The sequence below is a fragment of the Oncorhynchus clarkii genome, chromosome 20 (assembly GCF_045791955.1).
Source record: "Oncorhynchus clarkii lewisi isolate Uvic-CL-2024 chromosome 20, UVic_Ocla_1.0, whole genome shotgun sequence".
Classification (NCBI taxonomy): Eukaryota; Metazoa; Chordata; class Actinopteri; order Salmoniformes; family Salmonidae; genus Oncorhynchus; species Oncorhynchus clarkii.
Window position 1 is genome coordinate 14,674,735 of NC_092166.1, and position 72,089 is coordinate 14,746,823.

The 72,089-nt window shown below is 42.1% G+C and overlaps 2 protein-coding genes and 1 pseudogene across 11 annotated transcripts in view; 1 reads left to right on the top strand and 2 right to left on the bottom strand.

The window, feature by feature from the left end:
* Positions 1–3,039: 3,039 nt before the first annotated feature.
* Positions 3,040–25,222, top strand: LOC139376883 (ADAMTS-like protein 2; annotated as a pseudogene).
* An 828-nt stretch (positions 25,223–26,050) lies between these two features.
* Positions 26,051–60,307, bottom strand: LOC139375980 (amylo-alpha-1, 6-glucosidase, 4-alpha-glucanotransferase a). Of its 10 annotated transcripts, none has more exons than XM_071117977.1 (34): positions 60,152–60,307; positions 59,296–59,455; positions 57,465–57,675; positions 57,090–57,259; positions 56,277–56,480; positions 54,819–55,000; positions 53,920–54,031; positions 53,193–53,319; positions 52,954–53,056; positions 52,740–52,837; positions 52,274–52,413; positions 51,615–51,802; positions 51,270–51,393; positions 49,924–50,087; positions 49,414–49,515; positions 48,277–48,432; positions 47,825–47,975; positions 47,437–47,561; positions 46,831–46,943; positions 44,666–44,800; positions 42,400–42,530; positions 41,708–41,844; positions 41,280–41,413; positions 40,516–40,691; positions 40,076–40,178; positions 39,147–39,372; positions 33,984–34,104; positions 33,619–33,754; positions 32,880–32,992; positions 32,474–32,685; positions 27,547–27,644; positions 27,269–27,356; positions 26,987–27,120; positions 26,051–26,897 (listed from the first exon to the last, which is right to left on the bottom strand). In XM_071117977.1, the coding sequence occupies exons 2-34, from the start codon at positions 59,378–59,380 to the stop codon at positions 26,780–26,782; spliced, it is 4,617 nt and encodes a 1,538-aa protein (XP_070974078.1). In that variant the 5' UTR covers positions 59,381–59,455; positions 60,152–60,307; the 3' UTR covers positions 26,051–26,779. The 10 variants fall into 10 exon arrangements, with proteins under 10 accessions (XP_070974078.1, XP_070974082.1, XP_070974075.1 ...); XM_071117981.1 differs by lacking the exon at positions 51,270–51,393 and adding an exon at positions 50,382–50,505 and having other exon boundaries at positions 60,152–60,295; XM_071117974.1 differs by lacking the exon at positions 60,152–60,307 and adding an exon at positions 59,792–60,028.
* A 7,221-nt stretch (positions 60,308–67,528) lies between these two features.
* Positions 67,529–72,089, bottom strand: part of LOC139375981 (uncharacterized) — a 9,726-nt gene continuing 5,165 nt past the window's right edge. Inside the window, exons 5-7 of the mRNA XM_071117985.1 lie at positions 68,511–68,656; positions 68,192–68,331; positions 67,529–67,846 (exon numbers count right to left, since the gene is read on the bottom strand). Coding sequence (XP_070974086.1) covers positions 67,692–67,846; positions 68,192–68,331; positions 68,511–68,656 — 441 coding nt within the window. The 3' untranslated portion in view covers positions 67,529–67,691. The remainder of the gene's footprint in view (positions 67,847–68,191; positions 68,332–68,510; positions 68,657–72,089) is intronic.

The following is a 72,089-nucleotide window of genomic DNA, read 5'->3' on the forward strand; positions in this document are numbered from 1 at the left end:
TCTGAAGTTTGCTAGAGAGAATTTGGATGATCCAGAAGAAGATTGGGAGAATGTCATATGGTCAGATGAAACCAAAATATAACTTTTTGGTAAAAACTCAACTCGTTGTGTTTGGAGGACAAAGAATGCTGAGTTGCATCCAAAGAACACCATACCTACTGTGAAGCATGGGGGTGGAAACATCGTGCTTTGGGGCTGTTTTTCTGCAAAGAGACCAGGACGACTGATCCGTGTAAAGGAAAGAATGAATGGGGCCATGTATCGTGAGATTTTGAGTGAAAACCTCCTTCCATCAGCAAGGGCATTGAAGATGAAACGTGGCTGGGTCTTTCAGCATGACAATGATCCCAAACACACCGCCCGGGCAACGAAGGAGTGGCTTCGTAAGAAGCATTTCAAGGTCCTGGAGTGGCCTAGCCAGTCTCCAGATCTCAACCCAATAGAAAATCTTTGGAGGGAGTTGAAAGTCCGTGTTGCCTAGCAACAGCCCCAAAACATCACTGCTCTAGAGGAGATCTGCATGGAGGAATGGGCCAAAATACCAGCAACAGTGTGTGAAAACCTTGTTGTCCTAACAGAAAACGTTTGACCTCTGTCATTGCCAACAAAGGGTATATAACAAAGTATTGAGATAAACTTTTGTTATTGACCAAATACTTATTTTCCACCATAATTTGCAAATAAATAAATTAAAAATGCTACAATGTGATTTTCTAGATTTTTTTTCTCATTTTGTCTGTCATAATTGAAGTGTACCTATGATGAAAATTACAGGCCTCTCTCATCTTTTTAGGTGGGAGAACTTGCACAATTGGTGGCTGACTAAATACTTTTTTGCCCCATTGTATATGCCAGTGTTTATGTAAGGGTGAGAGGTGCAGATCCGTTTAGCTTGGCATCCCTCATTCAAAGCTGTTAGGACAACAGTCTATTGTGTAGGTACAGAGCCCTCCAGCAGTAGCAGTATGTGGCAGCTCGGGAGGTTGAAGTTGTTGCTTTGACAGAAACCTACAACTATGCCACAGCCGCTAGAGGTCCTCTTTAATGGGTACAATGTGTGAGTGACATCACAGATCCTTTTTGTTTAAAAAATACCTGCAATAGTATTACAACATGTCAGGGAGTGCAGCTACTAATCTCAGTGATAATATTTTATTTTGTCATTGGGGTTGAAGAAAAGTAGAAAATGTAATTGTGTATTATTAGTCAGCGTAGGAGGTCAGAGTTGTTTGTTGGGTATAAGGTCTCACTGATTTACTTATTTTATTTTTAGAAGTAATAAATAATTAATGTTATGGTCAGCATGGTCAAACACTTGGTTGGTTTAGGACTGTTTTACATTTGATACAGTTTCCTTTCCTCCCCAAAGAACTTTGAAGGTGAAAGATTCCTTTTTAAGTATTCCACATGATGTGTTCAGTGAACCACAAAGATAGTGAATTCCTAAAAGAGGGACTCTGACAGCAACGTTATTTTGGGTGAAACGTCTGAACATGCCTCTTCAGTTCAACCTTTATATTCACAGTAACACAAGAACAATCTTGCATTATCCAAGGTGATATACTATTGTCTGGTTGGAGTTCAGATGGGTTGGTGCAACCGACCACAGGAAATATATTCAGCAGGTTACCGAACTGGGAAATCTCCTGCGATCTGTTCATTAAAGAGACCCCATCAAAGTCCTCCATAAATATTACATTCATTGACCTCTATGTAAGATCTTCTGTTGGGGAGCAGGAAATGTTTTGTAGTAACAAGAACTGCTACAAAACATACACCTCCCCCTGGGCTTTGGCCTTCTTTTACTCCCTCCTTTTACATCGCTCCATATGGAACAGCTTATACACATTGATGAAAACATGGAGACATTTGACCAGAATACCAAGTGAAACAGCTACAGGCTTTATTTCCAGTTACTGGGGCTGGGTTTGACTTCCATAAGCCTATTTAATAGAATGTACAGGTTTCATAGATTTTTGGCTTTAAGTGGAACAGTTGTTGGTGTCTGTAACCGTGTTTCCTGGGGAAGACAAAAGCAACATCCTTCCAGCACTGAGAGAATGAATGCAAGCTTGGGTTTGTGTAAATCAATAAAATAATGTTAACAGTATGACCGGTATGAAACTAAATCAAAACTTTACGCCGGCGTATTTATTCCAACTTACTTTCTAGCAGCATGGGAAGAAGGTTATTTCAACAAGCTTTCACAGTCTTACTGCAGAATTAGACCGTTCATCCACGTTCTCCAAACGTCAATTTTTTAAGTTGCTCCTGCTCTGTATCATTCCATATCTCTCCAATGAAAACCAGTGTTTACGACTGGGATTGGACACACAACCTTCTGATCCACCACCACCCACATCGCCCTAGCAAAACTCATGCCCACTTGATAGCAATATCGCTCACTGTTGCCCCTAGTGGCTGGTTTGGATGGCATTACCCAAGGTTGTCAGGACACGGATAGACGTCCAATTTCAACATCAATCTTGATTGACTGGATATTTTTGCCTTAGCTGTGGAACTCTAACCACTTTTGATAGATTGGGGCCCATATTAGAAATATTGGTTTTGTACAGTAAAGCCTATGCATTGTTCACTCACAGCTAGGACCATTGTGTCTGTGTTTAAAGGATTTGTGAGATATTCCTTTCTTGAAGACCAGGACAAAGAGGATATGCTCTCAAGGAAAGTCAGTCAATGAGCAGGACATGAGATTTTAGTGAAACTACCCCACCTCCCCTTCTGTTACATCATAATACCATAGGTCTTGTTACATCATAATACCATAGGTCTTGTTACATCATAATACCATAGGTCTTGTCTTTTCCCCTTTTAATACTATAAATAATTGCTTCTCTTACACCCTGTAAAAGCTCACTCACTCACTGACTCCCGCACGCACTGACACACACGCACGCACGCACGCACACACACACACACACACACGCACACACGCACACACACACGCACACACACACGCACACACACACACGCACGCACACATGCACACACAGGAGAGGAGAACTTCCTAAAGCAACCATGTACTGTGTTTGGAGTGCAAGATTCGGTATTATTCTTATTCACAGCCCTGTCTTGCTATTCTGAACCTTTGAGAGAGCATCCACCAGCAACTTTAATGTAAATCGCATACTTTTCATTCATAAAAGTTGTTTTATAATCTTAATCCGTCTTGTGCAGAAAGCCGTGCGCTTCAAACATCCTTGTTCTCAACTCAAATGTCTACGTGTGCATGTATCCCGGTACGTGTCTGCAACTAAAGCCTTCAGATGGCAAGAGGATGCTCTGTTTCTAGACTACTGACCCATGCTTGCCCGCAACAGTTTCAATCTATTCGGGACTGTATTAGCCAAATGTAGGTTTTGCGCCTTCTCCCCCCCACTCCGTTTTATGCCGAAATACTTTTTCTGGACTCTTTATGCTTCAATATCAAAGCCCCAGCTGGAGTCTACATGTCTGCCTGGAAATGTCCTAAGCAGTTGAAGTGGCTGCATGTTATTAGAGAACTCTGTAGTCCACTGGACCAAAACTAATGAGGCTGGGCGGGAGACATGGATACGGTACAGGGTTCTACTTTAGTTCTAATTGAAGGAAGGCAGTCTGTAGACGTCTGACATGGGACGATGCTCTAATGCGTTAACAAAACAGTCTAGGCTAGTCTACATCTAACCAACATCAGGGGAACCGTTATAAAACAGCTTCTGGAAAAAAAAGTTATTTTAACCTTTTCCCCAACTTTTTTTTACAGACATACTTCAAGCCTTCTAGATGCGTCAAAACAGCTGTTTAGTGACATATGGTTTTCCAATTCCAAGGGTTAATTTCTATTATTGACATACTCAAGCCTCTTGAATCATCTACATGGCCTCCACCTGACCAGCACCAGACCTGCTCAACTCCAGTGACTTTGAAGTGAAACTGACCAATGTCCAACTGGCAACATGGTCTCAGGGAATTCGTATTATTCTGTATGTAAATCTGTGACTCTCCCTTTAGTATCATATGCTACATAGCGTTAGGTTACATTATGAATGGAATAGCGGTCGTGCAATATCATACGAATTAGAGGACGTATATTGTCATATTGTAATGACCTTGATAGATCATTAGTAAAATAATATCCAAGACAGTGGATCGCTTTCTCGAATCAAACAGTTTTTTATGCAACTCGAACACGTATGTCCGTAGCCTACGCCAGTAAATCGTTATACATAAATCACTAACTCTGATAGCTATCTCACTGATCCAGGACGTAAGATAGAGAGAGAATAGTCAAGCATGGCAATATAACACAACCTGTGGTGCCCAGCCCCCTGCCCTAGCAAACAGCAGGGGGGCTGGTATGCTGTACTCCGCAAAACTCGTGCCCTGATAACCACACAACAACAGAACACAAGCACACAAAAATGTCCAAGCACGTCGCTACAGATGAAGTCATTTATAATACATCTTGGAGTACGTATAGTACTATAATCTTTATTTGAGACCAGGTTGCTTGGTACATCCTAACAACAAAGAAGAAATATAGCTGTAAGCAGCCATGCCGGGGGTCAAGCTATGGTCCCACAGCACCACCATTAGGACACATCGCCCTAGGATGAGCTACTTCTGAACACCTGACCATGACCATGTCAAACCACAGTGCTGTCTTATCCGTGGCAATGATGTTGCTCTCCTTTATCTTCTTTTGCCCTAACTTTTCTTGGTACTCACTGTAGTTCACTCATTAACAATTCAATTAGACTCATCGTTTATTTGAAACATTCGTTTATTTGGTGAATTGTGTGCTGTTGCTAGGCTTTTAAAAGGGACAGGCAGTAGCATCTATGGGTGCACATCTTTAAACTCAACATTTTCCAAGAGTCTAGCTAAAACAACACAGCCCCTATAAGCCAATGAGCTGCATAAATGTTTGTTCTTGTCCAACAGCGCCAACATGCGGCCAAACTCAACCGTTCTCTACAGGTTAGTTAGAATCACATCCCCGAGCATGTGTGTGAAATGTAACCACTGTGAGTCAAACAGATCAAGGGATATGAATACGTTCCTGTAACAGTGCCACTGTGTGGTCGATCTGAATGTGCTTCCATATGTTGAGTCTTGACAGTGTTTGGAACATGGTAATCAAATTGTATTACAATACAAATGTCTCTTTCTGAATTATATGCATTTATGTGTCAGGTCACGTCCACTTGAGTCTTTATTGGCCAGTATCGGACATACTAGTCTGTAAAAACATACTTTGAAAGACCTTGATCCATTGATGCCATGTATCAAGTTTCGTGCAAACCGATTATTTGGTGCTAGAGAAATAGCGTTTTATGTGTTTTTCACAAAATTCTAAATAGCAGAAAATCCATCATGGTGGACCTTATGGATCCTTGAGGCGACTTTGTTCCTTGTGAGGAGAGGGTCATATGTACTGAATTTAATGACTAGGTCACACGGGGTAAGGGGCCTGACCTTTCAAAGTTTGCATTTTCAATCGCGTGTTATAGCACCACCACGTGGCCATTGGCATGGCATTGCATGAGAGGGTGTGGCCCTTGGTGCTTTACCAACATGCAAGGTTGCACCCTCCTAAGCCTTACCATCTCACGGGAATTTATATTTTTTTCACCAAATCATCGGCAGGAGAATAATAATGAATTGCAACAAATACAAAAGGGTTTTACACAGCTTCGCTACTTGAACCCCTAATTATGGGGAGAATTTACGTTGGTGGTTAGGTGAACTAACGAAGAAGGTTATGATAATTTACGTGAGAGGATCCGAGAACTAAAACGAAATTGGTTAGGTGAATTTATATAGCAGGTTAGGTGAATTGGGTTAAGTTTAGAATAGGTTTTACGGGAAGGGTTTGCTAAAATGCTACCCGAACGCACAACCTTTGGATTGTTAGACAGTTGCCTTTTACGCCCACTCATCCTCTCCGACCAACCAACCTCCCTACTTTTGCTTCTGTCTAAACCCACTGGGCACAGACGTCAATTCAACATCTATTCCACATTGGTTCAAAGTAATTGAATTGAAATGATGTGGAAACGACATTGATTTAACCAGTGTGTTCAGAGTGGGAAGTAACTAGACCATTGGTAGGTATCAATCGTCCTTGATATGGCTGGGCAACAATCGTCCCCACTGCTGGTCGCCACCACCTCCAAAAAGGTAGTGATTTGGAACTTCCGGGAGGTTCCGGGTTTGATAGCCTTGTGCATTAAAACCTGAAAAGTGGGGCCTGCACGTTCTTGTTTGGACATGCATCACTCTAGTACCCTAGTTGAGTTACAGAATTGTCAGACTTTTGGGGTTCTACCCATGTTTGTGATTTCAACAAAATAATTTATTTCATACCTCTTCTTGTGTTCAAAGATGTGGTGATGTAAAATTAGTTTGTCTTAAAATCTATATGGCTATCATATACAGTTGAAGTTGGAGGTTTACATACACCTTAGCCAAATACATTTGAAACACAATTCCTGACATTTAATCCGCGTAAAAATTCCCTGTTTTAGGTCAGTTAGGATCACCACTTTATTTTAAGAATGTGAAATGTCAGATTGAATAGTAGAGACAAATATTTATTTCAGCTTTTATTTCTTTCATCACATTCCCAGTGGGTCAGAAGTTTACGTACATTCAATTAGTATTTGGTAGCATTGCCTTTAAATTGTTTAACTTGGGTCAAATGTTTCAGGTAGCCTTCCACAAGCTTCCCACAATAAGTTGGGTGAATTTTGGCCCATTCCTCCTGACAGAGCTGGTGTAACTGAGTCAGGTTTGTAGGCCTCCTTGCTGGCACACGCTTTTTCAGTTCTGCCCACACATTTTCTATAGGATTGAGGTCAGGGCTTTGTGATGGCCACTCCAATACCCTGACTTTGTTGTCCTTAAGCCATTTTGCCACAACTTTGGAAGTATGCTTGGGGTCCTTGCCCATTTGGAAGACCCATTTGCGACCAAGCTTTAACTTCCTGACTGATGTCTTGAGATGTTGTTTCAAAATATCCACATAATTTCCCTCACTCATGATGCCATCTATTTTTTAAGTTCCAGCACCAGTCCCTCCTGCAGCAAATCACCCCCACAACATGATGCTGCCACCCCTGTGCTTCACGGTTGGGATGGTGTTCTTCGGCTTGCAAGCCTCCCCCTTTTTCCTCCAAACATAATGATGGTCATTATGGCCAAACAGTTCTATTTTTGTTTCATCAGACCAGAGGACATTTCTCCAAGAAGTACGATCTTTGTCCCTATGTACAGTTGCAAACTGTAGTCTGACTTTGTTATGGCGGTTTTGGAGTAGTGGCTTCTTCCTTGCTGAGCGGCCTTTCAGGTTGTGTCGATATAGGACTCGTTTTACTGTGGATATAGATATTTTTGTACCTGTTTCCTCCAGCATCTTCACAAGGTCCTTTGCTGTTGTTCTGTGATTGATTTGCACTTTTCGCACCAAAGTACGTTTATCTCTAGGAGACAGAATGTGTCTCTTTCCTGAGCGGTATGACGGCTGCGTGGTCCCATTATAATGGCCGTTGTTGGTGGAAGAAGGTGAGGACCAATGCGCAGCGTGGTAAGTGACCATATTTTTTATAAAGAAATTGAACACTGAACAAAAACAACAAAGTGAACAAACGAAACCGAAACAGTTCTGTCCGGTGCAGAATACAAACAAAGCACCCCCCCCCTCCTCTTCCATACTTCAAGGTGGGAACTACACATGCAGAGAGCATCCGTTCACCTACTCTGCATCTCACAAAAACATGGTGGTTGGAACCAAAAATCTCAAATTTGGACTCATCAAGCTAAAGGACAGATTTCCACCAGTCGAATGTCCATTGCCTGTGTTTCTTGGCCCAAACAAGTCTCTTCTTCTTATTGGTGTCCTTCACTAGTGGTTTCAGTGCAGCAATTCGACCATAAAAGGCTGATTCACGCTGTCTCCTCTGAACAGTTGATGCTGAAATGTGACTGGGAAGCATTTATTAGGGCTGCAATTTCTGAGGCTGGTAACTCTAATGAACTTATCCTCTGCAGCAGGCAGAGGTAACTCTGGGTCTTCCTTCCCTGTGGCGGTCCTCATGAGAGCTAGTTTCATAATAGTGCTTGATGGTTTTTGCAACTGTACTTGAAGAAACTTTCAAAGTTCTTGACATTTTCCGCATTGAATGTCCTTCATATCTTAAAGTAATGATGGACTGTCGTTTCTCTTTGATTATTTGAGCTGTTCATGCCATAATATGGACTTAGTTATTTACCAAATAGGGCTATCTTCTGTATATCACCCTGACCTTGTCACAACACAACTGATTGGCTCAAAGGCATTAAGAAGAAAAGAAATTCCACAAATTAACTTTCAACAAGGCAAACCCTTTCATTGAAATGCATTCCAGGTGACTACTCATTAAGTTGGTTGATAAAATGCCAAGAGTGTGCAAAGCTGTCATCAAGGCCAAGGGTGGCTACTTTGAAGAATCTCAAATATAAAATATATTTTGATTTGTTTAACACTTTTTTGGTTACTACATGATTCCATATATGTTATTTCATAGTTTTGATGTCTTCACTATTATTCTACAATGTAGAAAATAGTAAAAAATAAAGAAAAACCCTTGAATGAGTAGATGTGTCCAAACTTTTGACTGGTACTGTATATTGTTTGTATGCTTAGGCTTTATAGATTGTTTATTTGTATGTGTTGGGCTTCAGCTGAGATTATTCTTTACAGAGTCAGGTGTATTTGACCAGGCATCAATCGTTTCCCGATAATTCTAATGTTATAACTTCTAATAGTTGAAAATAAAAGAGAGCCGCACACTCTAGGAGCTCAGATGCAAAATTTTATTACCAACGTTTCGACAGCCAAGCTGTCTTCATCAGGGTATTACTTCTAATAGTAACTTCATACACTGGCGAATTGGGAGAGAGTGAGGTGATTGCCATCTAAGAGCCAACCTCTTTTTTTGCAGTAGTGCCAGCAGTAATCATCTCTGATTTACAGAGAGATTCAAGGAGCTATCATTGTTAAGTAACATAGTAGATGCAAAGCATTGAATATTTACATTCATGCACTTCAAAATTGATTTTGTAACTTTGTCCCAGAAGCATTTAGCTGCTATGCACTCCCACATCATATGAAGGAATGTACCTACCTGATTTAGGAGACACAGTGAACAGTTAGGAGTTGGGGCCAATTTAATCGTAAAACATTTCCTTCATGTTAAATACTATCTGTGAACCATCTTAAAATGTAAACGTTGATGGTTTGGGTTATGGGATGCCCAAGGCCAGATGTTTTAATTTTCTGTTCCAGTTAAAGTTTTATTGGCAAGCTCAGAATATGAACTTTCCAAAAGTTGTTTATATGTATTATAGAGAACAGTTCTATCAGGAGCCTAGATAATTTATTTATGAATCCCATCATAGGATGGTTTGTTAGTTGGGTTTCCCAAGCTGACCTACATTGGAAATATTAGAAAAAAGGAGTTTCCTGGTAATGTGTATGTGTTCTCAAACCATTACTGTCCATTATATCGGCAAGGGTATGGATTCCACATTTGGACAATTGGGGGGATGCAAAAGGCTGCCCTCCAGATCACAAGGAATGATTGTGAAATATTGGAGTATGGGCTTGCTATTTTGATTCCCAGTTACATTTGTTTTCTTAAATGTTGTGCATAATAGAGATTGTGGGAGCAATAATAGGACCAAAGCGTAGCTTCCGCTGTTTAAGGGATATATGCGTGAAGATCTTTTCCAGGGCAATAGGATTCACCATATTTCTCTCTATACTCAGCCAGGGGGCAGAATAATCAGGTCTAAACCAATTTAGAATGGGATGAAATGCTAGTGCCTGGAAATACAAAATTTAAAGTTTGGTATGGGTAGTCCTCCTACATCCTTCCCTCTTTGTACATTTGTTAATTTAATCTGGGATCACTTACCTTGCCATTTACACTACCGTTCAAAAGTTTGGGGTCTCTTAGAAATGTCCTTGTTTTTTAAAGAAAAGCACATTTTTTGTCCATTAATTAAAATAACATCAAATTGATCAGAAATACATTGTAGACATTGTTAACGTTGTAAATGACTATTGTAGCTTGAAACGGCAGATTTTAATGTAATATCTACATAGGCGTACAGAGGTCCATTATCAGCAACCATCACTCCTGTGTTCCAATGGCACTTCGTGTTAGCTAATTCAAGTTTATCATTTCAAAAGGCTAATTGATCATTAGAAAACCATTTTGCAATTATGTTAGCACAGCTGAAAACTGTTGTGCTGATTAAAGAAACAATAAAACTGGCCTTCTTTAGACTAGTTGGGTATCTGGAGCATCAGCATTTGTGGTTTCGATTACAGGCTCAAAATGGCCAGAAACAAAGCACTTTCTTCTGAAACTCATCAGTCTATTCTTGTTCTGAGAAATGAAGGCTATTCTATGTGAGAAATTGTCAAGAAACTGAAGATCTGCTCCCTTCACAGAACAGCGCAAACGGTCTCTACCAGAATAGAAAGAGGAGTGGGAGGCCCCGGTGCACAACTGAGCAAGAGGACAACTACATTAGAGTGTCTAGTTTGAGAAACAGATGACTCACAGGTCCTCAACTGGCAGCTTCATTAAATAGTAGCCGCAAAACACCAGTCTCAATGTCAACAGTGAAGAGGCGACTCCGGGATGCTGGCCAAGGAGATGTAACTTCCCAGGGAGCTTTGGTTTCTGAGGAAGCATGTAAGATATGTAACAGACGACAAAGGTTATCTGAGGATAATTGATTTTTAACAAACCCGCTTTAGTACAGATGTACCAGTTTGGGTAAGTTTATAGACGGAACGACAGAATTTTATAAAATAGTTTAAAATCTATGTTTATCAAAGATAAGAGGCTATAGTGAGTACACTGGGTGGCGTCCTTCATTTTTAAAAAATAAAACCTACATTTGTGCTGTTAATCATTTCAACTAACAGTGGATTTAATTGGTTCCAAAATTTTAAATAAACCTCATGAGGAATACTGTCCCGACCAGGTGATTTGCCTTATTCCTGTGATCCAATGTCAGTTTGAGTTAATTGAGAGAGAGATGTGGGCTCCCAGCAAGGCGACTTCTTCAGTTGAAGGAAGTTGAGTTCTTCTATCTTTTTAAAAGGACTCAATCGGCCTTGGTGTGGATTTACAATTAGAGGTATACAATTCTTCATAGAAATGGGAGAAATATTGGTTGATTAATTTCGGTAATTAATCTGATAGTGATTCAACTGATTCAGATTCAATAGCTTGTTAGCCAGTAGACGACTGGGTCGATTGCCATGGAGAGAGAAGTTGCTACCTGGTCTGAAATGGTTTTGTTGTTGTTCAGAACGCTCTAATGTCGTTCCAATTCTGATATATTCTTTAATTGTGATTTATTCAGCCCAGATGCAAATGCAGTTGAATTGTTTTTAATAAAACCTTCGATGACATCCCATAAAATCAGAGGGTCATCGCCTGAGTTTTTGTTAATCATTATGAAGACATTCAATTCAGTTTCAAATTGTTCACAGAAAGTAGGATTTTGTAGTAAGGAAACATTAAAGCGTCATCTTGTGGCTCTTTCAGGAGATTCTGACACTTGTATCTAGTAGTAGTAAGCATGATGATCAAATAGGCTCATATGTCGAATTTCTATTTAAAGATTAAAGAAACTAGAGGGGTAGATAATAATACGAAATCGATTCGGTAGAATGTTTTGTGCCTGGTTGAATAGAAAGTGCATTCTTTTGCTTTAGGGTTTTGAGCTCACCAGGCATCAATGAGGTGGTAATCAGAGAGTATATGTTGGAGAGGCTTGGTTGCCTGTGGATTGTAGTTGGTCTTAGATTTGATTTGTGCTGCATGTCCAGAGTGGCATTAATAAAGACAATTTTCTTTCCATGATGTATACGTTTAAGGAAAGTGATTCTGCTTTCTTGGTCTTCGCCTTTATCAAGGATGGGGATTTTTAGTTTTTTTATGTATCATTATGATTCCACCCTTTTTGTTTGGTGCCTGGTGAAAGAGCAGCCAGCTTGTATAAATGGTTCTTTATTCTAGGTGCGTCCTTCTGGAACAGGTGTGTTTCTTGGAGCATTGCTATATCATTATGGTTTCCTTCTAGAATATCAAGACTGAAATGTTTGATAGGACTATTAAGGCCTTTCAAGTTCCAAAGAGAATAGCTAGTGTTGCCGTTGTTTTTTCCCAAAATGTGATTGTTATCTTTAGTGTTGATACAAGCCCGTGGATGTAAAATAATAAGTGGGATGCACAGGGAAACCCACCCATTGGTTGATCCCCAGCCAGAAGACCCTCCCTATAAACCCTGAAATCTGACATGTAGATAGACATTTTCGCGATCTAAAAGTCGCATTCCTATTAACCTCCAGAGTAGTGAGCGTGGCTTTATCACAATGCTACATCATACCGGAATAATTGAATGTAATAGCTCAGATACACATGAAAACATGTAAAAACCCTGGGAATGTCACTCTCTGACCTTAGTTCCTTTGTTTTTGTCTTTGTTTTAGTATAGTCAGGGCGTGAGTTGGCTACCTAAGTATGAGAATCATACTTAGGTAGCCTGGGTTTCACTTTTGGTTTGTGGGTGTTTGTTTCCGTGTGAGTGTTTGGGCCACAGGGTACTGTTTCGGTTTTGTATATTCACGTCATCGTTTATTGTTTATGATTCAGTGCTTTCTTTAATTAAAATCATCATGAACACTTACCACGCTGCGCTTTGGTCCTCCTCTCTATCTCCAGACGACATCCGTTACAGGGAATCGATGGAACATCGCTCAGAGATGCACAAAAACAATAGAACATCCAAAATGGGTGAATATTTAAAGTATTAAAAAATAAATATAATAACAAAATTATACTAAGAAAGTAAAACAAAATAAGTAACCAATCCAGACCTTTACAGCGAAGTTATTAAACTTGATGAGTAACGGTAATGAGGAAAAAAGAAAGAAAATGAAAACAAAATGAAGATATGCAAGCCTAATATTATATAATAACTCATCATTGCCTGTAGGGCAAGTCCTCCCTGGGAGTAGCCTAAACAGAGGAGAACAGGAATCAACAGGATGAAATGGTGTAGTGGTAGCCCATATGGGACTTGCCATCTCTCCTTGCCAGTACCAGAAAAGAAACACAAAATTAAACAACAATTAGTAGGGGGATAGCTACCAACTTACATTGACATATTTAGCCCAAATGGATTCAATGTGCTGTAGCCACACAAGAAAACAGTGCCAGTACGTATGACACTTCCATATATTGACCATTGTTCATTAATTGGCGTAACCCTGAATGTCTATAGGTTTTAAGGCACACCCCAGGAGGTAGCAGCAGTCATTTTTGGACACTGGTTCAGTCAGTGTTACACACGTGTTAACAGGTTAGTCGGGTGGAAAGTGAGCCCCAGCACCATTAGTGGTGATAATGTGTTCACTGAAGGGTTTAGGGAAACACTCCCCACTGTGTGCTTGTTCATGTAGGGAGGAAACACTTCAGGAATAGAGGCAACATAGCAAAGTCAATCATGTCACTGGGTTGCTTGCTGCTGCCTCTTACACACACACACAGACATAATACTTACAGTGGAAATCTTGTGCAAATGCCACCTAAAGTGATTTTCAGTCTTTTAGTTTTCTGTACCCGCTCAGGTTTAATGGAACAGTCCAGCCAGCTGCTGCTGCCAGTTGCAGTCTGCACAGCAACCCTACTGTTAGTGCTACATGGCTTTTCCCAACACAACTCTCCCTTAAGCCATCCTCATGGCAGAGAGAGAATAAGAAAAAGACACATGTATGCATACTGTACATACAGTGTTAATACACATGTAAAATACTCTAGCTCTGCCAGGACAGTAGTGATGGGAGGGAGGAGGTCGATCGGCACAGCCGGCACAGCCAGAAGCACCAGGAGTGCAGCAGCCCGACAAGGTGGCCCAGTGGTGGGGGGAGTGGAGCAGCTGGTCCACCTGCTCCAGGACCTGTGGTGGATTGGTGTGGTCTCAGGAACGACACTGTCTGCAGCAGAGGTAAAAATACACCATCACTGACCTGATGAAGATACACTCTTGTATTGAAATGTTGCCTAATGAAAAGATATGCAGTGGAGAAATCATACGTGCAGGCCATATATTATTTCTACACCATCATTGGCCAGGAGTTTTTCCTGGTCAGTACATACAAGATAAACTCAGGACCTTAACTAACCATCACCTCTCTCCAAGGAGTCAGGCTGTTAATCATTATGGCTACTCAAATTGGTTACAAAAATGTGTCAAAAGTTAGATTGCCAAGTCATTAATGCAGTTTGTGAAATAGGACAATTAGACTCAATATTCAGATGTTGTATTACTGTTAGAACACACTGTATGAGGTTTCTGTAAGAGTGACAATATTTCCCACAACATGCTTGTCACGCCCTGACCTTAGAGAGCCTTTTTATGTCTCTATTTGGTTCGGTCAGGGTGTGATTTGGGTAGGCATTCTATGTGTTGTATTTCTTTGTGTTTGGCCGAGTGTGGTTCCCAATCAGAGGCAGCTGTCTATCTTGTCTCTGATTGGGAATCATACTTAGGTAGCTTTTTTTCCCATCTATGTTGTGGGATCTTGTCCTTGTATTGTTGCTGTTGAGCCCTACTAGGCTGTACGGTTCTCTCTTTCTTGTTTTTTGTGGTTATCATTAAAGAATATGATTAACCTACCCCACACTGCATCTTGGTCTAATTCCACCAACGACGATCTTTACAGAAGATCCCACCACAAAAAGACCAAGCAGCGTTTTCTGGAGGAGTGGACATGGGAGGAGATACTGGAAGGCGAGGGACCATGGGCGCAGGCTGGAGAATATCGCCGTCCTAAGGAGGAAATGGAAGCAGCAAAAGCGGAACGGCGAAGATACGAGGAGTTGGCACGACGTAGCATGCACGAGAGGCAGCCACCGCCCAAAAAATTGGAAGGCACACGGGGAGATTGGCAGAGTCAGGTTCTAGACCTGAGCCAACTCCTTGTGCTTACCATGGGGAGAGTGTGAGGCACCATGTTATGCGGCTCTGCGCAGTGTGTCTCCGGTGCGCATTCACAGCCCGGTGCGCTCTGTGCCAGCTCCTCGCATTTGACTAGATAGAGTGGGCATTCAGCCAGGACGGTTTGTGCCAGGTTAGCGCTCCTGGCCTCCGGTGCGTCTCTTCGGTCCAGGATATCCTGCGCAGGCTCTGTGCACTGTGTCTCCGGTGCGCATTCACAGCCCAGTGAGTCCTGTGCCAACGCCCCGCAGTTGCCGGGCTAGGGTGAGCATTCAGCCAGAACGGGTTGTACCAGCTCTGCGCTCCAGACCTCCAGTGATGATCCATGGCCCAGAACCTGTAGTGATGATCCATGGCACGAAGCCTCCAGTGCTGATCCATGGCACGAAGCCTCCAGTGATGATCCATGGCACGAAGCCTCCAGTGATGATCCATGGCACGAAGCCTCCAGTGATGATCCATGGCACGAAGCCTCCAGTGATGATCCATGGCCTGGAGCCTGCAGTGAGGATCCATGGCACTAAGCCTCCAGCGTAGGTCCCCAGTTCGGGGCCTGCAGCGAGGGACCCCAGTCCGGGGCCTGCAGCGAGGGTCCCCAGTCCGGGGCCTGCAGCGAGGGTCCCCAGTCCGGGCCTACAGCGAGGGTCCCCAGTCCGGGGCCTGTAGAGAGGGTCGCCGCACCAGAGGCGCCACCAAAGTGGTGTGAGCCAGAGGTGGAGCGGGGTCTACGTCCCGCACCAGAGCCGCCACCGCGGATAAATGCCCACCCGGAGCCTCCCCTATAGGTTCAGGTTTTGCAGCCAGAGTCCACACCTTTGGGGGGGTACTGTCACTCCCTGACCTTAGAGAGCCTTTTTATGTCTCTATTTGGTTTGGTCAGGATGTGATTTGGGTGGGCATTCTATGTGTTGTATTTCCTTGTGTTTGGCCGAGTGTGGTTCCCAATCAGAGGCAGCTGTCTATCGTCTCTGATTGGGAATCATACTTAGGTAGCCTTTTTTCCCAACTATGTTGTGGGATCTTGTCCTTGTATTGTTGCTGTTGAGCCCTACTAGGCTGTACGTTTCATTGGTTCTCTCTTTCTTGTTCTTTTGTGGTTATCATTAAAGAATATGATTAACCTACCCCACACTGCATCTTGGTCTAATTCCACCAACGACGATTGTTACAATGCTAGCTATGATGACAGCTACTATAATGAACTCCAGTTCAATCCTACCACACTCCCAAGTCCTATTCAGGAAGCCTGGAAATAGAGGTTGAACCATCACACACTCAACCAATCAAGACTTATAAAATGTTTCCAGTTTCTTGCTGTCACCACCTGTTACCATTACACTTATGACAGCCTGATGTAGTTGTTACAACACATTTGTAAGTGTTACGGAAATGTCTCCCAGTCGAGGGCTGATGAGGCCTGACAGGCTGCAGTGCTGTTAGCACACGCGCACACACACGCACGCACACACGCACGCACACACAGTTTGACAGTTTGACCCTGAACTGAACCCACTCCTCATACTGGGGGGTGTCAGTCCTCATCAGCGAGTTCGACTCCAGAGTTAATTTAAGCGGCTGGTAATTGGGGGCTCAATGACCTCTGGTGTGAAGTGTTTGTGTTCAACCCTGCCTGACGGCCCCTGCGTGTGTGTGACATACACTGAGTGTACAAAACACGGTTAACTTTCCGTGACATCGACTGACCAGGTGAATCCAAGTGAAAGCTATGATCACTTGTTAAATCCACCTCAGTCGGTGTAGATGAAGGGGATGAGACAGGTTAAAGTAGGATTTTTAAACCTTAAGACAATTGAGACATGGATTGTGTATGTACTGTATGCCATTCAACAGGTGAATGGGCAAGACAAAAGATTGAAGTGCCTTTGAACGAGTTATGGTAGGTGGCAGGCACACCGGTTTGTGTCAAGAACTGCAACGCTGCTGGGTTTTTCCACATTCAACAGTTTCCCGTGTGTATCAAGAATGGTCCACCACCCAAAGGACATCCAGACAACTTCACACAACTGTGGGCAGTCTGGCCAGAGTGACAGCCATATTTATAAAAGGCTTTTAGTCAGGCGGTGGGCCATTTAGGGGGAGATTCCCCCCACAGATAAGCACCAGCTGACGACTATTGGCACTCCCCCTGTGGGGTTGGGGGGAAAAGGTAAGAAAGAAAGAAAGAAAGAAAGAAAGAGAGAGAGAGAGAGAGAGAGAGAGAGAGAGAGAGAGAGAGAGAGAGAGAGGAGAGACACATCTGCAGGGGAGGAGTGGAAGAGGTGTTGGGAAAAGCTGGGAAAAAGCCTGGGAAAGTTCAGCATCTGGAGTCTAGGTGGGAACTGGGACTTAGACACATCAAGCTGTCGGACTCTATCTCGTGTTAGTCCTGTGGAAGGCAGGCTAAACATAAAGGTCTGACTCCATCACAGTGGAGCAACTAGAGGTGAACATATAACCTGAACTTATCGTGAACTGTGAGAGAACTTTTGAGTTCATTTCAACCTTACAAATGTTAAGGAGTGTACAGTGAGACCAATAACAGTGTTTAAACTGAGGTATATTGTAATGTCACATTTCATGTAATCACATTTCGTCTGCTCATGCAAGATAAGCTCATATGTTTAACCCTTTCTCTCCAGATTCACCGACACACAAACCATCAACAGCTCCTTCTGTGTGTGATCTCAGTATCAGCTGTGTTCATTTCAGGTATGCATTTAGACTAACACCATGAAATGAAAATTTTCCTCTCATTTCAGAAGTACACTATATATACAAAAGTTTGTGGCCTCCCCTTCAAATTAGAAGATTTGGCTATTTCAGCCGTGTATAAAATCGAGCACACAGCCATGAAATCTCCACAGTGGCATTAGAATGGTCTTACTGAAGAGCTCAGTGACTTTCAACGTGGCACCATCATAGGATGCCACCTTTCCACAAGTCAGTTTGTTAAATTTCTGCCCTGTTAGAGCAGCCCCAGGTTAACTGTAAGTGCTGTTATTGTCAAGTGGAAACATCTAGGAGCAACAACAGCTCAGCCTCGAAGTGGAAGGCCACACAAGCTCACAGAACGGGACCACCAAGTGCTGAAGCACGTAATGTGTAAAAATCGTCTGTTCTCGGTTGCAACACTCACTACCGAGTTCCAAACTGCCTCTGGAAGCAATGTCAGCACAATAACTGTTCGTCGGCAGCTTCATGAAATGGGTTTCCATGGCCGAGCAGCCGCACACAAGCCTAAGCAATGCCAAGCGTCGGCTGGAGTGATGTAAAGCTCGCTGCCATTGGACTCAGTGGAACGCAGTGGAAATGCGTTTTCTGGAGTGATGAATCACACTCCACCATCTGGCAGTCCGACGGACGAATCTGGGTTTGGCGGATGTCAGGAGAATGCTACGTTCTCCAATGCATAGTGCCAGCTGTAAAGTTTGGTGGAGGAGGAATAATGGTCTGGGGCTGTTTTTCAAAGTTCGGGCTAGGCCCCTTAGTTCCAGTGAAGGGAAATGTTAAGGCTACAGCATACAATGACATTCAAGACAATTCTGTGCTTCCAACTTTGTGACAACAGTTTGAGGAAGACCTTTTCCTGTTTCAGCATGACAATGCCCCTGTGCACAAAGCAAGGTCCATACAGAAATGATTTGTCGAAATTGGTGTGGAAGAACTTGACTGGCCTGCACAGAGCCCTGACCTCAACCCCATCGAACACCTTTGGGATGAATTGGAACACCAATTGCGAGCCAGGCATAAGCGGCCCAACATCCGTGCCTGACCTCGCTGATGCGCTTGTGGCTGAATGGAAGTCCCCGCAGCAATGTTCCAATATCTAGTGTAAAGCCTTCCCACAAGAGTGGAGGCTGTTATAGCAGCGAAGGGGGGACCAACTCCATATTAATGCCCATGATTTTGTAATGAGATGTTCGATGAGCAGGTGGCCACATACTTTTGGTCATGTGTATCAACAGAGTCAGTGCTGACAGTCAGTGCTGTCAGTGCTGTCAGCTTCAAGCAGCAGCAGTGCTCCCAGTTTAATGCCAACGCCCTTGGTAGGAGACACTATGAGTGGGTGCCTTTCTATCCAGGCAAGCAATGAATTAGTCATGGCTTTCATTCTCGCTCTTGTCTTTATCCTCATCTATCATGCTTATTTTGTCTCTGACTATGTCCCAATTATCTCTCCTTTCTCCCAAAGGGTGCACTTGTTCACTTCTTTCCACTGATTTCACTGATTTGAAAGGAAATTACTGGTATAAGAAATATATTGGAAACTCCCACTAGCCTATGCCTCCACCAATCCAATGCTTTTATATTTGTGGGAAGTAGTGAACGAGTGTACACTTCAGGAGATTTCTTTAGCAACAAAACCAACACTTGTGCAACTTTGGGGCAAAACAGATGGGTTAGGCTTAGATTGTTGACAGTATGTACACTATATTTCCTCTCTAATATTTATTGAAAACATAAAGATATTTGCACAATGAGAATTGGTTCTCTCAAATACATATTTGCAGTTGTTGGTTAGCTAGCTAGTAAATTTGAGATATATTAGCATAGATGTGACTTCAGTCAAAACACCTCAAAACAAGACATGGTATCAAAAACAAGACAAGACTAGCTGAAATGAGCCACCCAAGATTCCCCACACGTCAGCTTCTTGTCATTGTTACTAGCTATCTGGCCATCCAGAATCACAACAACACACTGCCTTCTTCCCCATTGAAGAGTGCACATTGTTTTCCTGACGTTGTCAGCTAATCCTCTATTTCTCCCTCTCCCTTTATTTCTCAAGTGTTTGCCTAGTCATATTCATTTGATGTTCCTTTTTCTCATGATTATTCTTTCTTCTGTGTCTTTGTCTTTCATTTTATTGTCCGACTGTCTTTTGCCTCAGGAATATAGTACCATTCCATAGAATGTCTTACATCATGCTTTAAGGTCCCAGTCCAAGGTTTATACCATCTTCAAACTCAGATTATTGTGTCTATGTTTCTAGGAAAATTACATTTAGATATGACAAATTAATACATTCTCATATCTAATCATATTTGGGTCAAGTTCTTAATCCCTGTACAATCAAATCTCCATTCTAGACAATAACCTCAAGGACTGGCTTTTGTAGCTGGCATCAAAACAGGACTAACTAACATTTCTTTACGATGTTCTCTGATGTCACTTCCTGTCCCAGATGACTACATCAGTATCTCCAACAAACCTGACCTTCAGTGCACAACCACCACAGGGGAGAGGCAGCTTTTGGTTCAAAGCATCTGCCCAACAATGTCAATCAATGCTCTTTGGACCTAGGTCTCTAATAAGTTATTGCTAGGTTTTCCTGATTATCTACTCAAATCTTGTTTAGTTCAAAGCATCTGCCAAACAATATAGATAGTTTTTTCTGGTCAGGTTACAGGAAAAATAGGAAAATTATCCCTAGCAATGAGGTCTCTGTTCTCCTCTTGCCCCTCAATGCCCTATACTACAGATGGTGGGGTGTGACAGCAAGCTTTACTCCAGTGAAACGGTAGATAAGTGCAGCGTGTGTGACAGGAATGGCAGCTCCTGCTATAGAGTGTCTGGATCTTACTGGAAAGGGAGCACACAGTTAGGTATAGCTTAAGTAGTACAATATTTATACAGCATATCCTCTGTTTTTAAGTAACGTTTCAACATCTTTAAAATCAAAGAGCTTTAACCTCAATGTCGCAATGTGCCTGGAAATAGAGGCTCAACTAAAGTGGGTGTTTTTGTTTTTCCTTTGGATCAGGTTATGTGCTACCGACATCCAGATCATTGAGAGACGGAAAACAGAACATTTTCTGGGTAAGATCCAGATCATGATGTATGGAGGTTTATTGGGATACAGTAATTAGAATTTTTTAAACTTAACAAGCAGAACATGCTTGGAGGATATTATTCAACTTTAAAGTTTGGTAGTAGCCCATTCCTGCAGTCAAATGACCAAATCTCACTCTAGTGGCCTCATGGGTGGAATGTTAATATTTTTCATATTTTCATAATTACTAAACATTATTTTTTTAAACACGCCAAACACGCAGTGTTTCTATGTCAAACGGTTTAGCTATATTCCAGTCTTCTGTAATTTATATAAAGTGTAATTTTGGGATGCAAACTCTAAATGTATTATATTTCAACTCTATATCTGACATGGTAAAGGTGTCTTTTTTAAGCCCCTATCCATGTGTGTGAGGTGGGTGTATACTTTTGTTTCAAAGTAGATTTGTTTAAGACAAAGAAACACTGTATGACCCTGATTTAGCTCACTGCAGTAAAAGGTTAAGTTATAGTTGCTAGAATAAAAAATATGAGCAGTTGTTGATTTCTGCGCGATTAAAAAGGCCTTATCCAATCAACACTGTCAGGGTTTGTGGAATAAATAAAAAACAAAATTAAAAAGAACATATATTTGCTTTGCCCCAGCCCTAGCCGATGAATCAGGACACTTCTTTTTCAATGGGAACACAATTATTGACAATCCCCAGGGACCAGGGGCTAAATGTCATGGTAGGTATTTAGGTACAGTATGTACTGTAAGTAACTAGGGCATGCTTTACAGTGATTACTCAAATAAACCTTTGACATGTTGGCTTTGTTGTATATGTGATTACAATTCATCATACTATTTTCTACAAGTACTACAACCTGAATGGAAAACTGCCCCATATCACATACGAGTACACCATACCCCGCACTCCCGAAGCCAGCACATCCACCCCTAGCCTCAGCTCCAGATGAAGTTCAGATACGAGCACTGTCCATGATCTCCCCACCTCAGGATCCAGTGGTCCCGGAACCGTGGACCCCAGTGGCCCCAGAGACGATAGGCAACGACATCACCACAGATCTCTCCTTCACCGATAACGAGGCTATGTATGATTATGGAAAGCTGGGAAACCATAGTGGCCTTCTGGTCTCGGACGAGCCCCGAGATGTAGACAATGGTCTGGATCATGACCATGAAGGTCTTCCTCTCTTCCTCAGCCACCAACCAGCCATGCTGGTGTTCAGAGCTGTCAGGGAGATCTACCACAACAACCTGGAGAATAAGCTTGGAGACCAGGGATATTCTGCACCTGCTAACTACAGTGAGTCTGGATATGAACTTTGCATCTTGACTATTTAACAGAGTTTTACTTTAAAATGTACATACATTTTGGTATCTGTATTGAACAAGGACATTGTCCGGTAGTCTGTCTCTTTTATTTGGCAAATTTCTTGATATCTTATAAGTATTTGTGTGTCATGTATTTATATTCTTACGGGATATTAGGAAAAAGTTTTGATGCCCTTTTGTGATGTTAGTGTTCTGTAGAATTATGTGACTTTATGTATTAGATTTAAAATAATTTGTCTATGTATTTAACCAGGGACAGATTCAAACTTGATCGACAGTGACTCTCCCGGTTCAAAGAGCACCCATCAACCATCAAAGCCCCTCCGACGAAGCATGTTCCAGGAGGCCCCAGACAAGCCTGGAGGCCCCAGATGAGCCTGCAAGGATGGCTCCAACCTCTGCCCTTTCCTGGAGCTCAACTCCAGCAGCTCCCTGGCCATAACCTGATCCGGCTGGAGATCTACCCAGGCAGCCTCATCCTCCACGGGGGCATGGCCGATGACAACGCCCCCTATGGACTCCTCTTCGAACCAGAGCCCAATGGGACAGATAGCTTTTACCTCGTCAACCTCCAGCTGGTGGCACCAGTACAGGTCCCTAACACAGAGAGGTGAGCTGCCTAGGTGGAGCGGTGGGGCAAAGCTTTAGGGAGTGGGTGAGAGGAGAGTCTGCCCAAATAATGTTGAAGTCGGAAGTTTACATACACCTTAGCCAAATACAATAAAACTCAGTTTTTCACAATTCCCGACATTTAATCCTAGTAAAAATTCCCTGTCTTAGGTCAGGTAGGATCACCACTTTATTTTAAGAATGTGAAATGTCACAATAATAGTAGAGAAAATGATTTATTTCAGCTTTTATTTCTTTCAGCTTTTATTTATTTCATCACATTCCCAGTGGGTCAGACGTTTACATACACTGAATTAGTATTTGGTAGCATTGCCTTTAAATTGTTTAACTTGGGTCAAACGTTTCGGGTAGCCTCCTACAATAAGTTGGGTGAATTTTGACCTATTCCTCCTGACAGAGCTGGTGAAACTGAGTCAGGTTGGTAGGCCTCCTTGCTCGCACACACTTTTTCTATAGGATTAAGGTCAGGGCTTTGTGATGGCCACTTCAATACCTTGACTTTGTTGTCCTTAAAACATTTTGCCACAACTTTGGAAGTATGCTTGGGGTCATTGTCCATTTGGAAGACCCATTTGCCACCAAGCTTTAACTTCCTGACTGATGACTTGAGATGTTGCTTCAATATATCCACATAATTTTCATGATGCCATCTATTTTGTGAAGTGCACCAGTCCCTCCTGCAGCAAATCACCCCCACAACATGATGCTGCCACCCCCGTGCTTCACGGTTGTGATGGTGTTCTTCGGCTTGCAAGCATCCCCCTTTTTCCTCCAAACATAACGATGGTCATTATGGCCAAACAGTCCTATTTTTGTTTCATCAGACCAGAGGACATTTCTCCAAAAAGTACGATCTTTGTCCCCATGTGCAGTTGCAAACCGTAGTCTGTCTTTTTTATGCCGGTTTTGGTGTAGTGGCTTCTTCCTTGCTGAGCGGCCTTTCAGGTTATGTCGATATAGGACTTGTCTTACTGTGGACATAGATACCTTTGTACCTGTTTCCTCCAGCATCTTCACAAGGTCCTTTGCTGTTGTTCTGGGATTGATTTGCACTTTTCGCACCAAAGTACGTTAATCTCTAGGAGACAGAACGCGTCTCCTTTCTGGAGCGGTATGACGGCTGCGTGGTCCCATGGTGTTTATACTTGCGTACTATTGTTTGTACAGATGAACATGGTACCTTCAGGCGTTTGGAAATTGCTCCCAAGGATGTACCAGACTTGTGGAGGTCCACAAAATTTTTTCTGATGTCTTGGCTGATTTCTTTTGATTTTCCCATGATGTCAAGCAAATAGGCACTGTGTTTGAAGGTTGGCCTTGAAATACATCCACAGGTACACCTCCAATTGACTCAAATGATGTCAATTAGCCTATCAGAAGCTTCTAAAGGCATGACATAATTTTCTGGAATTTTCCAAGCTGTTTAAAGGCACAGTCAACTTAGTGTATGTAAACTTTTACCCACTGGAATTGTGATACAGTGAATTATAAGTGAAATAATCTGTCTGTAAACAATTGTTGAAAAAATTACTTGTCATGCACAAAGTAGATGTCCTAACCGACTTGCCAAAACTATTGTTTGCTAACAAAAAAATTGTGGAGTGGTTGAAAAACGAGTTTTAATTACTTCAACCTAAGTGTATGTAAATGTCCGACTCCAACTGTAGATGTGCTTTTGTTTGAAGGCTCTTTGCACCTTCATATTGAATTACGACTACCTTTCTATTAATTACCTAATTTGTTGGCTTCAATTTAGTTTAATTCAGACATTCAATCACCTTTCTCCCTCTGTGTGCGTCTCATCTCTTTTTCCTATCCTCTGGTTTTATCATTATTTTACCTTCTCTCTCCCGTGCGTTCCAGCAGCAATGAGTTTGAGGTGCGATTGCTAGACCATGACATCAGCCTTGCTGACTTGTACAGATGGAAGGTATCTGCGTATGCACCCTGCAGTTCAACATGTACCACAGGTGCAGCTACCAGTCACACCACACATACAATGTACACATACACACACATACTCTCAAACACGTTCACATACATTACACCAACATTAACAAACACACATACCGGTACTGGCAAATCACTTATTGTCTCTTCTCTACACATTGATCATACCTCCCACTAAAGATAGTTTAGTCTCATGAACAAAATAACCATAAAGGATACATGTTCAGTGGGATATTTAGTGTAAGCCTGATTGTTTAGTATTATATTGGTCATGGTAGTCTATGCTCTGCAGGTATCAGTATCGGTGTGTCCACTATGATGGCTCTTGAGGTGGACGAGACTTACTGCGACACCGTGACCAGACCTGAACCCACACATGAGTTCTGCACTGGGAGGAGTGCCCACCAAGGTGACATCACATCAGTTCTCATGGACTAGGATCTGATGGTGTGAATTAGGGCTGTTACATTGACCGTATTACCGCCACACCGGCAGTCATGAGTCATGACGGCAGTCAGATTCCATGTGACCGTTTAGTCACAGTAATTAGGCTTCTCCAAGCTCTGATGCTGCTGATGGTCATTAGTAGCCTACCAAACTTGCTAACTGCCTGGCACTCTATTGCCCCTCGAATCATTCTGACATCAATTCAAATACAATGTAAAATCCAATCAAACACTTCATGAGAGCTCATGTTGCACAACGTTTCTATAAGCTATGCAATTGCGTGAGAAAACAGTTGTGATGGCCTCTTAAAAATATTTGTGTGATTCTCAAAACTTTTGGCAACGACTGTACACTGTTACTGCATGATGCTCTCGATGGTGCAGCTGTAGAACTTTGAGGATCTGAGGACCCATGCCAAATCTTTTCAGTCTCCTGAGGGGGAAAAGGTTTTGTGGTGCCCTCTTCACAACGGTCTTGGTGTGTTTGGACCATGATAGTTCATTGGTGATGTGGACACCAAGGAACTTGAAACTCTCGATCCACTCCACTTCAGCAAGGTCAATGTTAATGGGGGCCTGTTCGGCCCTCCTTTTCCTATAGTCCACAATCAGCTCCTTTGTCTTGCTTATACTTAGGGAGAGGTTGTTGTGAGACAAAGGAGCTGATCGAGTAGGTGTGTCCAGCCTTTTGACTGGTACTGTATAAAAAACATTTATTTTGTGCTGTGTCTAACAATGCAGAGAAAAAAAGCTGGTGAACAGGCTAACCCTATTATGGTTCTTCACCTCAACACAAACATCAAGTCAAAGACACAGAATGTCTCATGTTGCAGACTGTTTATGTGACAACACTACGTAGAGACACACTTATCAATCACACTATAAACTGGGAGCATGCTGACCAATAAAAAGTGGCACCAGATTCACAAGGAGCGATGCATCACATTTAGTGGGTTATGGATAGATCAGCTACTCTACAAGTTCTTCTGTCACAGTGATGATTTGAGGTTTATTTTTAGGGATCTAAACTCTAATAAAAAGGCATGGAAGCACACAGCAATGGGTTGTCACTTGACTAATTTCATAGTACAGTACATTTTGATACCATCTTTAAAAGGATCTCCATGGACCGGGTAGCAGTGCAGGCGACACACGGTTAAAGTTCAACTGCCTATGAGGTTAGCTGGTTTAAAACAGTCGGTCTTCCAAACCCTTCCAATACTTTATCTTTAATACTTTATCATTAAGTGCTTTAACATTAGCTCATGTATCTACTGTAACATAGGGATCATACCTTGACAACACTAAGTCAGCCGTCAAATGAGGCCGTGAGCTAAAATTTCCCAATGCTGTCCACAACCACTAGAATTGCTGGTGTTCACAAGGCATTAGTGTATACTTGCGAGCCCAGTAGGTTTAATGCATAGGGTGTACATGTGGTCCAAAACAAGACAACAAACACCACACTATGAAGGTGAATTAAAACAGTGCCAGACTACAGGAGGACATTAGATCATGGGGCGAGTCTCCGCCCACAGGAAGTGAGGTGCTATATGTCGTGGAGGACTTCCAGCACCGTGGAGATGGACCAGGCCTGTGATTCGCAGCTGAAGGGACAGTACTGGCCATTCTCATTGGTCAGCTCTGGCAGACCCTTCCAGCTAGACCTTAGAGGGTAAGAAGAGACATGGATGAAAGTTCAAAGAGTGTGTGTGTGTGCGCATGTGCAAATGTGTGTGTTAGTGTGTGTATTTACCTCTCCAGGTGGACATAATGCTGAGAGAGAATGCTCTTCACCAGGTACACTGTCTGTTCATAGGTCTCCTTCCCAAGCTTCTTGGCAAAATAGAGCTTTGCTCGCAGGAAGTACCCAATTGGCCATAGCCACTCCTAAAAAACAAACAAAAAGTCATTAAACCAATCAGATCAATTTAATACAACTTTATTTATACCCTCGGGAGCATTGACATAATAAAGTTAACAATAACTCCTAATTCAAGGTATAATACAACTCAATTCCTCAGTAAGGGACACTCACCGGTCCTTGGTGGTAGTTGAAACCTCTGGCCACGTTGTAGTTATCGTTGTCCAGGGCGTTGTCATAGACACCACAGTACACCATATCACTAGGGGAGAAATTAACTTGATGTCAGTATATGTGCCAGGAAAATAAGTATTGAAAATGAATCAGTTAATGAACAAGTATGAGTGGGGCCAGGAGTTTTTCTTGAACATATGACCTGAATAAGAAAAACTCAGGGCCCTAGGTTCTCCTGGTCAGGTCCCATGGTGATGAGGGATAATGAGGTCTCTTACTCTGGGTCCAACGTCTTCATTCCCAGAGGTCCTAGCAGCTTCTTCTCAGCAATTCCCAGGGCTTTCCAGGCTCTCTCCACAGTGAACAACTCCGGAGCCTCAAGGACAGAATAGAGAACACCATTCAGGTCAACTTATTAACCCATAAGAGTTATTGTGAAGTGAAAACGTCTAGAAGCAACAACAGCTCAGCCACGAAGTGGTAGGCCACACAAGTTCACAGAAACAAGACCGCCGAGTGCTGAGGCAGATAACGCGTAAAAATCATCTGTCCTCAGTTGCAACACTCACTACTGAGTTCCAAACTGCCTCTGGAAGCAACGTCAGCACAAGAACTGTTCATCGGGAGCTTCATGAAATGGGTTTCCATGGCCGAGTAGCCACACACAAGCTTTGCTGCCATTGGACTCTGGAGCAGTGGAAACGCGTTCTCTGGAGTGTGATCAAGCTTCACCATCTGGCAGTCCGACGGACTACCAATGACATTCTAGACGATTCTGTGCTTCCAACTTTGTGTAAGGCTCTTTCCCGTTTCAGCATGACAATGGCACCGTGCACAAAGCAAGGTTCATACGGAAATGATTTGTCGAGATCAGTGTGGAAGAACTTGACTGGCCTCAACAGAGCCCTGATCTGAGCCCCATCGAAAACCAACCTCATTAATGCTCGTGGTTGAATGGAAGTAAGTCCTCGCAGCAATGTTCCAACATCTAGTGAAAAGCCTTCCCAGAAGAGTGGAGGCTATTATAGCAGCAAAGGGGGGACCAATTCCAAATTGATCATAATGACTATTGTAGCTGGAAATGGCAGATTTTTTATGGAATATCTACATAGGCATACAGAGGCCCATTGTCAGCCCATTACCCTTTGCAATTATGTTAGCACAGCTGAAAACTATTGTACTAATTAAAGAAGCAATAAAGCTCGCCTTCTTTAGAAAAGTAGTGTATCTGGAGCGTCAGCATTTGTGGGTTCGATTACAGGCTCAAAATTGCTTCTGAGAAGTGAAGGCTATTCCATGCAAGAAATTGCCAAGAAACTGAAGATCTCGTACAACGCTGTGTACTACTCCCTTCACAGAACAGCACAAACTGGCTCTAACCAGAATAGAGAGAGAAGTGGAAGGCCCCAGTGCACAACTGAGCAAGAGGACAAGTGCATTAGTGTGTCTAGTTTAAGAAACCTGTTGGGGCTAGGGGGCAGTATTTTCACTTTTGGATGAAAGGCGTGCCCAGAGTAAACTGCCTCCGACTCTTTCCCAGATAGGAATATATGCATATTATTATTACTGGTGGATAGGAAACACTCTGAAGTTTCTAAAACTGTTTGAATTATGTCTGTGAGTATAACAGAACTCATATGACAGACAAAAACCTGAGAAGAAATCCAAACAGGAAGTGAGAACTCAATTTAGAAAATTGCCATTTGATGTCCATCTTAGATATGGATGAGCATGCACTTCCTAGGGCTTCCACAAGATGTCCCCGTCTTTAGATTCTGGTTGTATGATTCTACTATAAAAGGTGGGGCTCATAATAGCTCTTTGAGTGGGTGGTCTGGCAGAAAGCCTCGGTCTCATTGCGCGCGGTCACGAGAGTGTCCTCACGTTCCAATGCGTTTCTTCAGACAATTAAATTCTCCGGTTGGAACCTCATTGCTGATTAATGTTTAAAACATCCTAAATATGGATTACATACATCATTTGACTTGTTTCTACGACCTGTAACTGAACTTTGAGTTTTTGTCTGGAGGAATTGCTCGTGCTTTTTGAGGATTGAATGCTGGGCTGAACAAGCTAACAACAAGTGGCTAAATTATGGGCTTTTTGGAACTTTATGGAACAAATCAGTCATTTATTGTCGAACTGGGATTCCTGGAACTGCCTTCTGATGAAGATATTCAAAGGTAAGTGAATATTTAGTGTTTTTTGTAGCTTCTGTTGATGCCAAAATGGCGGCTATTTCTTTGGGTTCTGAGCGCCGTTCTCAGATGATTCTTTTTTCCGTAAAAATAAAATAAAATGTGACACAACGGTGGCATAGAGGATACGTTTATCTTTAATTCTGTGAATAGTGAATAACACATGCATCTTTTATCAATGTTTATTGTGAGTATTTCTGCAAAATCACTGGATGTTTTGGAATCAAAACATTACTGCACGTAACGCGCCAATGTAAACAGATTTTTAAAATATATATATGCACATTATCGAACAAAACACACAATACATGTATAACATGATGTCCTATGAGTGTCATCTGATGGAGATAATCAAAGGTTAGTGATTCATTTTATCTATATTTATGCTTTTGTGACTGTGAAAAATCGCTGTGTGTGTTTTTGAATTTGGTGGTCATCTAACATAAATATATGTTGTGTTTTCGCTGTAAAACATTTTTTTACATTTTTTTTTTTTTAAATCGGACACCATGGGTAGATTAACAAGATGTTTATCTTTCATTTGCTGTATTGGACTTGTTAATGTGTGAAAGTTAAATATTTCTAAATTATATTTTTTCAGCTGAATGGGATCCCTTTAGGGAACTCCTTGTGCCCCCTAGCCCTCAACTAGCAGCTTCATTAAATAGTACCCGCAAAACACCTGTCTCAACGGCAACAGTGAAGAGGCGACTCCGGGATGCTGGCCTTCTAGGCAGAGTTCTTCTGTCCAGTGTCTGTGTTTTTTTGCCCATCTTAATCTTTTATTTTTTATTGGCCAGTCTGAGCTATGGCTTTTTCTTTGCAACTCTGCCTAGCAGTGATGGTTGCTGATAAATGGGCCTCTGTACGTCTATGTAGATCAGTGGTTCTTAACCTTGTTGGAGGTACTGAACCCCACCAGTTTCATATGCGCATTCACCGAACCCTTCTTAATTGGAAAAATATAATGATTTTTTTCAAATTCAAAACAGGTATATATTTGACTGGTGCACAAAATGAACCGTGCATCAACATCACTGTGTTCAAAGAACAAAATCATCAAAATCTAAGTGCGTGGCAATTGCTTGCTTCAGTTCCGCGGGTACAGAAATGTCTTCGATTCCAGATACATTTTCGATCTTACTTACACAGTCGTCCAGCAGGGGAAAGTTTGCGAAGTTATTGTTCTCTGTCCGTCGTTTCCATAACGGTAGCCTTTTTTGAAAAGCCTTCAGGTTTTCCTCCGCTTCGATGATGTTGACTCCACCGCCCTGCATCTTTTGATTGAGAGCTGCGAAGATATCGGCCATGTACGCTAAAATGAGAATGAACTCAGAATTTTTGAAGCAATCTGCATGACAATGTTGGTGCTCTTGCAAAAACAGGGCTAATTCCACACGCACGGCAAAAACACGATTCAGCACCTGTCCCCGGGATAACCACTGAACGTTAGAATGGTACAGAAGTACCTCGAATTCAGAGCCCATTTCTTTACACAGCTCACTGAAGATGCAATGCCGCAGAGCACTAGTTCGCACATAGTTCACGCATTCCACTACAATTTTTAATACTTCTGCCAGTTTTGGAGGCAAGGTTTTTGTTGCCAACGCATGCCTGTGCAGAATACAATGCGTAACAATGATGTGTGGTGCATCGGCTTTCACTAGCGCACCAAAACCAGACTTTCTTCCCAGCATGACTGGAGCTCCGTCCGAACAAACTGCAGAAACCATATCCCACGAAAGATTGTTGTTTTTGAAGAAGTCATCCACAAGTTTCTTCACATCGGCTGCCTTAGTTGTTGTTGTAAGAGGCTTACAAAATACAAAATTGTCCTTTATCATGTCGTCTTTCAAATAGCGCACGAATACAGCAAGCTGGCTTAGATTGGAAACGTCTGTGGTCTCGTCCAGTTGAAGGCTGAATTTTGCCGGGCTTGAAATCAGATCTGCAACTACTTGAGCCAAGATGTCGTTGCTCATGTCCTCTATTCTGTCGCTGATGGTGTCATTTGAAAGAGGAATTTGGGATAACTTAACTTCAGCCTCTTTTCCCAGCATGATATTCGCCATCTTCAACACAGCTGGTTTTATGAGTGTTTCACCAATGGTGTGTGGTTTGCCCTGCTTTGCGATCAGGTAAGCAACTTCGTACGATGCTGTGAGGATCGGTTTGTTGATGGGTACAAAGCCGAGAACAGGCAGAGTAGCCTTTTCATCGAATCTGGCTCTCTTCACCTTGAATTCAGCGAGCGTTGTGTTCTTGTATTTTCCATCTCCATGCAGCTTAAGGAAGTGTTCTCTTAGTTTTGCCGGTGCTAGACTAGAATTGCTCAACTTGGCATTGCAAATCATGCAGTTAGGACACTGACTCCCATCACGTTCCGTTATACATGTGAATCCATATTGTACATATTCGTCCGACCACTTTCTTTTTTTGCTCGACATAGTAAGTATGAAGGGATTAAAATATTAAGAAAGAAATCACAAGACGTCCCATCACGACAGTCACAAGTCGACTACTGAGCGCACCAAATTCCCTGCAGCACAGATAGGCTAAGCGATGTAGCGTGATCACCTGCAGCCATGATGGCCAAGCGGAGCGTGTCCTCACGAATCATATGAATCGGATGTGTGTCTTGACCTCCGCCGAAACCCTGAGACTGACTCACCGAACCCCTGGGGTTCGATCGAACCCAGGTTAAGAACCACTGATGTAGATATTCCATAAAAAAATCTGCCGTTTACAGCTACAATAGTAATTTACAACATCAACAATGTCTACACTGAAAAATTTGCTTTTCTTTCAAAAACAAGGACATGTCTAAGTGACCCCAAACTTTTGAACGGTAGTGTATATGGGCTAAGGACCAGGGTTGGTGTCAATTCCATTTCAATTCAGTCAAAGCTGGAAGTAAACTGAAATTCCAATGCTTCTCTATGAGAAAAAACATGCAAAGGATTGAAGGAACGGGGCATGGGCTGATGCCACACTGATGGCAACTCACCACCACCATGGCAATGCAAAAGTTGGGCCTGAGCTGGTAGTCACACCAGGGGCTGGAGGCTCCGTGGCTGTCCTTGTAGATGCCTCTCTTGTGGACCAGGTCGGGGTGCTTCTCGTTGGGGTCCTTCTCGTCGTGGGACACATAGAAGTTCCTCTCAAAGTTGGCCAGGATCTTATGGTTCCACTCCTCATAGGAAACCTTCACCTCCTTACCTGCAAGGGAAAACAATCATATAATAAAACATGTTTCATTATGTCTTATTAGTGAAACAATTGTCTCTGAGGGAGGGACATTGCACATGTATGTTTGCATACATGTCAATGTGTGTGTATGCCAGCACTGCTGGTGCATGTGTGTGTGTGTGTGTGTGTGTGTGTGTGTGTGTGTGTGTCCAGGCAGCACTCACCATCCCGGTGTATTTTCATGGAGCTGTGGGGGAACAGGCCCTTCTTATGGAGCTCCACCAGCCAGCGCACCGCAGACTTACTGAGGCCCACAATCTCCACCGCTGACCCATCTCTGGAGACACACAACCAGGGAGACAAGTCACATCAAATCAATTTAATATGCATTATTACATCTTTACAAACTTCAGGAGAAGCAGGAAAGACACCCAACTAAACATACACTGGCTTTTCCCTAGTTTGGTTGAATTGTATTGTTTTGTAGGTTTAAAGGCCCAGAGCAGTCAAAAGCTTGTTTTTCCTGTATTTTATATACTATATTTCCACACCATGAGGTTGGAATAATACTGTGAAATTGTGAAAATGATGGTAATGCCTTTTTACAGTAAGAGCTGTTTGAAAAGACCGGCTGAAATTTCAGCCTGTTTAGGTGGGATGGAATTTTGGCCTGCCTGGTAAATTAGTAAATAGACCAATAAGAAAGACCGTTCCAAACCTCTCAGCCAAAAACAGCTTGTTTTCAGTTGTCCCCTCCCTACTCAGACAACTCCCAGACAGTCCTAGCAAAATTCTTGTTTGAGAAATTACTCTTTGCTAAGAAGCCATTTTTAGTTTAATTTTGACCATTTTAATTCAATCACATTAAGGTGATTAAATGTTACCCAGAAATGATTTGATATTGAGATAAAAACAGCTGAATTGGATCTTTGAGAAATAGGGGTAAAGTGGATAGAGTCTTACCTGGGTGTTGCAGGCATGCCCTTGTTGCGAGCTTTGTCACTCTCTCCCATTTTGTCCATCCATGTTCCGCAGTTGAAGCGGTTGCCACCGTAAACAAAGCCAGTATCACGGTGCACTTTGGCCACAACATTGAAGCCTGGGAGCAAGTAGAATAATAACAATATACCATATTTGCTGAAGCAAGACAACAAGACAATGTGCACCTCATAACAAAAACCTTAAAGACCAAAAAGAGCCACTTGAAGGGAATAACAGGTGGCCCAGAGTTTTTCCTCGTCAGGTAACTTGGTCAGTAAAAACTCCTGGTACTACTTATTAACTCAAAGTGTGACCGAAACGAGAGGTGACTAGACTGGCAAACTCACCCTCATCCTTCATGTGCATGTCGATCTTTGGTCCTGCGTTGCGCTCTCTGAAGTCGATACCCTGCATGTGACGTTGCATGGCCTCGTGGATGACATCACACAAGGGCTGTGTGAGCAGGGACTGAAACACACAAGGATCAAGTTAGACTGTACCTGATGTACAGAGCCTTTAGACATTTTTCACACCCCTTGACTTTTCCACATTTTGTTGTGTTACAGCCTGAATTTGATTAAATTGAAATTTTGTGACACTGGCCTACTTTTTATTTATTTATTTATTTCACCTTTATTTAACCAGGTAGGCAAGTTGAGAACAAGTTCTCATTTACAATTGCGACCTGGCCAAGATAAAGCAAAGCAGTTCGACACATACAACGACACAGAGTTACACATGGAGTAAAACAAACATACAGTCAATAATACAGTATAAACAAGTCTATATACGATGTGAGCAAATGAGGTGAGATAAGGGAGGTAAAGGCAAAAAGGCCATGGTGGCAAAGTAGATACAATATAGCAAGTAAAACACTGGAATGGTAGATTTGCAATGGGAGAATGTGCAAAGTAGAAATACAAATAATGGGGGTGCAAAGGAGCAAAATAAATAAATAAATTAAATACAGTAGGGAAAGAGGTAGTTGTTTGGGCTAAATTATAGGTGGGCTATGTACAGGTGCAGTAATCTGTGAGCTGCTCTGACAGTTGGTGCTTAAAGCTAGTGAGGGAGATAAGTGTTTCCAGTTTCAGAGATTTTTGTAGTTCGTTCCAGTCATTGGCAGCAGAGAACTGGAAGGAGAGGCGGCCAAAGAAAGAATTGGTTTTGGGGGTGACTAGAGAGATATACCTGCTGGAGCGTGTGCTACAGGTGGGAGATGCAATGGTGACCAGCGAGCTGAGATAAGGGGGGTCTTTACCTAGCAGGGTCTTGTAGATGACATGGAGCCAGTGGGTTTGGCGACGAGTATGAAGCGAGGGCCAGCCAACGAGAGCGTAGAGGTCGCAATGGTGGGTAGTATATGGGGCTTTGGTGACAAAACGGATTGCACTGTGATAGACTGCATCCAATTTGTTGAGTAGGGTATTGGAGGCTATTTTGTAAATGACATCGCCAAAGTCGAGGATTGGTAGGATGGTCAGTTTTACAAGGGTATGTTTGGCAGCATGAGTGAAGGATGCTTTGTTGCGAAATAGGAAGCCAATTCTAGATTTAACTTTGGATTGGAGATGTTTGATATGGGTCTGGAAGGAGAGTTTACAGTCTAACCAGACACCTAAGTATTTGTAGTTGTCCACGTATTCTAAGTCGGAGCCGTCCAGAGTAGTAATGTTGGACAGGCGGGTAGGTACAGGTAGCGATCGGTTGAAGAGCATGCATTTAGTTTTACTTGTATTTAAGAGCAATTGAAGGCCACGGAAGGAGAGTTGTATGGCATTGAAGCTTGCCTGGAGGGTTGTTAACACAGTGTCCAAAGAAGGGCCAGAAGTATACAGAATGGTGTCGTCTGCGTAGAGGTGGATCAGAGACTCACCAGCAGCAAGAGCGACCTCATTGATGTATACAGAGAAGAGAGTCGGTCCAAGAATTGAACCCTGTGGCACCCCCATAGAGACTGCCAGAGGTCCGGACAGCAGACCCTCCGATTTGACACACTGAACTCTATCAGAGAAGTAGTTGGTGAACCAGGCGAGGCAATCATTTGAGAAACCAAGGCTGTCGAGTCTGCCGATGAGGATGTGGTGATTGACAGAGTCGAAAACCTTGGCCAGATTAATGAATACGGCTGCACAGTAATGTTTCTTATCGATGACGGTTAAGATATCATTTAGGACCTTGAGCGTGGCTGAGGTGCACCCATGACCAGCTCTGAAACCAGATTGCATAGCAGAGAAGGTATGGTGAGATTCGAAATGGTCGGTAATCTGTTTGTTGACTTGGCTTTCGAAGACCTTAGAAAGGCATGGTAGGATAGATATAGGTCTGTAGCAGTTTGGGTCAAGAGTGTCACCCCCTTTGAAGAGGGGGATGACCGCAGCTGCACACAATACCCCATAGTGTCAATGTGGAAATGTTTGCAATAAGTATTCACACCTTTGTTATGGCAAGTGATAAGTTCAAGTTCAAGAGTAAACATTTTCTTAACAAATCACATAAGTTGCATAGACATTGTTGAATGACTGCCTCATCCCTGTACCCCACTGGTCTCTCAGTTGAATTTCAAACAGAGTCAACCACAAAGACCAGGGAGGTTTTCCAGTGCCTCAAAAACAAGGGCACTTATTGGTAGATGAGTAAAAATAAAAAAGCATACATTAAAAATATATCCCGTTGAGCATGGTGAAGTTATTCATTCATTGTTTATTTTTATTGAACCTTTAATTACACTTTGGATGGTGTATTAATACACCCAGTCACTACAAAGATACAGGTGTCCTTCCTAATTCAGTTGCCGAAGAGGAAGGAAACCGCTCAGGGATTTCACCATGAGGCCAATGGTGAAATTAAAACAGTTACAGAGTTTAATGGCTATGATAGGAGAAAACTGAGGAAGGTTCAACACTGTAGTTACTCCACAATACTAACCTAAGCAATAGAGTGAAAAGGAAGCCTTTACAGAATAAACATATTCCAAAACACGCATCCTATTTGCAACAATGAAAGTAATACTGCAAAAAATGTGGCAAAGCAATTCACTTTTTGTCCTGAATACAAAGTGTTATATCTGCAGCATATCCAACACAACACATGACTGAATACAACTCTCCATATTTTCAAGCATAGTGGTGGGGTTTTGTAGGATAAGAAAGAAACGGAATGGAGCTAAGCACAGGCAAAATCCTAGAGGAATACCTGGTTCACCAGGGAAACCTGGCTTTCCCACAGACACTTTCAGCAGGACAATAACATAAAACACAAGGCCAAATCTACACTAGAGATGCTTACCAAGAAGACTGACTATCCCTAAACGTCTGAGTTACAGTTTTAACTTAAATCTACATGAAAACCTATGGCAAGACCTGAAAATGGTTGTCTAGCAATGATCAACAACCAATTTGACAGAGCTTGAAGAATTTCAAAAAATAATAAATGGGAAAATGTTGCACAATCCAGATGAGGAAAGCGAGACTTTTTCTTTTTTACCCCTTTTCCCCCACCATTTCATGGTATCCAATTGGAAGTTACAGTCTTGTCTCATCGATGCAACTCCCGTACAGACTCGGGAGAGTCGAAGGTCGAGAGCCGTGCATCCTCCGAAACACAACCCAACCAAGCCGCATCGCTTCCCACTTAACCAGGAAGCCAGCCGCACCAATGTGTCAGAGGAAACACAGTGCACCTGGCCACAGTGTCAGCGTGCACTGCGCCTGGCCCGTCACAGGAGTCGCTAGTGCGCGATGGGACAAGGACATCCCTGCCGACCAAACCCTGCCCTATCCTGGACGACGCTGGGCCAATTGTGTGCCACACCATGGGTCTCCTGGTCGCGGCCGGCTGCGACAGAGCCTGGACTCGAACCCAGAATCTCTAGTGGCACAGCTAGCACTGCGATGCAGTGCCTTAGACCACAGCGACACTCGGGAGGCCGGAAAGCGTTTAGAGACTTAATCGCTGCCAAAGGTGCTTATACAAATGTGTCATTGTACACTGATGAGTCATGTTATGTTCTTTTAAATCCACAATTTGGATCAGTCCACAGCCTCAGAGGATCTAAATCATTTCCCTAACCTCTGGATTACAACCTAATTAAGTATTGGATCACAATTTCTTTTACATTACCATGTAGTTTACCAATAAAATGGTCTGACGGTGAAGTGGACATAATAGGTATTCATATCCCGAAATAAATAAATGTACTTGTTCACTGACAGGGATGTAAACAAATTTGTGCACAAAATTTGAGAGAAATAAGCCCCTTGTGCATATTGAACATTTCAGCGACCTTTTATTTCAGCTCCTGAAACATCGGACCATGTTGCGTTTATATTTTTGTTCAGTATATAATTGCAGCATTTCCACAAAAATGGAAGAGGAAAGTGGAAAGGGGAGGAGGTAAGGAACTTGTCTGTCGGCCCTAGATTAAAAAACAAAACTGGTTAAAGAAAATTGTGATAAATAAAGAAGTATACAAGTTTAATTTAAGGACCCAAAAAATGACAGCTGTGCCATACAGATTGCAAAACAGTTGGAAAGAGATTTTCGATGTACCGATTCCATGGCACATGGTTAATGAACTGATACACAAAAAATGTTGAGTTTTTTCATTAGATTTTGGTGCAAAGAGACAGAATCATTAGATCACTTGTTTTGGTACTGCCCATATGTAGCTTGTTTTCAGTCACAGGTTCAGGAACGGCTGAAGAATTACAACATTTATCTGGAGCCAATTCTGCAAACAGCACTGCTGTGTGATATGAAAACTCCTAGTCAATTGATCAATAATGATACTCTTAGCAAAACATTTGATCTTTAATTTACAATCTGTAGAATCTTTGAGAATAGAAAGGTTCAGAACCTTCGTGAAACATCATAGCACAATTGAAAAATACTGTATATAGCAAATAGAATATTTAACAAAAAATATATGGGGGATTGAAAATGATGCAGATAATTACATTGATAGAAGTTACAATCTATTTGCAATATTAAAGCTCGTCTACACCCCAAAAATCTATTGACTCAGGGGTGTGAATACTTATGTAAATTAGATATTTCTATATTTCATTTTCAATAAATTAGCTACAATTTCTAAAAACATGTTTTCACTTTGTCATTATTGGGTATTATGTGCAGATGGCTGAGAGAAAAACATTTTTTCAATCAATTTTTAATTCAAGCAGTAACATCAAAATATGGAATAAGTCTAGGGGTAAGACTACTTTCTGAAGGCACTGTATGTGTGTGTGGACCTGTATGTGTTTATGGATGTGTGTGTCAGAAAGGGAGAGAGATGGAGTGTGTGTGTGTGTGTGTGTGTGTGTGTTTATGAATATGTGTGTCTATACTTGTGCATGTGAGAGTGTGTGGGTGACAAAGAGAGATAGATGGAGAGTGTATGTGTGTGTTTATGCATGTGTGTTCGTGTCTGATGTGTACACGTGGGTGTGTGTGTGAGAGAGAGAGGGATGTGTGTGTATGCGTAATGTGTATGTATAGATATGACCTACCGGAGTGCCAGAGACCTGGGGCTCAGAGTCGTCACGGGGGTACATCCTGACCACAGGGCAGCGGAGGATGGCGATGCCCTCGGGCACCAAGGTACAGTAGTCCTGGATGCACTGCAGCCACCACCACACGGCATCACGGCAGTTGAAGCGGGCACAGATGCCCTCGCCCAACAGGTTGGGGATAAGACCGTGTCTCAGGGTGCCTGCAAATGCCAGGATGATGTTTCTGTAGGAAAAAGAGACATTCAATGAATATATCAACTGTACTCCAGTGTAATATCCAGTGGTGGAAAAAGTACCCAATTGTCATAAAAAAAGTAAAGATACCTTTAATAGAAAATGACTCAAGCGAAAATCACCCAGTAAAATACTACTTTAGTAAAAGTCTAAAAGTATTTGGTTTTAAAAATACTTAAGTATCAAAAGTAAATGGAATTGCTAAAAGATATTTAAGTATTCAAATTAAAAGTATAAATCATTTTAAATGTCTTATATTAAGCAAACCTGACGCCATCATTTTCTTTCTTGTTTTTTAAATTTATGGATAGCCACGGGCACAGACAGAATTTACAAACAATCATGTGTTTAGTGAGTTCTTCAGATCAGATGCAGTAGGGATGACAAGGGATATTATCTTGATAAGTGTGTGAATTTTACAATTTTCCTGTCCTTCTAAACATTCAAAATGGAACGAATACTTATGGATGTCAGGGAAAATATATGCAGGAAAAATAACATTATTTCTTGAAGAATGTAGTGAAGTAAAAGTTGTCAAAAACATTGATAGTAAAGTACAGATACCCTCAAAAAACTACTTAAGTAGTACTCTAAAATATTTTCACTTAAATACTTTACACCACTGGTTATATATTTTCTAATAGCTAAGAAGTTCAATTAGGATACTACTACAGAACAGTCAGAATACACACCTAGCCTCCAGGTGACGACCAGTGACCAGCATGAGTCCACGCAGAGCAATGAAGGTGTCTCGGCCCCAGCAGCGGAAGATTCCAGAGGAGAAGTGAGGCAGACCTGTGAAACAGGAAGGCAGAGATGAATAAAGGAAGAAGACGTGCAAATGCAGCTGAAATTCTAACACCAATTCTCAAAACGGTACCGAGATACAAATAGGACTTTGTCAGCTGACAGCTACTGGATTGGACTGAAGCTTGTAGAATTGTGTCAGCTTAAAAATACCTAGCGACTGACCACAATAGACCATTTTGCTGACCAACAATAGACTTAAACACCACTTATTGGTTTCGTGAATATCAACAGAGAAGAATTATGGTTATTAGGTTGGCATCCGACTACTGTTTACAGAAGTAGAATAGAATATATAATAGAAATTGGTTGTTTCTAGGCAGACCTGCGGCCAGGGAGATGCAGCACTGCTCCTTCTTGCCGGTGTCCTTGTTGAGGCGGTAGGGGACGTCGGGTAGTTCCAGGGACAAGGGGGGCAGAGCCGGGAAACTTCCCACACCACCCATCTGGACCGAGCCCAGAGCCAGCAGTTTGACGAAGGTCGAGCCGTTCTGGACGAAACTGAAAGAGACAGAAACCAGAAAAAAAACATGGTTTTACATAAAAAAATATTGTGCACCATTACTGGACAAAACTGAAGACGCCACGAGAAAATACATATGTTGTAAAAAAGGATAGAGGTTAAAAGATATTGTCAAAAACATTTAACGGTATGGTTCTGGGTTTCGGCATAAATACCCTTAAAGGTGCAGGGCCTTTTTAATACAAATATTCTCACTAAATCTAATCATTTAAGAATATTCCATTCTTCTATTGCATCATTTCATCAATGTATGTTGGGTATGAGATAAACTTTATAGGGTTGTTTGTGTGAGACATCCAGGTGCAAGATTTTAATTTGACCAGTTTCTCACAGGAGGAAAATAATCCTGCAACTTCAGGAAATCTGAATTATTGTGTGGCTTATAATTAATGGAGATTTTTGTAGGGTTGTTACATAATTAGAACAAATCAAGTCTGAAATGTGTAAGTGTAAATTACAAACTTTAGAATCTTTTTAAAACCTTGAATACACTAGAGGTTTGCATTTCCTGCTCTGCAGGACATTTCCTGCAACAGGGTGATCAAATTAAGATCCTAAATTTGTACCTGGACATCTTGTTGAAGGTGGTGTCAAGAGCCGTGGTGTAGACTCCCACTAAAATGGCATCAAAGTAGCAGGGGATGAGATAGCGAGGGATGTGCTTCAGATAATGGAACATCGCCTTGAGCCACTTCCCCACCTGGAAACAACACATGTTATCTGGATAACACCAAACTCAAAGATTATGACAACGGAAAATGTTGACAATGATGATAATCATCTTCCTATTATCATACTGCTACCACAGTGGTTGATTTAAAACTCAGGTCTTTGAACTTAGCTGGGCTGAGTTGTAGGATTAATTTATATTTACAATAATCATTGTCAAGTTCAGACCATCTTGTTTGTCTACTTCTTACCATCATAAGGCCTATAAAAAATCTAACCGGGATTCATTCATTCAGTTTAAATTACTGTCACTCAAACCGCTCACCTCTCCTAGAGCGCCACTGTGGCACACCAGCCTGTTACTGACGTAGTCGATCATCCAGTCCCCCTGTCTCAGGTTGTCACACACTGGGTGGCCCAGGTCGTTCTTGGGACGAATGTCCGCCATCACTGACAGAAGACCTGTATGAACACAATGAATCCCGTTTTCAATGTCTAAGTCCAGTTTCATTCAACAATATGTGTACAGCTGCTTGTAGACACAGCTCTAGGATAAGCTAACCAACTCAAATCCTAACCTTAACCATTGTGGGGGATGGAAAAATATCTGACCCTGTATCAGTGGTTGGGGCAACTTCCACAATGTGTGCTGACCAGGGTTAGGATTAAATCAGTCAATTCAGGAAGTAAAGTGTAAAATTCCAATTTACTCTGAATTGACCGAATTGAAATGGAATTGACCCCAATCCTGGTACTGACTGGACCACCTCACTGTGCACTGGGGCAAAATTGGGCTCCCGAGTGGCGCAGCGGTCTAAGGCACTGCATCTCATCCTGGTTCGAATCCAGGCTGTATCACAACCAGCCATGATTGGGAGTCCCATAGGGTGGGGCACATTTGGCCCAGCATCGTCCGGGTTTGGCTGGGGTACAGTAGGATATCATTGTAAATAAGAATTTGCTCTTAACTGACTTGCCTAGTTAAATAAAGGTTAAATACTTTTGTTTTTACTGTACCTTGCAGGCCACCGTACTTGAAGCTGGTCCAGGAAGGGATGTTGTAGCAGCCTCCTCCGTCCTCCTGTTCCTCAGAGTCACAGCGGAACAGCAGCATGTTCATGTCGCCCAGAGTCAGCTTAGACATGATCCTGAATGGGGATAGAAGATGGAGTCACATAACATTAGAACACACCCACCTGAGAGCACAACTGGAGACGACAGAGCCCTGCTGATCAGTATTTCAACACAACTGGAGACGACAGAGCCCTGCTGATCAGTATTTCAACACAACTGGAGACGACAGAGCCCTGCTGATCAGTATTTCAACACAACTGGAGACGACAGAGCCCTGCTGATCAGTTTTTCAACACAACTGGAGACGACAGAGCCCTGCTGATCAGTATTTCAACACAACTGGAGATGACAGAGCCCTGCTGATCAGTATTTCAACAGAACTGGAGACGACAGAGCCCAGCTGATCAGTATTTCAACACAACTGGAGACGACAGAGCCCTGCTGATCAGTATTTCAACACAACTGGAGATGACAGAGCCCTGCTGATCAGTATTTCAACACAACTGGAGACGACAGAGCCCTGCTGATCAGTATTTCAACACGTACTGTATGGACACAATTCATCACTATACAAATATATAGCCACCAGGAAAAACCAAACATACTATACCTCTCAAGCCATTGTAAGCATAACGCTTTTCCAATACACTTGGTGAGTGAATTCGGATAGTATTCAGACCTTCAGTTTTTCCACATTTTGTTACGTTAAAGCCTTATTCTAAAATTGATTAAATAGTTTTTTTCCCCTCATCGATCTACACACAATACCCCATAATGGCACAGCAAAACCAGATTTGGAATATCTGAAATATCACATTTACATAAGTATTCAGACCCTATACTCAGTACCCTATACCCATGACAGGTTGCAGTTGTAAATGAGAACTTGTTCTCAACTGGCCTACCTGGTTAAATAAAAAATACTTTGTTTAAGCAGCGATTACAGTCTCCAGTCTTCTTGGGTATGATGCTACAAGCTTGGCACATCTGTATTTGGGGAGTTTCTCCCATTCTTCTCTGCAGATCCTCTCAAGCTCTGTAAGGTTGGATGGGGAGCGTCGCTGCACAACCATTTTGTTGTCCTATTGGAAGGTGAACCTTCACCCCCAGTCTGAGGTCCTGAGTGCTCTGGCAGGTTGTCATCTCTCTGTACTTTACTCCCCTCATCATCTTTCCCTCGATCCTGACTAGTCTCCCAGTCCCTGCCGCTGAAAAACATCCCCACAGCATGATGCTGCCACCACCATGCTTCACCGTAGGGATGGTCCCAGGTTTCCTCCAGACGTGATGCTTGGCGTTCAGGCCAAAGGTTTCAATCTTGGTTTCATCAAACCAGAGAATCTTGTTTCTGATGGTCTGAGAGTCATTTAGGTTCCTTTTGGCAAACTCCAAGCGGGATGTCATGTGACTTTTAATGAGGAGTGGCTTCTGTCTGGCCACTCTACCATAAAGGCCTGATTGGTGGAGTGCTACAGAGATGGTTGCCTTCTGGGAGTTTCTTCCATCTCCATACGAGGAACTCTATCAGAGTGACCATCAGGCTCTTGGTCACCTCCCTGACCAAGGGCCATTCTCCCCCTGATTGCTCAGTTTGGTCAGGCAGCCAGCTCTAGGAAGAGTCTCCAAACTTCTTCCATTTAAGAATGATGGAGGCCACAGTGTTCTTGCGGACCTTCAATGCTGCAGAACTGTTTTGGTACCCTTCCCCAGATCTGTGCCTCAACACAATCCTGTCTTGGATCTCCACGGACAAATCCCCTTCGATGTCATGGCTTGGTTTTTGCTCTGACATGCGCTGTCAACTGTGGAACCTTACATAGACAGGTGTGTGCCTTTCCAAATCATGTCCAATCAATTGAATGTACCACAGGTGGACTCCAATCAAGTTCTAGAAACATCTCAAGGATGATCAACGGACACACGATGTACCTGAGCTCAATTTCGAGTCTCATAGTAAAGGGTCTGAATACTTATGTAAATGTGATATTTACATATTTTATTTTTAATACATTTGCAAAAATGTCTAAAAACCTGTTCTCGCTGTCATTATTATGTGTAGATTGTTTAATCCATTTTAGAATAAGGCTGTAATGTAACAAAATGTGGAAAAAGTAAAGGAGCCTGATAACGTTCCCGAATGCACTGGAAATGTTTGCAATGCAGTGTGTGTAAAGGTACATGTGTGTGTTTTTGTGTGATGTATACTCACTGTGCCAGTGGTGTCTCCAGTATGGGTGGTGTGTGCTGGTCAGGCAGACTGCCAGGCTTGTACTTGGGGCTGAATTGGATCAGGTGATGTCTGATGACTCCCACAAGCTCCTGGGCCTTAGGGTCCAGACTCACCCTGGTGAGGGAAACACATATACACAAAAGTTTTAGAACACCTACTCATTCAAGGGTTTTTCTTTAATAGTGAAGACATCAAAACTATAAAATAACACATATGGAATCATGTAGTAACCAAAAAAGTGTTACACCAATCAAAAATATATGAGATTTGAGGTTCTTCAAAGTAGCCACCCTTTTGCCTTGATGACAGCTTTGCACACTCTTGGCATTCTCTCAACCAAGCTTTATGAGGTAGTCACCTGGAATGCATTTCAATTAACAGGTGTGCCTTCTTAAAAGTGAATTTATGGAATTTCTTTCCTTCTTAATGTTTTCCAGCCAATCAGTTGTGTTGTGACAACGTCAGTTTGGTTACAGAAGATAGCTCTATTTGGTAAAAGACCAAGTTCATATTATGGCAAGAACTGCTCAAATAAGCAAAGAGAAACGACAGTCCATCATTACTTTAAGACATGAAGGCCAGTCAATACGGAACATAAAGAACTTGAACGTTTCTTCAGGTGCAGTTGCAAAAACCATCAAGCGCTATGATGAAACTGGCTCTCATGAGGACCGCCACAGGAAAGGAAGACCCAGAGTTACCCCTGTTGCAGAGGATTAGTTCATTAGAGTTACCAGCCTCAGAAATTGCAGCCCAAATAAATGCTTCACAGAGTTCAAGTTACAGACACATCTCAACATCTACTGTTCAGAGGAAACTGCAGTGATCAGGCCTTCATGGTCGAATTGCTGCATTGAAACCACTACTAAAGGACACCAATAATAAGAAGAGAATTTCTTGGGCCTACAAACACCAGAAATGGACATTAGACCGGTGGAAATTTGTCCTTTGGTCTGGAGTCCAAATTGGAGATTTTTGGTTCCAACTGCAATGTCTTTGTGAAATGATGTGGGTGAGCGGATGATCTCTGCATGTGTATTTCACACTTAACGTTTCGACAGGCAAGCTGTCTTCATCAGGGTATAATCACAAACACTGCAGGGTGACTCGTTTATATGGTGTCAAAAGACACACAGGTGTCTGTAATCATGGCCAAGAATGGCCTAATATCATTGGTTAATTCTCAAATATTAAAATGGCATACAAGGAACAGCATAAAAAAAACAAATGGATAGCATACGATCATAGATTCATTTTAGACTACACAAGCTTACAAACAATTACAATGGCAAAGTCACAATAAGCACAAGAATGGCTTCAGATCAAAGTCTACGTTTTTGAGACCAAAGGGAGCAAGGGTCTTTAAATTAAAGATCCAAGCAGCCTCTCATTTTAACAATAAATTATCAAGGTCACCCCCTTTCCTAGGGAGGGTGACATGTTCGATGCCAATATAACGCAGAGACGAAATCGAGTGGTTTGCTTCCAAAAAGCATGGAGGACAATGTGTTATGGTGTGGGGGTGCTTTGCTGGTGACACTGTCTGTGATTTATTTAGAATTCAAGGCACACTTAACCAGCATGGCTACCACAGCATTCTGCAGTGATACGCCATCCCATCTGGTTTGGGCTTAGTGGGACTATCATTTGTTTTTCTACAGGACAATGATCCAACACACCTCCAGGCTGTGTAATGGCTATTTTACCAAGAAGGAGAGTGATGAGTGCTGCATCAGATGACCTGGCGTCCACAATCCCCCGACCTAACCGATTTGGGGTCAGGCTAGGAGACATACTGTACAGGCTCTTCAAGGCTGGAGAGATTCCTGGATTTATGCCATGAAAGGTCAGCCAAAAGCTAGAGGGAAAGGTTTCTTCCTTCGAGCCGAATTTGAACCCGCGACCTAAGGACCACTGCTATTTTATCTACAGTCCTCCGCTCTACCAACTGAGCTATCGAAGGGGTGCAGAGTCAACAGTATTATCTGTGAGTTGTGAGTGGACAATAGGGACTAAACAACCGTGTACAATAGGGGGCCAAACTGGCCAGAAAATATCCCTCATTGGTGTGTGTTACAATAGACTATGCTTTGAAATTCTATTTAATGGGTGTATATATTGGTCTGCTCATCATGACCTCTGACCTGAAAGCGATGACGCTGCCAGGGGTGAGGCGCTCGAAGATGATCTCCTGGACAAACTCACTGCTGCCCTTAGACGTCACGCCTGCGTGTTTTACAACGCCACTATCTTTCAGCTGGGGTGACAGGGGACACAGAAGACCAGGGGTGAATAATGTTTCACTACCACATAAAACAGTATGAAGGTCCACAATGGGCGATTGAGAGGAGAGTTGAGGACAATTATGAAATGGCTTTTGCTGGTCTATATAACCAAATATTGTGTGTAGATTGAGGAGGATTTTATTGTTCATCCATTTTAGAATTAGGCTGTAACGTAACAAAATGTGGAAAAAGTCAAGGGGTCTGAATATTTTCCAAATGCACTGTAAACTAAATGGCATTCAACAGAAACTGACAAACATTCCAGACAGAATACAGACACAATACCAGCTTGTGAAATGTAACCAGATGCCACTGAAGCTTCTTGTTTTTCAAGACCCAGTCTGAAAATGGATTTGTTTGGTTTGAGAGGAAATATTTTTCACAAGGCGATCTTTACTGCTCAAGCCCATTGTGACAGGAGGCCTAAACAACTAATTATTACCCACATTCCCAGCGTCACGTCACCTGGATGTGCTCCTTAATCTCCACGGTGTACTCCGGCATGCCATTGATGTACTTCTCGCACTTCTTGTAGGTGCCGGCTTGCCGGTCAATGATACGCGCCTCCAGAATGACCTCCTCAATTTTACCTGGAGATGGAGAGAGATGAAGGGGATTGTGTTAAAATAGTAGGTGCATCCAGGTCAGTAGTGTTCTCCTGTGCCTCTCTTGACATTTTTTTCTCTCCAATTATACTGGTTTTAAATGATCCCTGACTAAGATGGCTGCCATTATCAGCACATTCTAGAGTTCTGAAGATGAATGACATAGGCCACTCAAGTATAATTGTATTTTTATAGATAGCCCATTCTGAGGACAGTGTCTTGTTTATGGTAACAGTGAAGCATCACACCAGGGATAAACATGGGGGGAACCTCCTTCCTGTACTGGTGGTGTTTGGGGTTATGGAAGGCAGTGCGACACACGGCCACCACAGACTGGTGGGTGCTGGGACAGTGACGTGTCACCGCTACAATGTCCTCGTCCACCTGGTCAACGTACACCTAGGAGAGGGCCAAGGGACAAGCAGTGTTACAAACAACTTTTATCAGGCAAATACATTTCCACATTCACACACACATGCTGACCTGAATACTGTAGGGCCAAAATTATCCTTTGGTTATTATCGACTACTCTTCACATCTCAAAGGACTAAATAGGAGTAACTGCTATGTCATATCTATTTAATCCAGTCTACAATTACCATTCACCATGTTGCCAATACCCATTCAAAGGCATATGGATATGGGCAAGAAATTGGTTTGAGATTGAGTCAGACGAACACCCATTCCCCCACACACCCACCTGGTTGAAGCCCTTGGAAGCCAGTTCTTGGTGCATTTTGTTGAGGGCCAGCTTGCCAGCGATGATACCCGTCTTCAAGTTGACCTCCCCGGGTGACGAGGCCTTGGCTTCAGGGTTCCACTTGGGGTAGAAACGCTCCTCCTTGACCACTGAGATCTACAGGCAGACAGGCAGGAGAGATGGTCACTGAAGGAGTCTAGTCCAGGCAGGAGAAATGGTCACTAAAGAGTCTGGTCCAGGCAGGAGAGATGGTCACTAAAGAGTCTAGTCCAGGCAGGAGAGATGGTCACTAAAGAGTCTAGTCCAGGCAGGAGAGATGGTCACTAAAGAGTCTAGTCCAGGCAGGAGAGATGGTCACTAAAGAGTCTAGTCCAGGCAGGAGAGATGGTCACTAAAGAGTCTAGTCCAGGCAGGAGAGATGGTCACTAAAGAGTCTAGTCCAGGCAGGAGAGATGGTCACTAAAGAGTCTGGTCCAGGCAGGAGAGATGGTCACTAAAGAGTCTGGTCCAGGCAGGAGAGATGGTCACTAAAGAGTCTAGTCCAGGCAGCGGTGCTCAAGTACTATTTGAGAAGGTCCAGTCACACAAATTTCCTAGATGGCAAAGGTCCAGATGGATATTGTCATTTAATCAGCATAGTAACAAACTCCCACAGCAGGTAGCCTAGTGGTTAGAGCGTTGGGCTAGTAACCGAAAGGTTGTAAGATCGAATCCCCGAGCTGACAAGGTAAAAATATGTTGTTCTGCCCCCCTTCTTAGGCCGTCATTGTAAATAAGAATTTGTTCTTAACTGACTTGCCTAGTTAAATAAAGATTAAAAAAATGTAAATAAATAAAAAAATATTCACACCCCTCTTATTGGAGTAGAGAACATTTTGCAGTTTTAAACATAATTTCCTGCAATTCTACAAATGTTCCTATGGGCCGGAGAGAAATGTTGCAGTTATAAATCTCCTTTCCTGAAATTCTACATATGATACCAGGGGTAACTAGCTACCATCATTCTAAACTCCTTGGCTTTATACTTAGTAATTTAAGATATTGTGATGCTATAGTGGTGTATATGCATTTAAGATATACAGATATCTGTCTAAAAGTCATTATACTGTTATGACCAAGAAAAGGTGAGAGAGTTACCTGGTGAGGCACCATCTCATCATATCCCCTGGTGCTGCCAGAGCAACAGCAGGCCATTGAGACGATGGCAGAACTGGGGAGCGAGTCATACGCAGAGCGGAGCTGGAACATAGACAACAACAAAGGAATTGACACACACCAAGGTTTGTGGTTGTCTCTTTTTTGCCACTAGGGGAAATGTTCCCAGAGAGTAAACATGGAAACAGCACACACACCTCACTGGAGTTTCATATTGTGCTGGAATTAAACCAAAAGTTCATACTGAAATCAACCAGGCTCTCAACAGATCACCTTGTTGCAGGAGAATTTTCCTGCAATGCACACAATAGCATACCACTTAGAATGCATGGCCAATATAATTGCTTCATTCTAAGCAGCAGTATGCCAGCTATTGTGCATATTGAAATAGTACCTAGATATTTTATTTACAGCAATGAAATAGCAATGGCCACTATAACACTGTGATGTACCTGAATAGCGGAAGTCAAGGATAGGCTAAGAATAAAGTACCTGGATGGGGCACTCGTTGTCATGGGTGACGTCCAGGAACATGGCGTGGGCGATGCTGGGCACCAGGGGGCGGAGGCTGGGCTGGACGAAGGCCCCGACAGGCTCCCCTCCATACCGGTACACAAGCCTGCCCTCCTCGTGACTGTCCCCTGCACTCATTGCCTCTGGAGGGGCCAGGAAGAGAGGGAGGGAGGGGTTCACAGTTACACCACTGTATTAGTTTGTAGTCTTTTCAATCACATACAATGGTGTCAACATGCACAATGGTGTCAACATACTGGAATTGAGAACGCCCGTTGGTACAATGTTTCATTCACAGATGCAGTGATGCGTTAACCTGGTCTCAGATCTGTTTGTGGTGTCTTACCAACTCCTATGGTCATTAATGTCAATAACCAAAGGAGTTGGCAAGACTGCACAAACCATTCTGGGACCAAGCTAGTGGTGTGCAATCCTACCTCTGATGAGCGAGGTAATGCCTAGCTTAGTCACAAAGACATTGTCCAGGTCCTCGCTGCCCGTGAACAGCTCAGCCACCACGTACAGACTGGGCCTCAACACACGAGCCACGTCCAACATGTACTACATGTCCACATCCACAGGTCAGTCAACGGTGGGTTAAAGCACAGAGAGCGTGGGCGTAGAGGGTAGAGGAAGGAGAGGGAGAAGAAGTCGAAATGTAGGGAGGTACGACGAAGCTAAGCAGGAAACCAGGTTAGTATGGAAGAGGGGGTTCAAGGTTCAAAAGAAAACAACCCAAACACCAAACACAAACCAAACAAAGAGACAGAAATATGAGAAGGGAACCGATAACAGGGTGAGGAGGACGCCAATGATAAAGGTCAAAAGGTCAATGAGGTGTTTAGACCAGGAAGTAAAAGAAAGGTGATATGTTTAATGCAAAAATGTTTGGCAGAGAGCGAGATAGTATGTAAAGTGAGGTATAGGAATGATGAAATGAGGATTGTAAAATGGGAGATATTAAAGACAAGAGACACACAGAAAGAGACAAAAACAGAGACTAGATTTAGTGTCATGCCAAAACAAAACCTTTTAGGTAACACTTTATTTTACTGTCCTAAGATGGTATTTGGTGTTTACTCAAAAATGATGATGTAACCAACGATGCTTTCTGGTATGTGCTTTGAAGAAACTGGTACCAGATGTTACAAATATATCTGTTTTACAATTAATCTCAAAGACACCAAAATGCAATTATTATGACATTTAAATAAACATTTTCAATTGAATGTCTAGTAAACACCAGATACGTCAAATAAAGTGTAACCTGGGATTCAACCCCCACCACTCCAGTGCTGTATCTACTACATGTCAACGTCCAGTACCTCTGACAAGACTGGTTATCCCCAGGCGGTTAACAAACACATTGTCAATCAGCTCGCTGCCCGTAAAGAGCTCAGCGATTACATACAGGTTGGGCCTGATCGCCCTGGCTGCAGACAGCATGTGCTACGGAAGGAGAGTGGTTTCAGTAATGACATTGTTTTGTCACTTTACAGCGAATTATCACTAACTTTACTCATACATCAACTGTATCAATTATCTTGGAAGATACCTGAATCGTATTAATTGGCCATACAGTAACGTTATGGGTTTCATAGATAGCATGGCCTACATGGAGTGTAATAACAAACTCAATGGCTCAGACTGAATGGAATTGTGTACAGTACCTCAGCGACATGCAGAGGGGTGGAGTGACAGTTGTCCAGGCGGACCCCAGCGAAGTGCTTGGCCGTGATCTCGGTGTACTTCTGCATGTGGGCCCACAGGTAGGGACAGTCCTCGGGCTTGTTGCCGTAGCGAAGTTTGACACTGTCGCCCCAGCAGATCAACTCTCTCCTGATGTACACGTTGGAGCCTGGAAAGATGGAGAGGCATTTGTTTTCTTTCAATTCTCAGACTTGGCCTTTAGTAACACTGGGAATTATATTTACATCACACTGGCTCCCCCTTGTGGTAACCTGATCATTCCACAGAACCAGCATCACCATTTCCAGCTTTTTGTGTCTTAAGTCTGAACTAAAAATGTATCTTTATATTCATCTCTATCACTTAGGCTAAATATGTTTGGTAATATAGGAGTTGTTCTTAATCAGAGTGACTTGATCACGCATCTCTACACTGTTTGCATGTCATTGACCCATAGAGAGACACTGGTCTTTGCCCTGAAGAAAAAAGTGAGCATAAAGTTATCTTCCTTAGCTGAATGCGCTTATTGCAAGTGGTTCTAGATAAAAGCACACGTTTGAATTATTACAATTTAAAACAATTGACTGAGCTCCAACATTCCCAGAGCTCGGGAACAGTGGAGAAAATAAAAAGTATGGACCTGGCTCAGCAAAGTTCCTAAGAGGGTCATCTCCCATCACCCAGCCGTTGTGAGCCAGGAAGTGACTGGCCTTGTCTGGCTGGTCCATCATTGGCAAGTCTTCCTCCAGGCTTTTCTCCTCGAATGGGAAGGTGAAGTATCTGTCAACATACAAACTCATTTATTTATTTGGATCCAGAATGAGGTGTAAACAAATGACCCAAATTGTATTTAGATGTGCATGACTGCTTCGGCTCTAAGGAAGGCACTCCTGTTTAAATAAGCTTAGCATGATATAATCGCTGATGTCACAGATGGAACTCCCCATTTTCTCAATGCCAGGAAATAAAGTTAATCTCCTTCTTTAACATTACAGTCTTAATACTGTAGACCTTGTTTCTAAATCTGTTTTTATATTAATGTGAGTGAAGTAAACTAATTAATCAAGCCTTTTAAAATCTACATACAGTTAGCACACACAGCATACCTGGTCACAATAGGGTCTTTCCTGGTGACGGGGCCCAGCTTGGGCCCGTGGTCAGCCAGGCGCTCATAAACTACATTTCCCACGATGCAGTTAGCAGCCTGTTTGGAAAAAAATAAGCAGAACAAAGAATTGTAAAATGGACAGACTACATTACCCAGAAACACGTATGGTACATACCAGAGCTACTGCTGGGGGTGGCGGGAGTGTGCCCTACCTGCTCCTGGTGCTGTAACATCTGCTGGTACTGCTCTTTATTGATCTCCTCCAATCTCCCCCACAGCCAGTTACAGGCCTCCAGAATGGCTTGAGGACTGCGGCTGGACAGGGACAAAGAATCGACAATGTGTAGGATGAGACTTGGCTTTAGATTTGGGGATCGATTCATTCAAGAGAATCTACTCAATGAACTGATGTTAAGTCATGATCATCGTTTCATCACACACACACACAAACCTGTGAGGCACAAAGGTCTCCAGAGCAGAGTCCATGTCCACTTTATTTCCGAACCGCCTGAACTTGGGGTCCTGGATGATCTTAAGTCCCTGTTTACCCTCAGTCTTCTTCTGGTCTGGTTTCGCTCCTGAGTCCAATCACATAATACCACAACATATAAATTACTTCATCAATACCAACACATTCAAGCATATCCTCAATACCAAATCACAATTTCTCTGACTGAGAAATTATAGCTATCAAAAAAAGAACATTGGATAAATGATAAATCAACAACACTTTTGCAATTTCTCCTCATTTATATGATGTTTCTTTTTTATGGAGTCATTTGTTTCACATCAGACATGGACAAACTGAGGTGGAGGTAGGTGCCTGTTTGACTGTGACTTGGCTCTACTTCTCATGCGAATCCATACACGGTCACTGTTTGGACAGGTGGAGCTCATAAGAAGAGGAGATGGTTACTCTTTTGAACAACAGTCTGGCATAAGGTGTTTATAAATCAAAGGTGTATTCATTAGTGCACACCATAGCAAACCGTATTAAACATTCTGCAATGAAAATGAGAGTTTGTTATTGGACAAGTTCATGTAAGTAGGTAGGTCTCTCCACATTTTGGCCTGCTTGCTTCCTTGTGAATACACACCATGTATTATAATGACACAGCAGATGTCATGAACAGAAAGATAAAAACAGTGCTGTACAGTGCTCAGTTGAATGCTCCCACCTTCTGTGAGCAGGGTCCTGAACTCCTCCACAGTGCTCTCGATTTTGACCTGGAAGAATTCCCACAGCTTGACCTTGGGGAACACCTGCTCCCACAAAACACTGCGGATCGCCTTAGAGAGGTAAAATAAAAAAATAAAGGTTTAGGTCTTCACAAAAGGAGCTCACAATTTCATTAAGACAAACCGAACGAGGTGTTATGTATAAGGCCCTGGAGTTTTTCCTGACCACATCTGACATGACCAGGAAAAACTCTAGACCACCATTATAGTGCTTTTGCCAGGGTACAAAAATTAAGTAAGCTTTCCTTAAAGGTCCAATGCAGCCATTTTTATCTCAATATCAAATCATTTCTGGATAAAAATTAGACACCTTACTGTGGTTGTTTTCATTAAAATGGTAAAAAAAAAGAAATAGCTTGTTAGAAAATAGCAATTTCTCAAGTAAGAATTTTGCTAGGACTCTCTGGGAGTGTTCTGAGTAGAGAGGGGAAAACTGAAAACTATATGTTATTGGTAGAGAGATTTGTAACTCTTTCTTATTGGTCTATTGACAAATTTACTCCATGGTGATGTCACCAGGCAGGCCAAAAATCCATCTCACCAAAACGGGCTGAAATTCCAGGCAGTCTCTTCAAACAGCTCTTACACTAAAAGTGGATTATCATCTTTTCACTATTTTATTCCAACCTCAGTGTGGAAATATATATAAAACACAGAAATATAAAATGTTTGACTGCACTGTGCCTTTAAGTTCCCAGTTTGAGGATTCCCTCCTGCTTATTCCCTCCTGATTCCAAGAATCCTCCAACCGGGATGTATTATTTTTTTAAACATGGGAATTTTGGGAAGGTTGGAATTTCACAATCCTAGCTGAGAAAGTAAACCTCAAGACACTCACATTGAGGTGCCCCTCGTTTTGGACCTGGGCGGGGAGGCCCATAGCAGCGTACTTAGCGTCAGCCATGTTGCAGGTCATGTGCCATATGGCCCGGTCCAGCACCCAGGCTGACCTCAGGTGGGGGGAGTTGACCAGGTTGTAACCACACTCAGGATGCTCCTTGATCCACGGGCTGTTGGCGGCTGCACAGGCAGGGAAAGCACACAAAGCAACAGTTACCACACTGAAATCCTCAGTTATGGAGGACATTGAGGCCTTTGTCAAGGAATATTACAGAGGGGAATGAAGGTTCATTGATTCTATGCAGACACTCACTGAGAACTAACCTTCTATCAGTGGTAGGATAATCGTTGGGCACATGACCAAAATGGCAGCGGTAGTATCTCTGCACTCGAGTAAACCCTAGAGACTTTTTTTTGCATGAAAAATATGTTGTTTTTATGTAAACACTGAACATTTTCACTTTTGATCTAGGTTATTTCTCAGATAATACACTGACCACAGATCATAGAGTTCAGCAGGTTTCTGGACATCAGTCAGCACATGGCCTTTAAGCTGCCATGGAGATAAGGTTTCTCTGACCATCTGACCTTTCACAATACTGGGTCTTGGCCATAGAGTGCTGCTCTCAAGACCTCATCCTCTCCAAGCCTTACCTAGGTTTCTGAAGCAGGCTACCTACAGTACACTGAACCTTATTACAGACACTTGCAAACCATAAAGGATACAACTGCCCTGAATATAAACTAGTAGACAATAGAAAAACAACTCAACTACCTCCATGCAAACACCACACTCAAACACTGAAGACAAAAGAAACCAGCGCTGAACCAATGGCAAGGAGCCACTTTGACACAGGTTCCATTCAAAACACATCTAATCAATAGGAGCTAGAGTCAATGAAAGCATTCTCTCTTTTAGCTTAGCATGCTAGTCACATAGATTCTGTTATGCCACAGCTTGGCTGCAGGGCTGCACACACACAGACTGGGTTCACCAGCAGCCATGACCAAGTGGTGCAGAATTATCTAGGGAGGGTATTTTTAACACGCCACTCATCTTTAAAGCTCGCTCTAGACTCGAGGACCATGACTCGTCATTATTTTAGAGACTGTGGCCTTTTCCTAGTGACCTTTCCCTAGTCTACATTCAGTAAGAGACATGCAGTATGCAAACATTGGCTAGAGTGGGACTTTAAAAATGTTGTAGATGTAGAGGTTATTTAATGATATAAGACTGTTAACCTATGAATTGTGAGACCTGCCTGGCTCTTTGACAATGCTGGTACTTGTTCTCAGGACTTTGAGAGGAACTGCTCTTTAGGTATGGCCTCACAGTTACGGACTGTGAAGCAACATCTCTAACCTAATACGCAGCTGTTGCAATGACCCTTCAACCAAACAGACGAAGACACGCACTCGCATAGGCACACGTTCACCCCACGTTCCACCTACACACCTGTGTGATTGTAGACCACGTCAGTGATACAGATCATATTCCACTCTTTCTTCAGTTTCTGCACCAACTCTCCCACTTCTGTCCAGGTGTAGTTCTTTCCCGGTGGTGAAAACTCTGGGTTCAGGCTTAGTTGGTCAGCTAGAGAGTAGCAGGACCTGGATATCCCTAGAGTCTGGAGTGGGGTGAAGTGGATCATGTTGTAGCCTGTGAAACAAACAAAATGAATTTGTTAATATCCAAGCATTGGAGCTAAATGTTCTCAGTTTACTTAGTTGATTAAGTTTCATACGAAAAACTCAGGGAATGGCATCCTCGCATGGCATGATAGCTATGCTTTCCATTTCACTTTAATCCATGTACGGTTATTACTACTACATACAGTATGTGTTTTGGAACCAGCTTGTTAATGATTAAACTAACCCTCTTTCTATTGTCAAGTGAGGACAAGCCTGGGATATTGCAAAATGACAAGATGAAAATGTAGTGTAAACATTGACTTGGAACCATGAACTGAACTGGTGTCCGTAGATGACCTAAAACAAATTCTGCCAAACCTGTTAAATGGGATTCAAACTTCCTGGTGAGACGACGGACTTACAAGACAATTCTTCGCTCTTGATCCAGGAAAACTGCGGGCATAACACACCTAATACTGTACAGCTAATTTAGTTGATGACTAGTTGAATCAGGTACTCTAGTCCTGGGTTGGAACAATTAAAGCCCTACACAGACTAGACAGCCCTCCAGGACAAGTATGGAAGAGAAGTACAGGTAAAAGCAGGCTGGCATAAAGACGTCACCCTTCTCTCTCACCAGACTCTTTGGCCACCCTCAGTCTGGCTGGCCAGTCATCCAGGTGTCCCAGGCATTTGGACAGGTAGGTCTGGATGGTGATACAGTCCAGATGGACGTGGTGGTTGTCAGCCCCGGCACGCAGCACTGGGTCCACCACTATGTAGCCACCGCCTGACTTCTCCTCATGGCTGGGGGTGAAAACATGTAGAATATTTAATTATAGTGGTGATATCAAGCATTATATAAGGACAATACATTATTATATGAAGACAATCTGGACAATGGTCCAACTTGAACATAGAACACAAAGCTATAGTTGCTCAGTGATGTTGTGGCTCATGTAGAAATGCAATATGAATACTGGTCTCTATTACAATAGTGCTTAACTCTCACCCGTGACCAAAGTAGTATTGGTATGATCCAGCGATCTGTAGGTCTAGGGTGCAAAACTTGTCAGAGTCGTCCTCTCTTCCCATGGGGTTGTGCCAGGCCAGGGCCTGGAAGGTGTGACGGTCAAAGTGTTTGCCCGGAGCAGGGTAGTTAGTGTGCACATGCACATGTTTTCCCTGGAGAGTAGGGCCCAGACGGAACTGGAGCTCAAAGCCTTAGAAGAAACATATAGTACAAACAGGCCTGAGAATACAATATATTTCTATGATTGTATGCTGCAAGGCACATGGATCAAGTTACGTCCCCCCTTTCGCCATGCTTTTGAATGCACCACAAACTGACTACAATCCGTTTCAACCAACATTTGCTACTCATTCTCCAAAAAATGCAAGAAAGGAGATTTTGCACATTGCTATTAATGAACCAGCTAACACATTTGGGACCAGTTTCCCAGACACATATTTTGCCTAGTCCCGGAATACAAATAATCTTCAACTCTACATTGAGTTTGATTTTCAGTCTAGTACTTGGCTTAATCTGTGGAAACCACACCTTAATCTGCTAAACCACCCCTTAATCTGTGTAAACCACCCCTTAATCTGTGTAAACCACTCCTTAATCTGTGTAAACCACCCCTTAATCTGTGTAAACCACCCCTTAATCTGCGTAAACCACCCCTTAATCTGCGTAAACCACCCCTTAATCTGCTAAACCCCCCCTTAAAGTCTAGTTGCCATAGACCAGGGATGGGCGGAACATTTTTCTCGCCACCACCATGGCAAAACAAGTAGAATTCTATGAAATTAGTTAGAACATTTCCAAATCTCTCTGTCCCATGGCAAACTATGTACAATTTCAGAAATTAACTCTAAAACTTCAAGTTATTTTCTCCACTGTCAAGAGGGGAGAGGGGGGCAACAAAATACTTCACTTAGGGCCCCCAAAAGGCTAGGGCCGGCTCTGATTGCATGTGTGGGTATGAATGTGGGTAGGTACGCAGACCCGAGAGCCACTGCGGCCCCCTCCCGCGATGAGTTCAGATTTTTTGTGGCACCCACCCCTTTAAAGTTGCCCATCCCTGCCCTAGACTATAAGTTATTGATAGATATAGGAATAACAATGAGTTGTCTGATCTCTGAAAATAGATTCTGCTGATAAGCTCAGCAGCAGCTGCCTTATCAAGTATGGTTGAGACTGCAACGCTGCAGTTGCTCAACTGGAGAAGTGGAGAGATACTGGATCTCCACTATTTCCTGTTGTTGCTGTGCAACTGTACTTGTGGTTTATGAATATAATTTAGGCAATGAACAAGATTATTTGAATCATCTAAACCAGAATCTCTTCTTAAGGACGAAAACTATGTTGGCTTTGTCTCATAATAGTATCATGTTACCAGATATCACTGAATTAAAATTAATAATGGCTGGGATGAGGCTATTACGGATTGTGTATAACATCAGTGTTATCTAGAAAACGTTGATGCATTTGTATACTGGAAATCTTGGATGACCAACAGATGTCTGAATTCATGCAATAATTTGGTCTATATTAAACTAAAACAAGGCAACACTCTCACCTCACAAGAACAACAACAAAAAACTACAGAATAACAAAATGTTCAAAAACTGCAATGCAACAATACAGGGAGGGACATGCCTGTGTCTGCCTGCAACCATACTCCCCATGGGCTATCTATAGAAACAGCACACTAGCAAATATTTCTACACGTCTCATGTTTAAATACCACCTTAACTGTAACGTTATTCTCATTCTCAATGAATCAATACCATGGTGGCCTAAGTCATGCATAAAAAGGGAAATAATGTCCAGGTACCTTGGTCCAGGCGGAAGAGTGTCCTTCCCAGCTGTTCCATATCGTTGAGGACCAGGACTCTGACTTGTTTTGTCTGGAGGGACATTTTGACTTTGCCTATATAGGTCGTCCTTTACTGTACAGGGGATGATGATATGGATTTTCTTTTTCCGAGAACCTCCTGTTGAAAAAAAATGTAATATGTCACCAGCCATCAACAACATATTTCAGCTGTCTAAAAATAGTTACATTTTAGCAGCCTATTGCAGTTTCTAACATAATATTGTTGACACGTTGTGACAGCTGAATGGTGTGGTTGAAATTGGACAACTGGATCCAGTTCTTAAAGATCAATGCATTTTGAATGTGATAATAGTCACTACAATGGTGAAGTTCTTAGAAGTGGAGCTGTCACTTGAGGCAATTGGCAGGCAGCCTTTTATCCAGAATTGGAAACCATGTAGCTAGCCAATGGTCCAGTTTAAATCCGGTCCATTATCAACTAAATTCGGCAGACCTAATTTTGAATCTTTTTTAGTTGTTCACTGCATGTATCCCACGGCTCCTCGCGTCCACAATGCGCGCATCACCAACACGCACTGTCAACAAACGCCCACTTGAAATTGCGCAGCGCATGAGTGTCCATATTTAAATCATAACTCATTCTGGATAAGGTCCAGAATTCAGTCGCTTAAAAGGCCAACCAGGCTATTAAATACTCGATCTACCGTGTCCAGTCTGTCGGCCACTCACTAAAGTATAAGGACCAAGCAGACAACCACAAAACCTGAATCTGCAAAATGCGAAAACTGTACACACAATTGTGTTGAAACATTATGCGTAGCTTACAAACTATCGAAAATAAAAAGTTATGCACCTGTAACACCAAACTTTAAATACTCAACGCATCGTGAAAAGTTGCTTTCATGTAATTTGCAAAAATACAAAGTATCGGTATTTTTCCTGTATTGAAGAATAGGCTTGGCATCTGAGCAGGGGGGCGTGTCGATTTGCATCAACCTTTAACCCGACTACCGTACATTTACGAATATAAGAAAGCTGTATTATCATACTTTCTTGTAGACAGGTGCAATACAAATCTTACCTGTTTGGCAACATTATATGGCCTTATTACAGCGCACCATTCGACTGAAACACCAAATGTTGCAATATAATTTATTAAATAAGAAACGATACAATATAGAACCGCGAACAGGATTGCGCTGCTTCTACATGAAGAGGACGTGTGTTAGGTAACATGTAGGAAACATGACTGCACTGCAGAACTCAATAGAGTTCACGCGCTATAAAGAACGTTCACGATGGAGTAGTAAGGTGAAAGCAGTCCGAGAAGACGTGGCTGTAGACGAAATCCAAGGTGTGAAGTCGGGGAGATGGTTTTCCAACAGCAAGGCTCAGTGCAACATGGCAGTTTTGCCATTGTTTATAAAAAATATTCTTTATAATGTCGAAATAAACAAGTCTCCAACCCTCATATCACAAACTGAAAATATATGTGTGTATATCAATGGAGACTGCTGAGGGCAGGACAGCTCATAATGATGGCTGGATGGAGTGAATGTAATGGTATCAAACACATTAAACCATGTTTGATACCATTACATTCACTCCATTATACTCCATTCCGGCCATTATTATGAGCCGTCCTCCCCTCAGCAGCCTCCACCGGTGTATATTGTAGTATCAATTGGTGAGAGAGAGCCTCAAATATTACAATCAATTGTACATATCCCCTTGGTTCCTGATTAAATCTTTGGTAACGTCTTTGGTAACGTTCGCATGGGTCAAACAAAAACACCCTAATGATTGGTTGACAATCCAGCTTCCCACAATGCAGGTGATGGCTGCAGGAAGAAGTTGGTGAAGAGCAACTTCCGAAATTTGCAGTCCACTGCAGTCAAAACTGAATGACCTTTGATCAAATGGTTTTTGTCAATTTCATGCAGTCTTCATGTCCACATAACTCTTTGACCACTGATTGTCACCAAATTTACAAAAGTCATTCGCTCTAACACGCCCAATATTACTGTGTTTTCTATTTAATCATGTGGTATATATGTATTATTTTCTGCAGCTCATTTCACACTACAAGAACATTTCCAATTTGACTTATGGGCACGTTGACTGTGGGCACGTTGGAACGGATCACTTTTTTCAAGTCAGTCACCTCCTTTCAAAATGTGTTGCATTATGGGGATAGAAATTGTCCCGACTTCCGCCTACATGTCAACTGCATCAACTTCATCCTGCGGCCATTGACTGAATTGTGGAAGGCTCTATTGTCAACCAATCATCTGTTTTTTTTTGTTTGACACCCAAACATAACCAAGACATGACAGAAACAAACTTTGCAGAGATTCATGTATAGTGGATACATACAAATGAATGTGTTATTTGAGGCTGTCTCATTGAACACATTGAACACATACAGTGCCTTGCGAAAGTATTTCGGCCCCCTTGAACTTTGCGACCTTTTGCCACATTTCAGGCTACTGTATTTTTTTGTGAAGAATCAACAACAAGTGGGACACAATCATGAAGTGGAACGACATTTATTGGATATTTCAAACTTTTTTAACAAATCAAAAACTGAAAAATTGGGCATGCAAAATTATTCAGCCCCTTTCATTTCAGTGCAGCAAACTATCTCCAGAAGTTCAGTGAGGATCTCTGAATGATCCAATGTTGACCTAAATGACTAATGATGATAAATACAATCCACCTGTGTGTAATCAAGTCTCCGTATAAATGCACCTGCACTGTGATAGTCTCAGAGGTCCGTTAAAAGCGCAGAGAGCATCATGATGAACAAGGAACACACCAGGCAGGTCCGAGATACTGTTGTGAAGAAGTTTAAAGCCGGATTTGGATACAAAAAGATTTCCCAAGCTTTAAACATCAAGGAGCACTGTGCAAGCGATAATGTTGAAATGGAAGGAGTATCAGACCACTGCAAATCTACCAAGACCTGGCCGTCCCTCTAAACTTTCAGCTCATATAAGGAGAAGACTGATCAGAGATGCAGCCAAGAGGCCCATGATCACTCTGGATGAACTGCAGAGATCTACAGCTGAGGTGGGAGACTCTGTCCATAGGACAACAATCAGTCGTATATTGCACAAATCTGGCCTTTATGGAAGAGTGGCAAGAAGAAAGCCATTTCTTAAAGATATCCATAAAAAGTGTTGTTTAAAGTTTGCCACAAGCCACCTGGGAGACACACCAAACATGTGGAAGAAGGTGCTCTGGTCAGATGAAACCAAAATTGAACTTTTTGGCAACAATGCAAAACGTTATGTTTGGCGTAAAAGCAACACAGCTGAACACACCATCCCCACTGTCAAACATGGTGGTGGCAGCATCATGGTTTGGGCCTGCTTTTCTTCAGCAGGGACAGGGAAGATGGTTCAAATTGATGGGAAGATGGATGGAGCCAAATACAGGACCATTCTGGAAGAAAACCTGATGGAGTCTGCAAAAGACCTGAGACTGGGACGGAGATTTGTCTTCCAACAAGACAATGATCCAAAACATAAAGCAAAATCTACAATGGAATGGTTCAAAAATAAACATATCCAGGTGTTAGAATGGCCAAGTCAAAGTCCAGACCTGAATCCAATCGAGAATCTGTGGAAAGAACTGAAAACTGCTGTTCACAAATGCTCTCCATCCAACCTCACTGAGCTCGAGCTGTTTTGCAAGGAGGAATGGGAAAAAATTTCAGTCTCTCGATGTGCAAAACTGATAGAGACATACCCCAAGCGACTTACAGCTGTAATCGCAGCAAAAGGTGGCGCTACAAAGTATTAACTTAAGGGGGCTGAATAATTTTGCACGCCCAATTTTTCAGTTTTTGATTTGTTAAAAAAGTTTGAAATATCCAATAAATGTCGTTCCACTTCATGATTGTGTCCCACTTGTTGTTGATTCTTCACAAAAAAATACAGTTTTATATCTTTATGTTTGAAGCCTGAAATGTGGCAAAAGGTCGCAAAGTTCAAGGGGGCCGAATACTTTCGCAAGGCACTGTATTTTAGTATGTCAGTGTGTGATATGGGGGTTGAAGTGTTTCTCGACATTACAAAGAAAAACTTGAATAAACAACTGCAACACTGCCATGTTGCACTGAGCCTTGCTGTTGGAAAACCACATCAGTGTCTGACTTTCAACTGTCGGAGATGCACCTCTCACCGACTACTCTCTTCGACTTTTGTCTGGAGTCGGTTGTTTCAGCCTCACCATTCAAACGAGCCCTGTGTCATTATCTGATAAAGATGTATAGTTGAAGTCGTAAGTTTACATACAATCATTAAAACTAGTTTTTCAACCACTCCACAAATTCCTTGTTAACAAACTATAGTTTTGGCAAGTCGGTTAGGACATCTACTTTGTGCATGACATTTTTCCAACAATTGTTTACAGACAGATTATTTCACTTATTATTCACTGTATCACAATTCCAGTGGACCATAAGTTTACATACACTAAGTTGACTGTGCCTTTAAACAGCTATGACAACAGCCAGTGAAAGTGCAGGGCGCCAAATTCAAAACAGAAATCTCATAATTAAAATTCCTCAAACATACATGTATCTTATACCGTTTTTAAAGGTAATCTTGTTGTTAATCCCACCAGTGTCCGATTTCAAATAGCCTTTACAGCGAAAGCATCACAAACGATTATGTTAGGTGACCACCAACTCACAGAAAAACCCAGCCATTTTTCCAGCCAAAGAGAGGAGTCACAAAAAGCACAAATAGAGATAAAATTAATCACTAACCTTTGATGATCTTCATCAGATGACACTCATAGGACTTCATGTTACACAATACATGTATGTTTTGTAAGTTCATATTTCTATAAAAACAATCCGAGTTTACATTGGCACGTTACGTTCACTAGTTCCAAAAACATCCAGTGATTTTGCATAGCCACATCAATTCAACAGAAATACTCATCATAAATGTAGATGAAAAATACAAGTTATACACTTGGAATTATAGATATACCTCTCCTTAATGCAACCGCTGTGTCAGATTTCAAAAAAACTTTACGGAAAAAGCAAACCATGCAATAATCTGAGACAGCACTCAGAAAATAAATAAAATTATCCGCGATGTTGGAGTCAACAGAAATCAGATTATAAATATTCCCTTACGTTTGATGATCTTCATCAGAATGCACTCCCATGAATCCTAGTTCCACAATAAATGCTTGATTTGTTCGATAATGTCCATTATTTATGACCAAGTAGCTCCTTTTGTTAGGGCTTAGGTATACAAATCCAAACGCTCGTACAGGTCCATCCGAACGTCGGACAAAAACTTCAAAAAGTTATATTACAGGTCGAATAAACTTTTCAAACTAAGTGTAAAATCAATCTTTAGGGTGTTGTTATCATAAATCTTCAATAAATTCCTTTGTGTGCAGAGAAGCTATGGAACGCAGGTCGCTATCATGTGAATTGCGCATGACCAGCCCGTGGCTCTCTGCCAGACACCTGGCTCATTCAGCTCCACAACACAGTAGAAGCCTCATTCAAGTTTATAAAGACGGTTGACATCTAGTGGAAGCCCTAGGAAGTGCAACTTCATTCATATCCCACTGTGAATTCAATAGGGGCCGGGTTGAAAATCGACCAACCTCAGATTTCTCACTTCCCGTTTGGATTTTTTCTCAGGTTTCTGCCTGCCATATGAGTTCTGTTATACTCACAGACATCATTCAAACAGTTTTAGAAACTTCAGTGTTTTCTATCCAATACTAATATGCATATATTGGCAACTGGAACTGAGGAACAGGCCGTTTCTCTGGGCACCTTTCATCCAATGTACTCAATACTGCCCCTGCAGCCATAAGAAGTTAACAAACTATAGTTTTGGCAAGTCAGTTAGGACATCTGCCTTGTGCATGACACAAGTAATTTTTCTAACAATTGTTTACAGACAGAATATTTCACTGTATCACAATTCCAGTGGACCAGAAGTTTACATACACTAAGTTGACTGTGCCTTTAAATAGCTTGGAAAATGCCAGATGATGTAATGGCTTTAGAAGCTTCTGATAGGCTAATTGACATCATTTGAGTCAATTGGAGGTGTACCTGTGGATGTATTTAACAAGTCTACCTTAAACTCATTGCCTCTTTGCTTGACATCATGAGAAAATCAAAAGAAATCAGCCAAACACTCAGAAAAAAATATTGTAGACCTCCACAAGTCTGTTTCATCCTTGGGAGCAATTTCCAAACGCTTCATCTGTACAAACAATAGTACGCAAGTATAAACACCATGGGACCACGCAGCGGTCATACTGCTCAGGAAGGAGACTCGTTCTGTCTCCTAGAGATGAACGTACTTTGGTGCGAAAAGTGCAAATCAATCCCAGAACAGCAAAGGACCTTGTGAAGATGCTGGAGGAAACAGGTACAAAAGTATCTATATCCACAGTAGAACGAGTCCTATATCGACATAACCTGAAAGGCCACTCAGCAAGGAAGAAGCCAGTGCTCCAAAACCGGCATACAATTGCCAGACTACAGTTTGCAACTGCACATGGGGACAAAGATCTTGCTTTTTGGAGAAATGTCCTCTCGTCTGATGAAACAAAAATACAACTGTTTGGCCATAATGACCATTGTCATGTTTGGAGGAAAAAGGGGGAGTCTTGCAAGCCGAATAACACCATTCCAACCGTGAAGCATGGGTGTGGCATCATGTTGTGGGGGTGCTTCACTGCAGGAGGGACTGGTGCACTTCACAAAATAGATGGCATTAGGATGGAAAATTGTGGATATATTGAAGCGAAATCTCAAGTCATCAGTCAAGAAGTTAAAGCTTGGTCGCAAATGGGTCTTCCAAATGGACAATGACCCCAAGCATACTTCCAAAGTTGTGGCAAAATGGCTTAAGGACAACAAAGTCAAGGTATTAGAGTGGCCATCACAAAGCCCTGACCTCAATCCCATAGACCATTTGTGGGCAGAACTGAAAAGAATTGTGTGCAAGCAAGGAGGCCTACAAACTTGACTCAGTTACACCAGCTCTGTCAGGAGGACTGGGCCAAAATTCACCCAACTTATTGTGGGAAGCTTGTGGAAGGCTACCCGACACGTTTGACCCAAGTTAAACAATTTAAAGGCAATGCTAACAAATACTAATTGAATGTATGTAAACTTCTGACCCAATGTAATGAAAGAAATAAAAGCTGAAATAAATCACTACTATTATTCTGACATTTCACATTCTTAAAATAAAGTGGTGATCCTAACTGACCTAAAACAAGGAATTTTCACTAGGATTAAATATCAGAAATTGTGAAAAAATAAGTTTAAATGTATTTGGCTAAGGTGTATGTAAACTTCTGACTTAAACAGTATGTAATCATAGGGGGAAAAAAATGTCCTAGCCCCACATCAACCATATAATAAAACATTAACATCCCATTTTATAATAGCATTCCATCTTTCTACTCAAACTCAGTGTTTAGACTAATAGTTTCATCAAGTGAAAATAGCATTGTCAATACAGGATAGGCAAAATATGTTTATGTATCAGATCAATACAAAAGAGTAAGAATCAAGTAGAAAAAAAAAAAAAGTGTTACTTACACTTGAATTGTATGATTATTCAGTGCATTGATTAGTGTACAAATATCTCTTATTACATGTATTATAAACATAGAAAGTGTTATGCATTACAGTGTAGTGGAATGTTATGATTGGATGAACCGTTTTTTTAATACAGTGTGCGTAATACAGGATTATATGTTTTATGGGAAGCATAGGCTTTGACACTTCGTATCGTTTACAGATCGTACTATGTAGAAGACTACCAGTCTTCTACATGAATATCTTCATCTGTTTCTTGTCCAAACTGAATAATGAATGTGTATGGTTTAATATAGGCAATGTGTTATGTTATAGATTATTACGGTTTGACACTTTGTGAAAAGATAGTATTGTGGTGTGTACCAGTCTTCTACATGAATATCTTCATCTGTTTCTTGTCCAAACTGAATAATGAATGTGTATGGTTTAATATAGGCAATGTGTTATGTTATAGATTATTACGGTTTGACACTTTGTGAAAAGATGGTATTGTGGTGTGTACCAGTCTTCTACATGAATATCTTCATCTGTTTCTTGTCCAAACTGAATAATGAATGTGTATGGTTTAATATAGGCAATGTGTTATGTTATAGATTATTACGGTTTGACACTTTGTGAAAAGATGGTATTGTGGTGTGTACCAGTCTTCTACATGAATATCTTCATCTGTTTCTTGTCCAAACTGAATAATGAATGTGTATGGTTTAATATAGGCAATGTGTTATGTTATAGATTATTACGGTTTGACACTTTGTGAAAAGATGGTATTGTGGTGTGTACCAGTCTTCTACATTAATATCTTATTCTGCTTCTTGTTCAGGCTGCTGGGCGAGATCAGAGCCTCCAGGCTCATGCCAGCGTACAGGGGCTGGTTCCGATTTCTCCTGAACACCAAGGCGACTCGCACCACCAGGAGCACACAGGAAACCACCAAGAGACAAACTGGAAGTGATAGAAGATGATCCTATTTATCTTTAACATGTATATTAGTTTCTAATATGATTTACGGAGAATAGCGAGGGAGGTTCTAAAACGTTTAAGTGTTTCACATGAAGAGAATTGAGCCCAGTCCAAAACGAAGCTAGACATTTCTTGTAGATCTGAAAGAATCTGTTGGGTCTAAGCAATATGGTGGGAACGCCATTTAGCCTATCACATGACTCGTGGAGCTATTGCTTACACACATCCAATCCTTTCAGATCTACAATATGTTTTCAGGTTTAGGAAACAAGGGTTGAAATTTTACTTGGTAATAGATCTCTAGTCTGAGAGATGAGGCCTACTCACCCATGAAGATAGCGTTTGCGCTTGGTGCTGCAGGGTCATAGTGCTTGAACACATTCCCAACCAGAGCAAAGATCACCACAGGGTAAATAGTCAGGATGTACCTCACATGCTGATCCAGCAGGAAGTTCTCAATACCAAACCTACAATAAACACATTATGATACCATTGAAAGTGTGTGGCTGTGTGCTGAGTGTGAATTTACATTGGTAACGTCTATATAATTAACAAATAAAACATATGCATCACATGCCCAAAAATGTAATCAAAAGACGATGAGCCTGATTCTCATAAGACAGACGTTGTTAAAAACTGTGCTTACCATCCGATCACCTCCACCAGTAGGATACAGAGAGACACGGTGGCTGCAGTGCTATTTGCCACTCCAGAGAGGTCCAACACCAGGGTGAAGTTGATCAGAGTGGCGATGGTTGTCCATGTGGCATACAGGGCAATGCCATTCAGCACCTAAGATTTAAAAGGTTACTTGTATAAGACTGTAGAATTACTCATAAGAGGACAGAGGAAGGGATAGAGCAACTGAAAAAGTGGATTACCTAAAACATTACAATAGAATGATTATGTAAAGTAAAATGCAGTAGGATGGCCAGAGTTGTATGTGCTTTATGAAACTAATCTCAAGGGGTATGAAAGTATTTATACCCCTGGACTTATTCCACATTTTGTTGCGTTACAGCCTGAATACAAAATTGTTTTCTTTTTCCTCAACCTACTACACACAATACCACATAATGCCAAAGTAAAGACGTGTTTTTAAAAATGTATTGAAAATGAAATCTCACACCTGGGTCAATACAAGTTAGAGTCATCTTTGGCAGTGATTACAGTTGTGAGCTTTCCACACCTGGGTTGTGCAACATCTGTCAAATTGGTATTTTCAGGTATTTCCATAATTAATCCGCTTGAAAATCTAACTCAGGGGCCTCCCGGGTGGCGCAGTGGTTAAGGGCGCTGTACTGCAGCGCCATCAGAGTGCCATCAGAGTCCCTGGGTTCGCGCCCAGGCTCGGTTGTAACCGGCTGCGACCGGGAGGTCTGTGGGGCGACGCACAATTGGCCTAGCGTCGCGCGGGTTAGGGAGGGCTTGGTCGGTAGGGGTGTCCTTGTCTCATCGCGCACCAGCGACTCCTGTGGCGGGCTGGGCGCAGTGTGCGCTAACCAAGGTGGCCAGGTGCACGGTGTTTCCTCCTGGTGCGGCTGGCTTCCGGGTTGGATGCGCGCTGTGTTAAGAAGCAGTGCGGCTTGGTTGGGTTGTGTATCGGAGGACGCATGATTTTCAACCTTCGTCTCTCCCAAGCCCGTACAGGAGTTGTAGCGATGAGACAAGATAGTAGCTACTACAACAATTGGATACCACAAAATTGGGGAGAAAAAGGGGTAAAAAAATAAATAATTCTAACTCAGCCAAACAGGAACATTCTTGGTAATCAACTCCGGCCTTGTTTTAGGTTATTGTTATTGAAAGATCTCCCAGTGTCTGGTGGAAAGCAGACTGAACCAGGATTCCAGGATTCCAATCCGTTTGCTTTTTATCCTGACAACAATTACAAGCATAGACATAACATGTAATGTGTTGAATTGGATTTGCTCCAAAATTAACACTTTGTTTTCAGAACAAAAAGTGAATTGCTTTGCCACATTTTTTGCAGCATTACTTTAGTGCCTTGTTTTTTTTATTTTACCTTTATTTAACCAGGTAGGCTAGTTGAGAACAAGTTCTCATTTGCAACTGCGACCTGGCCAAGATAAGGCATAGCAGTGTGAACAGACAACACAGAGTTACACATGGAGTAAACAATTAACAAGTCAATAACACAGTAGAAAAAAGGGGAGTCTATATATACACATTGTGTGCAAAAGGCATGAGAAGGTAGGCAAATAAATTACAATTATGCAGATTAACACTGGAGTGATAAATGATCAGATGGTTATGTAAAGGTAGAGATATTGGTGTGCAAAAGAGCAGAAAAATAAATAAATCAAAACAGTATGGGGATGAGGTAGGTGAAAATGGGTGGGCTATTTACCAATAGACTATGTACAGCTGCAGCGATCGTTTAGATGCTCAGATACCAGATGTTTGAAGTTTGTGAGGGAGATAAAAGTCTCCAACTTCAGCGATTTTTGCAATTCGTTCCAATCACAGGCAGCAGAGAACTGGAACGAAAGGCGGCCAAATGAGGTGTTGGCTTTAGGGATGATCAGTGAGATACACCTGCTGGAGCGCGTGCTACGGATGGGTGTTGCCATCGTAACCAGTGAACTGAGATAAGGCGGAGCTTTACCTAGCATGGACTTGTAGATGACCTGGAGCCAGTGGGTCTGGCGACGAATATGTAGCGAGGGCCAGCCGACTAGAGCATACAAGTCGCAGTGGTGGGTGGTATAAGGTGCTTTAGTGACAAAACGGATGGCACTGTGTTGCAAATAGGATGCATGTTTTGGAATATGTTTATTCTGTAAAGGCTTCCTTCTTTTCACTCTGTCAATTAGGTTAGTATTGTGATGTAACTACAATATTGTTGATCCATTCTCAGTTGTCCTAACACAGTCATTAAACTCTGTAACTGTTTTAAAGTCACCATTGGCATCATGGTGAAATCCCTGAGTGGTTTCCTTCCTCTCCGGCAATTGAGTTAGGAAGGACACCTGTATCTTTGTAGTGACTAGGTGTTGTGAGATACCATCCAAAGTGTAATTAATAACTTTCCCATACTCAAAGGGACGTTCAATGTCTGCCTTGATTTTTTGGGGGGGGAACGCACTACCAATAGGTGCCCTTTTTTGCGAGGCATTGGAAAACCTCCTTGGTCTTTGTGGTTGAATCTGTTTGAAATCCCTTGCTCGACCTTACAGATAATTATACCGTATGTGTGGGGTACATGGATGAGGTAGTCAATAAAAAAAAAAAAAAGATAAACACTATTACTGCACACAGCGAGTCTTGCTATTTATTATGTGACTTGTTAAGCAAAGTTGTACTCCTGAACTTAAATTAGGCTTGCCATAACAAAGGGTTTGAATACGTAATGACTCATTTTAGCTTTTCATTTTTAATTAATTTGTAATAATTTCTGAAAATATAATTCCACTATTACATTATGGTAGTGTGTAGGCCAGTGACAAATCTCAATTTAATCCATTTTAAGTTTCAGGCTGTACCATGACAAAATGTAGAAAAAGTCAAGGAGTGTGAATACTTTGAAGGCACTGTGATGAGTTCTGACTTCTAAACTTGAAATATTGTTAATCATCAGGTATCCTATGGAAAGGAGGAGGGCCACAGTCTGATTTCTACACCAGAAGTTAATGGTTATCTGTAGGAGGAATGTATATGGTTGCGGTCACTGATAAGGGTGGAGAACTATGGATTAGTGAGGAATGGGGGCTGAGGTCAAGTCACATTAAGGGAGAAGGAACAGTTTATTACCCGCATCACTTACATCTTTATTGCTAGGCAAGAAGTTAATGACATGGTCATTAGAGGGAAGGAGGAGACTTAACACAAATTGGAGTGGGTGGATACATAGTGGGGAGAACAAGTATTTGATAACCTGCAAAATTGGCAGTGTTTCCTACTTACAAAGCATGTAGAGGTCTGTAATTTTTATCATAGGTACACTTCAACTGCGAGAGACGGAATCTAAAACAAAAATCCATGCTTTGTAAGTAGGAAAACATGCAAAATCGGCAGTGTCTCAAATACTTGTTCTCCCCTCTGTAAATACAGTTGAAGTCTGGAATATTCCATACACCTTAGCCAAATATATTTAAACTCAGTTTCACAATTCGTGACATTTAATCCTACAAAAAAAAAAATCTGTTTTAGGTCAATTAGGATCACCACTTTATTTTAAGAATGTGAAAATGTCAAAATAATA

Excerpts from the sequence above, each read along its gene's own strand:
- LOC139375980 (XM_071117977.1), bottom strand. The coding sequence starts at position 59,380 with ATGTCCCTCCAGACAAAACAAGTCAGAGTCCTGGTCCTCAACGATATG. Across the intron at positions 57,676-59,295 it reads ACTCTTCCGCCTGGACCAAG|GCTTTGAGCTCCAGTTCCGT; the intron begins GTACCTGGACAT and ends GTTTCTTCTAAG. Across the intron at positions 33,755-33,983 it reads CATGCACATGAAGGATGAGG|GCTTCAATGTTGTGGCCAAA; the intron begins GTGAGTTTGCCA and ends ACTTGCTCCCAG.